Source organism: Gossypium hirsutum, chromosome A13 (assembly GCF_007990345.1).
Source record: "Gossypium hirsutum isolate 1008001.06 chromosome A13, Gossypium_hirsutum_v2.1, whole genome shotgun sequence".
NCBI classification, from domain to species: domain Eukaryota; kingdom Viridiplantae; phylum Streptophyta; class Magnoliopsida; order Malvales; family Malvaceae; genus Gossypium; species Gossypium hirsutum.
The window spans coordinates 86,964,032-87,036,120 of record NC_053436.1 but is presented as its reverse complement, the minus strand read 5'-3'; the positions used below and the strand labels follow the sequence as shown (position 1 = coordinate 87,036,120).

Here is a 72,089-nt window from a genome sequence, read left to right as displayed (position 1 = left end):
CCTATGGCCAGCCATCAACTTCTAAAGGGTCTAATTGCACTTTAAAGACCTCCAATTTTGGTTCTCTAGCTATGTGGTACATCTATCAAGTAAAATAGAACTTTTACCCCTTATGCGATTTAGTCTTTTTTCGAAATTAAGCTCACAAATGCTAAAATTACCTCACCAAATTTTCATGCACTAATATAATCATGCTATAACACCAAAATAATAATAAAAATAATTTCTTAACTTCGGATTTGTGGTCCCGAAACTACTGTTCTAACTAAGCTCAAAATTGGGTTGTTACATAATGTTCTTGAATTCCATACCTGTCCTACGCCTCAGAATGTTACAAGCGAGAAAGCCCTATGTGATCTAGGTAGACTTATTTATGAATTGACATCATACTAAATAATTTTATTTACGACTATTTATATTTTTCTAGGATAATTAAATTACTTGTATAGCTTATTGATGGATCTCTACATTTGAAACCCTTAATGTTTGTATGCTTTGTAATATACTAAACTTATGTGTTTGATATCGAAAGTGGTAAGTCAGCTATATACCATTCCAAGATTATGTTGTAAATATGAAATGCCTAGTCATGTGCTCTAAAACTAACATTTGTACCATATTTGCTCAAAGGTCATCTTTTAATTACTGACTTTATTTGCTTTACTTGAGGACAAGCAATGACTTAAGTGTGGGGGAGTTTAAGCTATTGTAATTAAGTGTAGCATATTAAATTAGTTTTTGCACTTGAAGAGCTTGAATACAAACATTTTTATTATGTTTTAATTAAGTTTTCTTAGTTTTGTTTACATCTAATAAAAAGTGTAATTTGAGTTTATTATTGACCTTAAGGGCCGAATGAGGCCTGAGGGTGAGCTAATATACTTTATGAGTGTATAAGAGACCATTAGAGGGCGTACCAACTCAATACTAGACGATATGTTGTAACATGGGGAGCTTGATGTCGCAACATAGGAAGGATAGAGTAAGAATTCCAAGATTGCCTTCAATGTCGCAACAAGAATTCCAAGACTGCCTTCAATGTCGCAACACAACCAATGGATGTCGCGACACACCCTTGAAGCTACCCTGAGTACGAGCATACTGCCTTCGATGTCACGACACAGGCACTAGGGTGTCGCAACAACGGTCATGTACGAGGAATATTTACGAGCTAAGGGTGTTTTGGTTTGCACAATCAAATATTAAACACGAGAGCGTTAGCTAACCTAGGGTTGAGGACGACGACAACCCTAACTCTATAAATAAGCTCATTTAACACTTGTTATGGACATCTTTTCATATTGTATACTTTTCTTCATAGCTTCGTTTTTTGTTTTTCCCTTTTTCTTAGGCTTTAAGTTATTTTCAATTTTGCATTTGTTAGGAGATCTAACTTGTGGAATTCAATCAACTCTATGTGGATTTTGTGCTTCAATTAAATACAATCCAGGCTTCTCTTAAACCTTCATCTCTTGATTTTCTATTAATGTTCATATTTTATATCAAGTTTATTATGTTTTTGATATCCATAAGGAACTAAATCTTTTGTAGTTGATTAGCGAGTGGAGGTATGATTAATTTATTATTGTGTAGGATTTTCTTAAGTGGATCAGTTGTTTGGGAAAGGAAGAACTTAAACCCTAGGCTTGACAACCCTATGAAGTCATCTAGGTGGGAATTAACCCAAAATTGGTATGGCCTATCCGTGAACACTTTAACCCCAAATCGGTCTAGACCGTGAGGTCGAATGATAAGTAGTTCTTTCTGACTCGCTATTCTAGTGGAAGATCGAGAGATCTTGCTAGGGTAAGGACTTGTTAATTGAATAGGGAACCAGAAGCAATAATTAGTTATGATTACTGAAGCAAGCTAGTCACCCATGTTTAGATCTGATTCAGTTTCTATAGTAAATTTCCTAAAGTTTTTCTATTTATATTATTGAATTTTTTAGTTATAGAAATACCAAAAAATCTTTCTCTATGCTTAGTCATAATATAATTTATTTAAAGTACTAATTAGCTCTATCTATGCTTAGGTCAGTATTAATTTAGTTCTCACCTCCCTTGGGTACGATCCTTGGAGTACTCACCTACTTTATTGTAACTATATTACAACCTAACCCTTTTACTTGTAAACACCGCCTATTTAACATATTTTGTGCAGGATTTCCACTTCAGACTTTATTAACAAATTTTGACCTTTAAAGGTTAGAATGCAGTTTGAATCCAAAGATGCTTTTTGTAGCTGCAATCCAATAGTATCACATACAGTTTGGCATAAACTTCACCCTTATATGCTCTCGATTCGAGAAATATGAGGCGAAGTTCACAATTTGTGGAACAGGATGTCCATGGAAAATCATGTATCTGTTAGGAAGAAGTCGGCGTTCTAGACGATTAGGAAGTTTACCGCTCTAAATACATGTGTTATAGTTGGTATGTATCATGGTTAATAACATTGACTCGAATTTTGACTTTTTTTACATTCTATTACTTATGGTGACCCAATTTATTATTTTTAGGCATGTCGAATGATCATCTAAAATTGGATTCCGACAGGGGCATTAGAATATAGGTTGTATTCGATCAACATTCAAGCTTATGGGATCGTGCACACCATAGGCATTGTTTGTGTCACATTGGGCCTAACTATATTGGCCGATACCATAAGGATGTAGAGCGATGACATGTCATTAACATGGGTATGTTGTTCATAAAATTGGTTTCATGTAAAATAATTTAACATATACATTTAGGTCGATTTTCTTGAATGCATTATTGATTGTCATCAATAGGTTACGAGCTCGTCCAACATCGATTCCATAAGATGTTAGAGAGACTACAGGCTATAAACCGACTGGGTACGGAGTACTTTGATGGGATACCAAATGAGTGGTGGACACAATCCTATGACGGAGGACTATGATATGGGCACATGACATCGAACTTAGTGGAATGCATTAATTCCGTATTGAAAGGGACACATCATTTGTCGATAACATCGGTGGTCAAGGAAACGTATTTTAGATTAGTAGTATTGTTTCCAAAGTAGGCTAAGACATACGCAGGATAGATAAAAGGCAGTTACATTTGGTATGAGTCGGTGCTGAAAGATATTTGGGAAAATGTAGAAATCACAAAGTCAATGACTTCAGTGTGTCACTAGTGACAAAATCTAATATTCCGGGTTAAGCAGCCCCATGGACCCGACCGTGGAGTTATCGGTGGAGCGTACCGCATATACCTGAGACAAATGACCTGCAACTGTGGGAGATTTCAAGCACTTAGTTATCCGTACACATATGCAATTGTGACATGTGCCTCGAAACGTATAGATTGCGTGACCTATATTGACAAAGTTTACAAACTTGAATATGCTTATAATGTTTGGAAATTTGAATTCCCACCTATCTTGGATAAACGCATGTGGCCGCCTACTTTGCACACTCATTTCAAGTTGGTACTGAATAAGAATTCACGGCGCAAGCCGAAACGTCGATCGAACTCAACTCGGATATGAGGAAATATATATAATCGGGAGCAGGGAGACACACCGATATTATGCACATACTATAAGAACCTAGGGCATATGAAGCCAACATGTCCACACAACCGGGGAGCATCAAGGAGAAGAGCTAATTAAAACACTAACTTGTGCAGTGACAATACTAACTTATTCATTTATTCATGTCATTTTTTCTGTAAAGTGTAAGTTAATATTAATTATTGAAGTAAGATATTATATAATACGCAAGCCAAAGTTTTAATCTTTTTCCGTACTGACATTCTATTATTTGCTTTCTCAAAATATTGGGGTGAACAAATGGAAGGAGAAAAACTTAAATGAAAAAGTAACAGAAATAATTGTAAATGTTAAACTCACAATATGATATGGTATAAAGCAAACCAATTCAATAAATAAGTTTCGTATATTGTAAATAAGTGTACATTTTGGATGTAAAACAAAGTATACAATTTGGAAAATTAGAAAACAAATTGAAAATTGAGGATTGGAAATTGATGATTGAGAATATAGGATGGAAGAATGAGTATTGAGTACTTGGTTGAAAGAATGAAGTTTGAAGGGGTTTATATAAGAAATTTTATGGTTGTTAGAGCCATTCTAGCCGTTGGAAAAGTTACGGTTATTGTTGAAAGGAAAATGTGTTTTACAAGATACATTTTCATTAATGTGGTAGTGAAAACGCTTCCTATAACACGTGTTTTTTGAAAATACGTCCTAGGACGCGTAGGATACGTTTTCTTTTCTCTCTCTAAAATCAACATAGACCGATAAATTTTTAGAAAATCAATATTTTTTCAGCATATTTATATAAATTAACACTCAATACCTGTGAATTTCTAGGCATTTAAAAAATTAATTCTAAACCTCCTTTTTATCTCCTATTTTTTTACAATATTCAAATAAATAAATAAACTTTGATCTTGAATTGGGACATATATAAAAGCGATGGTATTTTTTGCAATTTTAAAAACTTCGTATTTTTTACGCGAGCTACTGGGGTTCCTTTGCAGAAAACAAAAATGGGAAGAAAAACCAGGAAGAAACATGTAGACGACACACCCACTTCATCTTCATCTCCGTCAACCTCAGACGATTCTGAATCGTCGTTGGAAAGGCCCCACCGGCATCGGAAAGTCCAGCGTAGGGAGGATGAAAGTTCCAGGAGGGAGAAAGAGCGAAAAAGAGAGAAAAGAAAGAGGAAGGAGAAAGAAAGGGAGAGAAAAAGAAGGAAATCCCGGAGGGAGGATAGAAGGGAGAAGAGAAGGGATTATGAGTCTGACTCTAAATCCGGCTCCGGTTCCTCATCCGGGTCTGATTCTGAAGAGGATAAAAGGCGGGTTGAGCCTGAAGTAGTTGTCCAACAGATTTTGAAGGAGTTTCCTAATGTTGGTAATGATTTGAAACAGGTATTCTTTAATTCTTGTAATTAAATAGCAAGCAAATTTACTTTGTCTTATCAAGTATTGTCTTATCAAGTATCGATAAACATTGCGTTTTCTCTTTTTCTCTGATTCTTTTACTTTGTAGTTTGTTGGTGGTATGGACGTAAGTTGACTTTTGGGCTAGAAGTAAGATCGATAAAATGATATAGTTTCTTTTCCGTTTTGTATTTAATTTTATAGTTCATACTGATTAGAATGCAAAGCGACTATTTTGGTTGAAGTGAACATTGCTGCTTCTATTTTGATTTCAATTTGAGTGTTCTTGATATTTTTATCCTAGTTTTCCTTCTCTCTGCAATATCATAATTTTGTCGTCCGTATGTTTTGATATTTGTTTCCATTGTAGCTTCTTCAAATGATTGATGATGGGCAAGCTGTTGACATAAAGGGCATTTCTGAAAGATCACTGAATAAGCATTTGAAGAAGCTATTCCTGTCTTTAAAACTAAAAGAAAATGGTGATAGAGTGTTTTTACTCTCTTCAAAATCTCGTCCTACCTTGGATGTTGTTGGCCACTTGATTCAGGCTCATACAGAACCCAAAGAGCAACAACGCACAAATTCTGGTTTGGTGAAGGATGCACACTCTATCCCAGAGCATGCTGAATCTAGCCAAGTAATGGATGAAAATAATTCATACAGAGATGATTCGGCCACCCCTAAAAGAAGGTGTTTATTCTAGCCTTTTCTTATGCTTTTCTTTTTCTTTTCTTGGTAGGAGCTATAAATTTGATCAATTTTCTGAAAACATGAGCATTTTTCTTTTGTTCCACTCGGTGACCTACTTCTCTTTGACTAAAACTTGTATGTAGCCATCTTCCATCCACAAACCCCACCCATCATTCCCAAAATCCTAGCATCAGACTTCTAAATTTGTGTCTCAAGTTCTAACTGAGGGGGTGATTTAGGAATAAAACAAAATGGACCAACTGAAAAAGGATGTCAAACAGGCAGTGAAAATCACCACAATTTAATCAATGCTCATGGTTGCCCCTTCTACTCGTTATATTCCAAAACTGCAATTAAGTGGGTTAAGTCCTTCCGTAGAAATGTAATTATGATTTTCAAGAAAGAGGAGAAAATACCTGACAGTTGATGTGTCGTCCTCGGAAGAGGAATTCGGGTGTTGCTTCTGTGTGGAGGTGGTGTGAACTTCTATGCATGGTTGCATTCTGGTTGGCTTATATGTGTTACTTAAGCTGACAAGAAAACAAGCAATTGTAAGTGGCATCAATACTGCAGGACTTAAACTTTGCTGTTTTCAGCATAATTTATCAGTTATTCCTGTTGCTTGAACTTTTTAGAAAACACACAAACAAAAACCATTGATCATAAGGAAATATAAAAGACTAATGATATTTACTTTAACATATTTATGGTCCTTAATTAGTCTAAAATCTAATGATGATTAGGATTTCAATTTCTTGGACATATTTGTTGTCGTTATGCCTTGGATTTGTGATTGTTTTTGTTGAACTTGGTAGCAGTAATTCTGATTTCCATCCTTAGGCTGGATAGTTGATACTTCTTGCAGATGCATGGGATTACTAGTTTCGATATCTAACCTCTTCATTGCTTTCATCTTTTTACAGGGTGATTGGCCCTGCAATGCCCTCAGCTGAGTTACTTGCTGCAGCAGCCAAATTAACAGAAGCCCAGGCTGAGCTCAGGTATTCTATGTAATGAAGTTTTTTTACTCAGTTTTTATTGGTTCCACTTTCTGACATTTTGAGTTTCACATGTTTTCATTTTATACAAGTCTGGTCTGCATAATTGTCAAAGTCATTTCGGATATCCTTATTTTGTATCAGAAAATTAATGTTGGCTTTTTTAACTTTTTCTCTGGCATCCTTTTCACAAATTAATCTAGAGAAGCTGAGATAGAGGAAGATGATGAACTCTTTATTGGACCTCCACCACCTGCTCTGGTTGCTGAGGCTGAATCAGCAAATGAAGCAGAACGTTTTGAAGAGGTTCCAAAATTTACCCCTTATGTAGCTTATTCAGATTTAGCTATATATCTTTTATTGGCAAGGCCATAAAAATTGCAACCTTGAGCTTCTTCTGAAATGTGGAAATTTTCCCCCGTGACCTTTTATTGCCCTTTGGTTCTTCTTCCATCCTTCTGGTTTTGTATTACCTGGTAATATGCTTAGAGCTTGAGAATTTTGAGAACAGCAATGAAATTGTGTAGGTTCCCTAAAGTCCTAGGTATATCTACTCAGTTACTTATGCACTTGTATGATAAGCGATTCTTTGGCTTGATACATTATGGTTGTCTTTATGAATCGTTACTTGTATGTAATCACTCAATAGCTCTTCATTTTTCCCTGAGCAGGTCACAAGAATTGTGGGAGTTGAATCTGATTGTCCATATGATGTTATAGGAGCAAACAGAAATACGACTGCTGATAATATAAAGAAAAAGTAAGGTTTTTTATTACAACTTTATTTCATTTTTATTGAGGATAGTTAGCAGATCTTTTTCTTTTACATGGATGAGGAAGAATTTTAGAATAGTTCCATGATTTTCTTTTTCATTGCCTTTCATTGTTTAAGCACATATTGGATACCAAATCTTTCTTTTTCCTCAGTAATAGATGTTTTACATTGTATCAACGCCGCCACCACCCTAGTTTAATAATAATGAGCATGTACGTGGTAGTTTGTTATAATTAGAGAGGGGAAAATGAACCTTAACTTGAAAACCCATTTGAAAAAAACCCAAACCTGAATTGACCAAAATGTGCAAGACCCAGAACAAACCCAAATTATTTACTTTTTGTGTCCTTTTCTCATTTTAGAGGCAGTTTACCTGTTGATGGACTTTGCCATTTATCTTGATGTGATCGTGAACCTGTGTTGAACTGTGTTTCTCATAAGCTGCTTTGTTTATCCTTTAGGTACTGGAAACTGTCTCTTATGGTGCATCCAGACAAATGTCCTCATCCACAGGCGCACCAAGCATTTATCATACTCAACAAAGCTTTTAAGGAGTTACAAGATCCAGATAAGGTGAGGGTTTTTATTTGTCTATTTTGCATGCAGCCGTGGTTGATACCTTAGATGTCTCATTCATTTTGGGTCTTATGGTTCTTCATTGCCTGTGTCAATTCATTGTGTGAGCCAATGCTGTAAGCTCATTGAAGTGTTCTTTAGTATTGAGATGCTCACAAGAGATAGGACCCCAGATTTTACCTTGTCCTATCACCAAGTTAATATTATTACAGATCTTATTAAGCTTAATGAACCTGTGTCATCTAAACAATTGCATGGGCAGAAAAGCTTGTTAGCTGTAAATCTTTTTCCCGAGTTTTCACCAACATAGAATGTTATCATGTTCAAAGTTGTACATATAAAAGTTGAATAAATAGCTTTCTAAATATGTCGTCATTTAGTAGGTCAATTGCTGTCTCTATTAGTTTGATTTGGCAGTTTAAGGGAGATGGATTGAAGTAGTGTGAATTGCACCTGTGCTGAGATGACATAAGCTATGGTAGGTTATAGGGTAGATAAGTGTTGGACATGGAGATTTTGAATGCAAATTCTACCACCTTGCTACAGATCATCCACCATTGATAATGAAGAGATGAAAACGTGGATAAGAAGAGAGGAAGTGGGGGTGGAGTGAGATGAAAATTTGAGATAAAACGAAAACAAAATGGAAGAAAAAAAGATTACTTCTAAGAAGAGGAGAACCATAGGAGAAAGAAGAATGATAGGAGAAAGAAGAATGATACCCTGAAGAACACGAGACAAAACTGCAGAGTCCGTGGAAATTGTTCCCTGTTCATGTTGATAAATAACTGCCCTTTTTCTTGTGTTTTTGTTTGGTTTTGTTTCAAACTTGAGCTCATGTAAGCTAGGTCCAGAATTGGTGGTCATTTTATGTTAGTTGGATAAAGATTTTGTATTGGGCGGGTAGATGTAATAGATAGCTTAGTGACATTCTGTTTGCATTCTTTCTATACTTTAGAAGTTCAATGTCTGTTTTGAGATATGGATCTTATCACTCTCTTTATGAGTTTAATAAATGAGGTTTTAAGATCCATTATCTTTTACCTGACTCTTGTATCTGATTCCAAGGAACATATAAATCCGAATTTTTGGGTAAAATGCGGAAAAGGATGAAAGTGGGAAGAGTGGCATATTCATCAAAATTACTATCAAAATAGGTTGAACAACGTCATTGTAGAGAGGCATCTCTTCTTTTACCATATTTACGAATTGCTATGCTAGTATTATTGCTAGAAATTAGTAGTCCTGTTAGTGTGGTAATTAAGCACATTTACTTTTTGTTATCAGTGATTTCATGAGGTAATTATTGCTGCATTTTGAACTTGTGTTGACTTATAATTCTCTCTCTCCCTCTCTCTCTGTAGTATTTAGTCTCAGTCTTGTAATTCTAACATCAAACTTCTCACATTTTGTAGCGAAAAGCACTGGATGAGAAAATAAAACTGAAGGAGGAGCACGAGGAATTCAAGGTATTTGGTATTTACAAGCTCTTAGTACAGATCTTAATTTGATAAACTTATTAGTATCAACTTATTAAGCCGTTTTCTTCCATAGGCTGAGTTGCGAGCAATGCATGAAGCTGCACAATGGAGAAGATTGCAAGGTTAGATATTTTCTGTAGTTACGTGCAACATCTATGTGTGTGCCTGCACGCTCTTGCATGTGCATTCATGTGTATGTCTCCTGTTATTTTCTTTAGCTGCGATGAGTAGGATACATTTTGAGTTTTTACACCTCTTAAATGAAACTGGCTTTAACATTTCATAGCTGACTGTACATTTTCCAGTAGTTCAGTATTCTTTTGCATCTTTTGTCAACAGTTCATCGAGTGTTAAAGAATGTTGATCTAGAATCAAGAGAACTTTTAATTATTGCAGGTATATCAATGGAGGGTGATGATGAGCTGCTCGCAGAGGTGGAAGTTAAAGCGCCCCCAAAAAGGGATGAATGGATGACAACACTACCTCCTGAGAGGAAAGTAAGACATTTTGGTCTGCCATGCCCTATTTTTGCGTAGTTAGTTGCACAAATGTCATAATCGGTTTTTGTCCTTTGGAATAAATCCTTCAATCCTCCTGCATATTCAACTCTGTATTGGAACTTATGAATTTTTTGTCTTCTTATTGTGGATCGTCCACCTAGGAAAGCTGAAAATATCAATTGCATTCTTGGTTGTCACATGAGATTTCTGAGTTTAAATTGAAATTACTCTAATTATAATATCTGACCTGTTTATTCTTGTCAGCCTGGTGTGACAATGCAATCAACAAAATTTAGCAAGAGCGCGAAAGAAGGGCGGGGTGATACTAGTGTGTGGACCGATACACCTTTAGAGCGAGCCCAAAAAGCAAAGATGCAGTGAGAATCTCACGTTGAACATTTTGGAAATCATTTTGCATGGTCATATTTGATTTGTTTAGTTGTTTATGATGATTCTGCTTGCTTAATCGCAGTTACTTGGAAGCCTACAATGAGGCTGCTGCGCTTGCTTCGAATGAAGAAGAAAAGATGAAGAGAAGCTCTTCGGATGCAGATTTGGTGGATAAATATAATAAAGAAAAACGATCGAAATCATTGGTACAGAAGCATCAAGAAGAGGCTTCAAAGCGACCGAAGAAGAAATCAAAGCAACAGTCGGAGAAAGAGAAAGATGAGTGGGAGGGGAAGCATCCATGGAAGCCATGGGATCGGGAGAAGGACCTGACAGCCGGAAGGCAGAGTGTAAATCTCGATACAGAAAACATGGTTAAAGGTTTAACGTCCAGGTTTTCAACAGGATCTTTTCAGAGGAACTTCCTTTAAAGCCATGGAAGTGTGAGTCAATGTCGTTTCCCAGACATAGTTAAAACTCAACCAAATCCAGGAGGTAGTTTAATGATGTTTCATTTTGTAGTTTTAAAGATAAGCAAGTTGTTTTATTATCCAAAAAAAGGCTTTAAATTGCATAAAAGTTGTATTGTGATGGTTTTGTTATATGGTGGAAGTTTTCTTTTTATTATTTTTTTAACGTTGATAAAAATGATTATAAAAACGACTGAAGGTCATGATTCATTTTGCATTTTGCGGACGACATGGGTGCGTTAATTGGAAACGGGTTAATTTATTTACTTAAATTATTTTCTATAGTAAAATAATAATGTTAGTAGAGATTTTAGACTTCACAAGTAGGATAAAAGTTTGAATCAATAATTTTTTTCAAGGATGCTTGTGGAATAAAAGTTTAATTTGTATACAGTTAATTTTCTTTATAACAGTTTTTTTTTCATTTGTCTGTTAAAATTTTACTTGTTATAGAGGTTATTATACGTTAATTACATGTTATTAAGAGATAAATGTTGTAAACCTATCACAGAATATATGTCATGAATTTTTATCAAATGAAGAAAATGAGAACTATGTTAAAGAAAAAAAAGGAAAGTAGGAATCAAATCAACAAAATTAAAAGTCGTATAATAGATGCATGCATAATTTTTTTTTGGGGTGAAAAATGAAAACAAGAAATAAACTATGCCAACTAGCTTAACTCCCCAAACGGGGGTCTTCCAAACAGTCACAAACCTTGACTTCCCTAGTGAGCCATCTTTGCAAATCTATTCCTAGTTCTCTTCTTTGGGTATATAAAAAAAATTCCAATAAGAAAATTGAGACAGTAACCGAAGAATCTTCCTAATTAGAGCCGTATTGGACCCTCTTGTAGAACTCTCCCAAATGGCCATCACCGCTTCAAGATTATCAGTCTGGATCATCACCTTATCCAAACCATAATCAATTAGGGTATTCAAACCATCCAATATGCCTTACAATTCGGCCTCAAAAACTGAACAACTTCCTAGAAACCTATTATAACCAATGATCCACTCCCCATTTCAACCTCTCACAACCCTTCTTGTTGTTGCAGAATCATCCTCAAGCCTAACGGAACCATCTATATTGAAAAATACCCAACCTCTTGGAAAATTAGAGCACGAGGTCATCTTCCTCCCAATATTCAAATGACTCTGATAGGTCTTCAAAACATTTTTGGCCCAACTATATGAGGCTCTGATAGTATCAAAACTATTCCATGACACATTTTGAAATATAAAGAGGTTACGTTTCTTCCAGATACGCCAGATGATAATCCCGAAAAGACATCCCCAATCAACCTACCCAAAACAAATGTCATATTGATCATGCAAATTGGATATTATCCATTCCTATATGTTGCTAGGGTAGAACTTGTTAAGCCAATCAATGGGAATCAAGAAATTCCAAATATCTCTCGCTGCTGGACAATCTCTTAAGACATGTAGCACATCTTCAGAGATATGTCCACAAACTCTATAAGTCGAACTATGCCCCAAACCCCAATGAACTCTTTCAACATTAGTAAGTAATCTCTGTTCAAGTACTAGCCAGATGAAACATCTTACCATTTGGGGACCTTTGAACTTCCAAGGGATCTTTCATGCATCTTCCTTTGGTTTCCATGATCTTTCCTTAATTTTCCCATAGGCGTTTTTAACAGAAAAAGAACCCGCCTTCGAACCTCCCCAAATTATCCTGTCAACGCCTGCTTTTAGATGTAGTGGGGGTATTCCCATAATCTTTTGTATGACTGTCTTAGGTACCCAAATTCGAAATAAGTCAAGATTCCAAGTACCATTCACTGAAACCATATCACTAAGTGAATAATCCAAATCAAGACTAGAGTGTCTAGGAATTAGATTAACAAGGGGTCCTACATTGGGAATCCAGGGGTCACGCCAACACCTAGTATTTTTCCCATCCCCCATTAACCAAATCAAGTTTTCCTGTATGAGAGGCCAAACCTTAGTAAGTGCTATCCACATGAAAGAGATTTTACTACAAGATAGATTTTCTGGTATACCAATAGCCACACCATACTTAGCTCGTAAAACCTGTACCTAGAGAGCGCTAGAATAAGTTACAATTCTAAAGCCCAACTTCATCATGAAAGAAGTGGTGTCCTACAGCTTCTGAAAACCAAGACCACTATGCTCTCGAGGCTAACAAACATCCTTCCAATCAACCAAAGCCACTTTCCTACCATTGGTTGACGATCCCCAAAAAAACTGATGCACCATACATTCAATTTCCTCGCAAAGTCCCTTGGAAATTAGCATAGACTGCATGAAATATCTTGGAATTGCCATAAGAACCTATTGTGCTAAGGTAACCCTACCTGCAAGAGACAAAGATTTTACGTCTCAACCCTACAACTTACTTTGAACCTTGTCCACCACAAAGCATAAAGAACTGTTGGTAACTTTTTCATGGAAAAGAGGAATTCCCAAATAACTTCCAATATTATTCACTTTTCGAAAACCAATAATACAACACAAGTTACTACTTAACACATCACTCACTCCTTCTAGAAAGCAAACATTTGTTTTGTGCGCATTAATCTTGTGCCCTGAATAAGCACAAAAACTATCCAGCACTTTCTTCAAGAGTGTAGCTTGATCCTCTTCAGCTTGACCAAACAGAATCAGATCATCTGCAAAAAAGAGGTGAGATAGAGGAAAACAGATAGGTCTCCAACATCCAGAATTAATATTATCTTGGATATTATGGCCAAGCCATTCCATGCACAAAACAAATAAGTAGGGAAAAGTGGGCACCTTTGATAAACCTGAAAGTCAGAGTTGGGTTTCCATTCCATAGAATTTGCAAAGTGGAGTTAGTAATAGCAGACATAGTCATATCACAAAGATAATTCAGAATACCTGCAACTTGGAGAGATACATCAACAAACTCTCAACACACTCTATCGCAAGCTTTTTCTAGATCAATCTTGATGGCTAACCAGTTCCTAGTCTTCTTCTTAATTTTCATAGAATGAAATACTTCCTGAGCAATAATAATATTATCCGTAGTACTCCTTCCCGCAATAAACTTAGTTTGCTCTTGACCAATAATTCTTGGGAACACCATTTTGAAATAGTTGGTAATGATTTTCATTACCAGCTTGTAAAGAACGGAGCACAAACTAATCGGTCAAAATTGGGAAAAGCATTATGGATTTGGCACTTTAGGAATGATGTCTATAAAGGCATTATTCAGCTCTGGATCAAATTTTTACACGTTAAAAATATTTTTTACCCCAAGTATAAATCAAATCCCCAATCTACTCCTATTGATTTTAAAAAAATAGGGCATGAAAATAATCACTCCCCCGCACCTTTAGAGGACTCAAATCAAATAAGGAAGATTTTATTTCCTCATTTGAGCTTGGTTTGCTTAACATCTAGCTCTCACTGCCTTTAAGCTTCGGAAAAGAACTAGTCGGAAAACCTCTCATTGGCCTCAAGTCTTCTTCACCATATAATTTTTTGAAAAAATGAGTCGCCTCCCGTCGTAAATCCTCCTAATAAAAAATCCACTACCCCTCCGCATATCTTAATGCCATAATTCGATTTTGCTTTCTCCTTTTTAAAGTGCGCCTATGAAAGAATTTAGTATTACAGTCTTCCAATGACGACCGGTCACACCGTGCCTTTTGCTTCCAAAGGAGTTCTTTATGATACAGAACATTTTCCAATTCCTCTCTAGTTTCCAATTCCAACTGAAATAAATGATCAAACTGAGAAAAATTTAAATTCCTCTGAATCATATCAAGTTTTTGAAGCAGTTTTTTTTTTGCATGTCACAATATGATCGAATACTTTTGTATTCCAATCCTTAAGCTAGTTTGTGAAATTAGAAAGTGAACTAGACATGGAACTAACAACATTCCAATTATTCTTCAAAAAATCAGAGAACTTTGCATGTTCAACCCAACCTACTAGGAAACAGAAATGATGGCCCTTAGATGAATGAAGTTTAATCGAAGCGACAAAAAAAATGCCTATGATCAAACTTGATTCTAGGTAAATAGGTCACGGAATAATTTGAAAAAGATGTCAGCCACTCCTAATTTCCAATAGCCCGGTCAAGACGTTCCAAAACTCCACCTCTCTACCATGTGAAAGGATCGCCTCTGAAACCCAAATCATGAATCCTTAAAGAAACCATAAATTCACCAAAAAAAAACCATCTTTTCCCAATGACTCGCTCTCCCCTTTTCTCATTAGAAGCTAAGATCGCATTAAAATCTCCTATCGCCACCCAAGGGAAATCAAAATAAGGGATAGTCAATTTCAAAACCTCCCGAAGCCATCTTCGCTTACAACGGTCAAGACTACCATAAACAAAGACAAAAAAAAAATCAATCATTGGAAAGTGCTATAAAAAACCCGAATAAAAACAAATTGAGGTTTACTTCGAAAAATATCAACTCGTACCAAGTTCTTCCACCCAATCCAAATACCTCTAGAGTAACCAATAGCTTCCACTTAATGAAAGAACTGAAAACCAAGACTAGCAATGATTGAATCATCTTTGAAACCACTTACTCTAGTTTCTAAAGGCCAACAATGCCTGGTTTAAATAACTAACTATACTCACAAAAAATCCTCAAAAACTTGCTACTTGCACACCCTTGACAATTCCATGCAAAAATAAACAAATTCATTAAATAATAAAAAATAGAGAAAGGTGACTAACATACCATAACGCAAGTCTAGTAAATGACATCATCGCATTTCTCATTAACGTTTGAATTTCTCATCTCAGCCTCATTAATTTGCGAGTTGATGAGTGTAATAGGCCAAATTTGGCCTGACCCAGTTTATAAAATAAAACCCAAACAAATAAACAAAAGGTCCAAAGATTTGTTAATAGTTCATCTACATTAAATGACCCAATCCAAACCCAAATTAAACCTAGCCCAATTATGGCCCATTACCCAGTTACAAGCCCAAACTAGAATTAACTCTAACCTAACAACATTTTTAGAAAAATGGAACCCTAGCCTTGCTGCCGCCGCATGCTAGACATGCCTCTGCCCTTGGCCGTCGCCGCAAGCACGCCCTCCTCCACATGCGTCTGACATTGCTACTTGCAAAACAAGGCCAACACGCAAGAAAAAGAAGACAAGAAGAAGAAACAAATAGAAAAAGACAAAAAAAAAAGCAAACAAACAGTAGTATTTGACTATAAAAGCTACAACCGATCTTTTGCATTTTTTTTAGCACACAAGAAACTGATAAAATACAAAAACAGATTCAAAGTAGGCTAAGGTGCTTATTTTTATTTTTTAGTTTGAAATAAGTAAATAATAATAAATAAATAGGCAAAGAAATCGGTTACCTTCATTGCCATAGTCAAAGCTGTCTCCGAACAGAAATACAGTCGAACCTTGATTTGCCAGAAATATCATCGGTATTGGTAAGGAGCCGAAGGGTCCCTTTATTTTCTTCTTGTTTTTTCTTTCATTTTCGTGTTTTGGTGGGGGATTTGGGTATTTGACCCTTGGATTGAGATTAGAGAAGTTAAATTAGCCGAAAAAGGTTCCTTTTAGGAACTCCGACTGCCGTATACGGTGGCGGACCGGCGACAGCGCGATGATGGGTTTAAAAACCCTAGCAGAGAAAAGAAAATGGGGAGGGGACTCTTAGAAATTTAAAAAAAAAAAACAAGGAATGACTGTAACACCCCTCGCCCGTACCCCTCGCCGGAACAGGGTTCAAGGTGTTGCCCGACTTAATCTCAGTCAATCACACAAAAACAATGCCGAAAAATTTCAATCAATTTAAAACTTTTCTTTTCACATGCAATCTGTCCCATATATGGGCTTACGAGGCCCAAAACATCACTAGCCAACACCTTTGGCTAAATTATAATATCACATACTCAACATTAAAACGCTATACATGCCATAGACTCGAAATATTAGGATTTACTTACACCAATAACGTAAGCTCGACAGTGTGATAATATCTCCGGCGAACTCCAACCCGAGTAGGTAACCGAAGTCAACAATCTATAAAACAGAGGAATGTAACAACGGAGTAAGCTTTCATAAGCTTAGTAAGTCTTAAGCAATGCAAACAAATAAATGCAATTATACTTCGATTATTCAATTTCTTAAGTGGCCATATTCTAGGTATATTGCCATCTGGCCGAATACACACAAACACATAATGCACGTTCAGCATTCTTGTCACACTTAATCTGAATTCGTATAACATAATTAAATCGAATACTTTCACATACTTTCACACCCTGACCCGGTGTATCATGATCATAGATATAGTTATAACATTTATTCACGTATGTATCACAATGCATGCTTATGATTCATTGCAGATCAAACTCACATATGAGTACATAATGCGTACCTGGCCCACTTAACGTACTGAATGTATTCATTTGTCAACCTAACACGAGGTACCTTAGTCATGGACTTTCTCAAATCACTGGCATTTCGCCTGTTAGGCTCGAGGCCCGATATCAGTTCACCGGCATTATAGCCTGCTAGGCTCGAAGGCCCGAATAGTATCTCACCAGCATTATAGTTTGCTAAGCTCAAAGGCCTGAATAATCAAGTCAACAAGTTCCATATAACATATTCATATCAATTAAGTACTAACATCATTCGAACGTATATAATTATACATCTCAAAAACTTTTCTTTCATCTCATTTTCACACTTAGCATTTGATAGCTTATGCATAACATTTCACTCACGTTCATTTCAAACTTATCATTCGATTATAAAAGCATATTGCATTTTTACCAACATGTTATACTTTCCATTAGGCCATATAAGCATGATACAATACACTATCATTTCATTTTTAACATTCGGCTAAACCCTTATCTTACAAGGAACACCAAATTCACATAACATATCATTTCACCGGCATTACGCCTGCTAGGCACGAAGGCCCGAATACACATCACCGGCACGAAGCCTGCTAGGCACGAAGGCCCGAATATAATACCAGCACTAGGCCTGCGAGATTTATCCCGGATATAATACCAGCACGAAGCCTGCGGGATTTAACCCGGATATTTTACCGGCACGAAGCCTGCGGGTCATTAAGCCCGGATATAATACTAGCACGAAGCCTGCGGGATTTAACCCGGATATAATACCAGCACGAAGCCTGCGGGATTTAACCCGGATATACATCGAATATCATGCATATTTAATCATATTTTAACACCTCTCATTCAACATATCACATTAGTAGTCATTTGCTACATTCGGATATAAGCTCCTTATGAACACCATCATTTACATTTCGATTCAAAAGTCATATGTAAATATCACATATCCATTTCACCATTCAAACTTAACCCATAGTGACCATTCGACTCTAAGTCATATACAAGCACAACTTAATTCAGGTAGAACCAAAAGGTCACAATTCATCTAATATGTACATATTGCTCACTGATTCGTACACAACCTTTCAAATTAGCAATTATAAGATGGTTCCGCACATAGCCCATCCTTATCGATAATTTACGATGGTTTTACCCTTACTCACATATAGGCATTTTTACCTATGCTTCTCAATTCACATTTGTGATTCAATTCCAATCGATTTAACATGCATAAGTACATATCGCATACCTGACCAACTTAATGTATTTGAACGAATTCGATTGTCGATTTAACACAAGGTCTCATAGTTGAACATAAACATGAAACCATTTCTTATACGTTCGATTCACATCAATCATCAAATTCATTTAATTTACATGTACTTAATTAGGTTGTTCGTACCTGAATAATTTACTATACGGAACGAATCCACATATCGTATTAGCCCATAGTCTTATAGCACCACACTTTTAATAGTTTATCGGCAATTTGCCTGCTAGGTAATAACCTGATTTCATCACCGGCCATAAGCCTGCTAAACCTTTAAGTCTGATGTCATTTCACTGGCATTACGTCTGTTAGGTTTGAAACTCGAATACATATTATAATGCATAACTTATATCATCGACCACTAACAGTTACCTCATCGAAGTTCACATTTAATCACTTTAGTACCAAGCCACCTTCGGCTACCACAACGGACTAAATATAATAATTGTATACACATCATGGTTTCCTTTAGATATTCAATAATCACAATCGTGATATCTCCACCAGCACATATACGGCATAGTTTATTCATTGTAACACTCATTTAGTGCATCAAATTTCCAAATCCAATTCAACTTAGGCATAATAGCCATAATCGGCTTATAGCCTTAAATCATTACATATTCAGCACATTAACTAAATAAAATTTACATTCCCTTTACCATATTAATTTAACTCTTAGGCATATAAAAAGGAATCAAGCTTAAACACTTAAGAACTTACCTTGAATGTTTCCGAACGATTACAACGGCTATTCGATTACTTTCTCTTTTCCCTTATCCAAATTTTGCCCCTCTATGCTCTTGAGCTTAAATTCAAAGATTTTAAACTAGTCATTATTTGACTATTCGAGCATCACTTTCAAAATATAATATATACATATATACATTCGACTTTCACACCTACTGATCATAGTAAGCTTATAAGAAATCAATAAGCAACTCATTAACAAATTTTTGTCAATGTTTACCACATAATCATAATTTCACTGCAAGCTGTCTTCCTGAGCAACAGTCACTAAATCATTTATAACTGGAGCTAAAAAACTCCAAATCAAGTGCCGTTAATTTTCCCTGAAGGTAGACTCATATATCTTTCATCTATAAAATTTTCAGAATTTTTGGTTTGGCCAATCAATACCAGATTTTTCTTAAAATTTCCCCTGTTTCACTGTTTTACTAATCTAACCACTCCTCACTACGAATCAAATTTCTCATTTTACAGAATTAAAAATATGTTGTCGTTTATTTCATTTGAAACTAGACTCGTTAAGGAGTCTAAGAATATAAATTTCATCTTATGAACATTTTTTTTACAATTTATAATGATTTTATAAAGACAGAACAGAGGATCTAGAAGTCATTTTGACCCTATTCCACATCACTTCAAATATCTCATTATCGGAAATTCTTTTCCTTACACGGTTTGTTTTATAAGAAACTAGACTCATTAAGATTTAATTATATAATTTATTCAGCTTCTAACTCATATCCCACAATTTATGGTGATTTTCCAAAATCACATTACTGCTGCTGTCTCAAACAGATTTATTACCAAATCACTCTTTCACACATACCTTGCATGCATGTTATTTAAACATGCATATCACCAATCAATCATCACATATCTATAATATTACTTAAGCATAATCTTCATTTCATCATTTTAAAGCACAACATGTTAGCCGATTTTTTCCTTAGCATCTAAGGCACATGCATGCTCATTTGCTTGGCTCAACTTCACCTATCTTCCATTTTTCATCAAAAGGACATGAAACAACAACCATTTCCTTCATTTTAATTCATGACCGAATGCTAACAACACAACCAAAAATCAAAATATGCTTCATGAGTTAGGGTAGAATCAAGAAGAACTCATGAACATCAAGATAGAAGCAAACTACCATGAACTTACCTTGGATTTTTCTTCCCCAAGTGACCGAACATTCAAGAGCTCTTTTCCTCTCCTTTCTCTTCTATTTTCATCTTTCATGAACAAGAATGAACAAAAACCTTCCTTTTCTTCCTTTTTGTTATTCTATTACTAAACATTTTATGACACAAAATAACATATATTATTTGTGCCATACTTATGCCATAACTTCAATAAAAAAATTTGCACATGTTGTCTACCATTAACACCATGGCCGGCCACTACACATAAAATGGGAGTTTAACATGCAAATCCTCCTATTTTGCACTACTATTTATTAGGCCACTACATATTAGCCTATAGCATTTTCAAAAATTTTCACATAGGTCCTATTTCATAATTTCACTCACAAATGGCAGAATCAAAGCATGGGATTTTCACACATGCACTTTCACATGAAATAAACACATAATATAACATTTGATTATTTTTGGGACTCGATTTTGTGATCCCGAAACTACTTTCTGACTTGGGCCAAATTAGGGATGTCACAATGACAAAGAATGAAAGTTTTTTATTATTTGAGGGAAGGCAAAACGGTGACGTTTTGCACCAAGGGCACCAGCACTGAAACGGCGCCGTATTGGGCCACCCGCGCGCGACCCGACCCTCTCTAGGGGGATCTGCGTGTCTTCGCTCAATGGGTTATTTACAACCCAGGTCCTTCCGCATTTCTGTTATTTTTAATGTAGTCATTTTATTTATTTTATTTTTTTAAAATTTGGCCACGTAAATTTGCTTGGTTTTCATTCGGGTCCCTGACCCATGGATGTGCTGGATAATGGACATGTGTCCAAGGACCGAGTTTTTTGCCCGTTTGGTCCTCAAACCTTGCGCGCATTTTTATTTTTGCCCATATGTTCTTATTTTGTTATAGTTTTTACTTCTAATTTCATTTTTGTTTCAATTTAATCCCTAATCTGTTAATTCTAACCTTTTTTAATTTGTTATTTATTTATCCATTTACACGTTACTTATTTTAAACGGTTTTATATTTTATCTTAAATTTCTTATATGTTATTTATACTAAATTGTCTCATATTATTCACTTTAAATTGTGTCATATATTATTTATTTTTGAATTGCTTTATATTTTATTTTATTTCAAATTGTTTTATATTTTATTTATGTTAAATCTTTTTCACATATTGTTTATTTTGAACCATTCTTTTGTATTATGTATTTTTAAATTTTAATTATTTCGTTTATTATCTATGTTAAACTTTTTATCTTATTTACTTTAAATTATCTTTTGTATATTATTTTATCTCATTTTTCTTTGATTATTAATTGGTATTTAAAATAATATACATTGTGTGAATATTGTCATTACATGTTCTAGAAATTATTTATTAACATCTTCATATCGTTGGCATTCATTAACATTGCATCTAATTCGTGTATTATTATTCCATGCTCTATGTTACATTTTGTTTATTTAGTTTAAATCACATCGTGTATTAAGTTCCAACATATTTGTCCAAATATAAACCAATTTGTTTTGCTCCAAACAAAATAAACACGCATCGTTAAATGCTATACTTATTATTATTCAAAAATAAAAAAAAATTCAAAATAAGGCAATATTTCGTGTTTTGGGAATTCAAGAAATCGCATCCTAACTTACGGGATGTGGCATTTTGTTATTTTGGGACGAGTGGGTGTTTGATGTTCGTTTCAATTTAATTCAAGCTTTTTTAAAAAACGAATTTTAATAAAAAGGGCTCGTATTTTAAAATCTTTTCAAAATTTCAACTCTTGACATTAAGACATTAATTAATTAAATTTGGTATCAATTTTGGGCGTGACGAGGGTGCTAATCCTTCCTCGCACGTAAACGACTCCCGGACCCGTTTTTTCAAATTTTGTAGACCAAAACCGCCGTTTTAGTAAATTGAAATATTTTATTAAAACGACCAAATTACTAGGTGATCCAATCACACCTCAAAAAAAATCGGTGGCAACTCCCATGTTCGTTTTCATTTTCAAAATAAAAGTTGACCTCCTTTTCAAAAAAAATGGTTTCGACAGCTTGGTGACTCCGCTGGGAAAATTTGAGAGTCAAGCCATAAATTGATTAATTTTTGTCTTTTTGTTGAAATTGGAAATCTATTTTAAATTCACGGTTGCTCCATTGCATTTTGTCCGTCACTTTCGTGGTTTTTATCATAATATGCTTGCTTTAGTGTTTTAAATTTTTTGATGTATCTTTGCATATTACATCTCATAAGTTGGTCGATTTTCCTTTTAAGTGGGAGTGAGAAACTATTCCTTCGTGAGGTCTTCACCTCCGTATAGGATGGTGGATCGCTTTTGGGATACATCCGTACCTACGTCTTCGTGATATTTTCATCTTCGTATAGTCGTAGGGAAATGTATTCCCCTGAATTGAACTCGGTCTGTATGAGCCTATAATGGGTGAGGATCGAGGAATCTGCCGGTTTAGGCACCTTTATTTTAGAACCAAACCACATGTAATGAGCCCTAGGAGCCTATCCTAAGTAGAACCACGCCAAACCCTAGTGGTCACCCGAATAGGTGTTTGATTATTTATTGTTTGCTTTGAGTTTTATTTCTTGTACATAATACTGACTTGTTGTGTTTTGCTATTATTGCATGCTATTTCATCATATAAAGGTGTTGATTCACATTCGGTTACTAGATAGAGAGCTTAGCATGGAAAATGGGTTTCTTGATAGAGCGAAAGATAATGCGGCCGTCCGAACATGGTCCGAGATGACGCAACAAGAGAAATGTGATAGCCTGACCGAGGGGTATGATCAGAGTTGTGGGATTTCACTCACATCAGTGTGACTCAGAATAACCTGCAGGAAGTAAAGAAGATATGGGACCAATGGGGTGACAAGATCAAGTAGCTATTTTACTGTAACTATGGTGATTTGCCCTATTTACTCGATATAAAGGTGGACAAGCATTTGTTCCGAGCCCTTGCCCAATTTTAGAATCCCGCCTACAATTGCTTCACTTTTAGGAGAGTTGATTTGGTACCTACCGTGGAGGAGTACATGGCTTTACTTCGTTGCCCAAAGATGTAAGTCGATAAAGCCTATTCAAGAGCCACTAATGTCCCGACCTTTTTGAAGAAATTGATGAGCATCACAGGGATGAGCGAATAGTGGGTTGCAGACCAGATCAAGAAAAAGGGAGATAGTAAGTGCATCCCTTGGAAAAACTTGAAGGATCTAATTTTAGCCTATCCAAATATGAAGAAGAGGGTTGATGTTTTCGCTTTGAGCATTTACGGTTTGGTCGTCTTCCCCAAAGCTTTAGGGAACGTTGATGGTAGTCTCAGACCTGTTTGATCGACTTGACAAAAGGGTCACACTCGTTCCTGTAATCTTGGCAAAAACTTTTAGATCCATAAATGCTTGTTGGAGAGTGGGTGAGGGAAGATTCATAGAGTGTGCGCAGCTGTTGTTGGCATGGTTCCATAGCCACTTCTGGAAGGCAGAAAAGGTTTCATATTGAGTTTTTTTTAGAACTACTCCCCATTAAAGGAATTAGTGGCTACACCGAGGCGGGATGACATATTCGAAGAGAAATGGATGGCGTTTCTCCTGAATTTACAAGTTGAAGATGTCAAATGGAGGGCTTCATGGATGATCCCTGACGAGATCTTGTGTCGTTGTGGAGAGTTTGATTGGGTTCCCCTACTTGGGATATGGGGAGCCATTGGATATGTTCCACTTCTCGTGTTAAGGCAGTATCGATCAAGGCTGTTCATACCAGTGACACAAGGGTTGGCTCAATACGAGTTCACTTAAAAGGGCGATAATTATAAGAAGAAGATTCATAAAATATCGAACGCTTGAAACGAAACCCATAGAATGAAAGGATTCATCGCAGGTCCGATAACAACCCACGAGTATGACTGGTGGTGGGGTAAAAGAATCAACGATAACATCCCAATGCCAAGTCAAGAAAATGCTCGCCTGATAGAGGAGCACTTACAAGTAATCTCGTCTGAATTAGAGATCATCAAGCAAGATTTTGAGAAAAGGAGTCGGGAATTGGGAAAGAAAATAGAGCAGTTAGAAGAGGAAAAAATACGGTTAGGACTAGACTTCAACACCCACAAACTAGAGGCCAAGAAATTAAGAAAAAGGTAAGAACAAAGCCGAAGAAGATTTAGATAGTTTGAAGACGGATTACAAGAAGCAATGGGAGCAATGGCAGTAAGAAATTAACGAAGAAAATACTAGAGCCGATCAATGGGAGAAAAAGTTTCAAGATGCTCGAGTACGGGAGCATACTCTAAAAAAAAGTTTGTTGGAAAGCCAAAATGAAAAAGAGAGGCTAAGAGCTGGGGTGGTAGAGTTAAAAAAGTCACAACATTAGCATCGTAGTCGCAACTCTATAATCGAATTAAGGGCTAGCCTAAACAATATTGAGGAGTTAAAAGGAAGGATAGAAGAGCTTGAGACCGCACTGCGAAATTGTGAACTTCGAGTTGAACTTCTTGAGACAAACAATGAACATTGGAAAGAATCGCTCCATCGCTCTCAAGATCAAATCAAAGATAGAGATTATATCATGGGCGAAGCTGTGGCTCAAGTGCGAGAGGTGACTAACCATCTGCAAAACCTGGTAGTTCAAGCTGATGTACTAAGTGTAAAATATGAGTCAGAATCAGATCGGGGCCAAGAGTTAGCTTGGCTTCTTAGGAAAGTTAAGGTTTTGGGTATTAGGGCAAAGTTGTATATGTAATTCATTTTATGTAAAGAAATTTATTTTCTAGCAAAGTTGTTCTAATGAAATTGAATCAGAATCAACGCCTCTCTTTGCATTCATTCATCTGCATGACATTTCATCATATGCATTAAATTTCATGAAAAGACCCTAATTAATTAAAATTATAATAGTTACCTTGGAAACCAACGAAAATCCACCAACTAAATATCACTATGGTACCCGCCGCAAGACGAAAGCAATGGATCAAAGAATAGAAAGATTAGAACAGTTGCAAAGAGATATGCAAGAACAGATGCAAGAACAATTAGCCAAAATTCAACAAGATATGAGGGATCAGATGTTAGAATCCTAAACAAGTTTGATGAGCCAATTAACGCAGTTATTGGCTGGAGGGCATGATAAAGGAAAGAGCCCTATGGTTAGTTCTGGATATGATCATGAAAACCCACCTATCCTCTAGGATTCACCTCGACAAATGCCAAAACGCAACCAGATCTGTACCCACACAGGGTACCTGCTACCATCAGATCCCAATATCAGGTTAGTGCCTCAGCACCGATAAACTTTCCAATGGGCTTGAGTTCTAATCTGAGGGATAATCCAACTAACCCCGTCGTCTCTGATCTCGACGATGTGACAGAAATGGAAAAGACAAAAGTAGATCTGCTAAAACAACTTGAGGACTGGTACAAATGGATAGAAAAGAAGTTTCAAGGTAATGGAAAATGCTGACTACCATTACAGGGTTGACGCTAAGGACTTGAGCTTAGTCCCAGACCTAGTACTCCCACCAAAGTTCAAAACTTTAGAGTTTCAGAAATACAATGAGACTAGTTGCCCTGCAGTTCACATTACAATGCTCTGTCAGAGGATGACAGGATACGTCAATAACGATCAGTTGTTAGTTTACTACTTTCAAGATAGTTTGATCGGGTCTGCAGCAAAATGGTACAACCAGTTAAACCGTGCCCAATTTAATTCGTGGAAAGATTTGGCACAGGCTTTCATGAAGCAATATAGCCATGTGGCAGACATAGCGCCCGATAGAATCACACTGCAAAATATAAAAAAAAAGGTCAAGTGAGAGCTTCAGACAATATGCCTAGTGGTGGAAAGAGGTAACAACATAAGTCCAGCCACCTCTTCTAAAGAAAGAAATGACTATACTTTTTATCAATACTTTGAAGGCTCCATTCATCAACTGCATGTTGGGAAGCGCTACTAAAAACTTTTTAGACATAGTGATGTCTGGAGAAATGATAGAAAATGTAATAAGATGCAGAAAGATAGAAGTAGGGGAAAGCACCAAAAGGCCAGCCCCAAGAAAGAAGGAGCACGAAGTAAATAATACAAGTATATATAACAAAGGCTATTCTAAACCAATCATGGTAGGTTAGCCAAGGACAGTAACCACTTGCCATCAGGGCCCTTCAAAATAAGAATCTAATGTAAGGCCAAATACGAAAAGGCTCCAGTTTATGCCCATCCCAATGACGTATAGGAAACTGTACCAGAATCTATTCAATGCACATGTGGTATCCCTATTCTATCTAAAACCCATGCAACCCCTATTCCCAAAATGGTATGATGCAAATGCCCAATGTGAGTATTATGTGGGGATAGCGGGGCACTCGATCAAGAATTGCACTGCATTTAAAAAGTTGATCGAAAGATTATTTAAGATGAGGATCGTAAAGTTCGATGACCCATCAGGACCTAATGTAGCAGGAAATCTATTACCCAATCATTCTGATAAAGAGGTAAACGTGATAATCGAGAGTGGGGACAAAAGAATCAAAGCTGACACATCTGAAGTAAAAACCCCACTGAGATGGGTTTGGGAACAAATGGTAAATGGAGGTTTAATCACACAAGATTTAGATGAAAGACCCAAAAGAGTAGGAAAATGTTGTGATTTCCATGCCAAAAAGGGTCATAACAACCAAGAATGCACCGAGTTCAGATCCATAGTGTAAAATCTAATGGACAATAAAGAGATGGAATTTTATAAAGAGATCAAAGGATTAGAAGGAGAGGTTTATGCCTCGGAGGAAGGATCAACAGAAAGGGTCCAAAAAGTTAATTACTCAGTAGTGATCATTTCGCGACCAAGGAACAATAAAGCAAGAATACGAATAGCGTCGAGAGTCATAATCCAGAAACCTGTATCCTTTCCCTACAATGATAGCAAAAGGGTTCCTTGGAACTATAACTGCAATGTGACAATCCCGGAGGAGGAAAACCTGGTCAACGCTTTAGAGGAGGGCAAAGATGTAGGCTTTTACACGTGTAGTAGGAAACCCTACGATCCAGCAAGTTCAAGAGCAGAATCTGTAAAAGGAAAGGCCTTAGCAATGGAACAAGAAAAAGAAAAGACGGCTAAAATTGAATTACCTATTAATGAGCTGGAAAATGAGGAAGAAGCTAAGGAATTCTTGAAATTCCTTAAGCACAGCGAGTATAGCGTCGTAGAACAACTGCACAAATAGCCGGCTCACATATCAATACTAGCTTTACTCTTGAGTTCAGAAACATATCGTAGCGCGCTGATGAATGTGTTAAATGAAACTTATGTCGCTGATGATATCTCCGTGAACAAGCTAGATCGTCTTGTCAACAATATAAGTGCCAAAAATTTTATTTTCTTTAATGATGATGAGATACCGCCAAGGGCTATGGGATCAATTAAGGCTCTACACATCACCACCCGCTACAAGGGTATACGCTACCAGGGGTATTGATTGATAATGGATTGGCCCAAATATTTTACCTTTATCCACACTGAATAAGTTACCCGTAGATAGCTCTCACATGAAGACATGTCAAAACATAGTAAGGGCATTTGATGGCACCGAAAAGAGAGTAATGGGAAGAATCGAAATACTCCTTCTGATCGGCCCAAACACGTACGGTGTGGACTTCTTAGTGATGGACATTAAGCCCTCTTACAATTGCTTGTTGGGGAGGCCTTGGATTCATTCAGCGGGAGTAGTACTGTCGTCATTACACCAAAATTTAAAATTGGTAACTGAGGGTAGACTGGTAACGATAAACGCGGAGGAAGACATTATTGCATCCGTTACCAGTGACGTACCATACATAGGGGCAGACGACGAGGCGATAGAATGTTCCTTTCGATCGCTGAAATTTGTCAATGCAACATTTATTATCGAAAGGAATAGGACCCCAATGCCCAAAATATCCAATACTACAAGGATGGGCCTACGATTGAAGATCGAAAAGGGAGCCTTACCGGGAAGAGGACTCGGAAGATATCTCCAAGGAAGGGTCAAGGCAACGATGTTGAAAGATAAATGAAACCGTTTTGGCTTAAGATTCAAGCTAGATGCAAGGCAAAAGAAAAATGAGTAAGATAAGAAATAGGAAAGGAGAAGAACGCGTTTAAGCAGGGGAGAGGTCAAATGGGAGTCAATGACCTTTCCTCATATCTAGAATATTTGTATCGGGAGGAACAATCTACCATGAATAGAAGATGACAAGAAAGGAGTCTGCTGAAGAAATGTTGGAAAATTTGAGCATTAACGCCATATTCGAGGAAGAAATAGGAAAAGAAAATCTATCAGGAATTTGCCCATACATACCTTGGAGCATTTTGAACAATTGAACTGCGGAGGAGATCTCTGTAACTTTTAGAATTAATTCAGAGTAATGTTCAAAACAAGCTTATTGCACTAAGTCTAGGGGCAATAAGAATCCTTTTGTGAAATAGGCTCTTCTCCACTATCGTTATTTCAATAAAAATGCATCTTTTCATATCATCTTAAGCAAATATTCTTTTATTCTTTCCATTTCATTCATAATCATACCACACAAATAAATATTCTTAGATTCTTTTGTTCTTTGGATTTTTTTCTTCATCCCTATAATAGGTCTCCAGATATCAATGATATGAGTAACGCTGCTACCGACTCAGACTTTCCTTTTGAGCAAGATATGTGTATGGAGGATTCTCAGGATTTTGAAGATAATCGAAACTGTAACCTATCTCCTGATTTGTTAAGGATAGAAGAATAAGATGAGAAATAAATTCTACCTCACAAATAGTCAGTGGAAATTGTAAGCTTAGGAGAGGGAAAAGAGGTAAAGATTGGAGATTGTATATCTGCAGAGACAAAGCGAGACCTCATTGAGTTATTCTGAAAATTTAATGATGTCTTCACTTGGTCATATCAAGACATGCCCGGGTTAAATACTGATATCGTGGTACATTGACTTCCCATAAAGGAAGAGTGTAAGCTAGTTCAACAGAAACTCCGAAGAATGAGGCCCGACATTTTGTTGAAAATAAAAGAGGAGGTCAAGAAGTAATTCGATACTGGTTTCTTACAAGTGGTTAAGTACTCAGAATGGGTAACCAATATAGTCCCTGCTCTTAAAAAAGATGGGAAAATACAAATGTGCGTTGATACCTTAGTGGATAACACGGTAGGTTACTCACTTTTCTCCTTCATGGACAGTTTCTCAAGATACAACCAAATAAAGATGCATCCTGAAGACATGGAAAAGACCATATTCGTAACCATGTGGGGAACATTTAGCTATAAGGTGATGCCATTTTGGCTAAAAAATGCAGGAGCAACATATCAGACAGCCATGAAAACCCTGTTCCGTGATATGATGAACAAAGAAATCAAAGTTTATGTCGATGATATGATCGTAAAATCCCGAACAGAAAAGGAACATGTGTAAGTTCTGAGGAAACTGTTATTAAGGTTAAAAAAGTACCAGTTAAAGCTCAACCCAGCAAAATGCACCTTCGGGGCTAGGTCAAAGAAGCTGCTAGAATTCATAGTCAGTGAATAGGGGATAGAGATTGACCCAGACAAAGTCAAGGCTATACAAGAATTGCCTCCACCGCATACTCAAAAAGAAGTTTGAGGTTTCCTAAGAAGACTAAATTACATCACCCGGTTCATTTCACAACTAACTGAGAAATGTGACCCCATATTTCATCTCCTTAAGAAACACAATCCAGGTGTATGGGATGAGGAGTACCGAAAAAATTTTGATAAGGTCAAGCATTACTTGTCCAATGCCCCAGTACTAATGCCATCTTGCCCAGATAAGTCACTAATGCTGTACTTGGCAGTATTCGAAAATTTCATGGAATGCGTGCTAGGCCAACATGATGAGTCGGGAAGAAAAGAAAGAGCAATATACTATATCAGTAAGAAGTTCACTGAATGTGAGACAAGATATTCACCAATTGAGAAGTTGTGTTGCACCTTGATTTGGACAACCCGGAGATTGAAACAGTACATGTTGTACCACACAACTTGGCTCATTTCAAAACTAGACCCTCTAAAGCACATGATGGAGTTAACTGCTTTGAATGAAAGGAAAATTTTACTTTCTAAATTTGACATAGTCTATGTGAACCAAAAAGTTATAAAAGGGAGTGCAATAGTGGATTTTCTGGCTAGTAGAGCTCTAGAAGATTACGAGCCTTTGAGCTTTGATTTCTCGAATGAAGATCTAATGTATGTTGCAATCACTGAAGAAGACTCTCAAGAAGGCCATCCTTTGAAACTAAACTTTGACGGAGCCTCAAATGCTGTGGGCAATGGAATCGGGGTAGTTTTGGTATCCCCAAACGGAGATCATTATCCCTTTACTAGTAAATTGGATTTTGATTGCACAAATAACATGGCAGAGTATGAAGCATGCATTATGGGTATCCGTTCGGCCATTGAACACAAAATCAAAGTGCTAGAAGTATACGGGGACTCTGCGCTAGTGATCTATTAGCTCAAAGGCGAATGGGAAACAAGATACCCTAAATTGATCAATTACTGAAAGCTAGTTCTTGAGTTAATTAAAGAGTTTGACAATATCACTTTCTGTTACCTCCTACGAGATGAAAACTAAATGGCTAATACCTTGGCTACCTTAGCTTCTATGATCAAAGTAAGCATGCAAAAGGATGTGAAGCCTATCCAAATGAATATTTATAAAGCTTCGGCTCATTACTACAACATTGATGATGATGAAGAAAAGGATGATCACCCTTGGTATCACGATATATTGCGATATGTGAGGAATCATGAATACCGAGACCAAGTAACTAAGAATGATAAAAGGACATTGAGAAGGCTAACCAATGATTATGTCTTAGATGGAAAGATTCTATATAAAAGAAGGAAGGATCAGGTGATGCTAAGATGTATAGACGTTGTTGAGGCTAAGCAAATATTAAAAAAGGTCCATGAGGGTGTCTGCGGAACACACGCTAATGGCTTTATAATGGCTAGACAAATCATGAGATTCGGATATTATTGGTCCACTGTGGAAGGAGATTGCATCAGCTATGCCAAAAAGTGCCATAAATGCCAAATTTATGAAGATAAAATTCATGTACCTCATTCACCTTTTCATGTCATGACTTCTCCATGGCCTTTCTCTATATGGAGCATGGACGTCATTGGGCCGATCTCACCAAAAGCATCTAATGAGAATCGATTCATCTTCGAAGTCATTGATTACTTTACCCAGTGGGTAGAGGTCACATCTTATGCCAATGTCACAAAGTCAGCAGTCAGTAAATTCTTGAAGAAAGAGATCATATGTCAATATGGGATACTAGAGAGGATCATATCAAACAATGCACTAAATTTGAACAATAGTACGATAGTGGAGGTCTGCGGTCAATTCAAAATTAAACACCACAACTCATCGCCATATTGCCCAAAGATGAATGGTGCGGTGAAAGCAACCAATAAGAACATTAAGAAGATCGTGGAGAAAATGACTGAGACTTATAAAAATTGGCATGAGAAATTACCATTTGCCCTCTATGCCTACTGAATGTTAGTCAGAACTTCTACCGGGGCAACGCTTTTTTCTTTGGTTTATGGGATAGAGGCAGTTTTGCCAATTGAAGTTAAAATCCCTTCTCTTCAAGTTTTATCAGAGTTAAAATTGGATGAAGCAGAGTGGATCAATCTCAATATGATCAACTGAACTTGATTGAAGAAAAAAGGCTAAAGGCTATATATCATCATCAAATGTACCAAAAGCGAATTATGTGGGCTTATAATAAGAAGGTTCACCCTAGAGAATTCCATGAAGGAGACTTTGTTTTGAAAAATATCCTCCCCATACAAAAAGACTTTAAAGGGAAATGGATGCCAAAATGATAGGGACCTTATGTGGTGAAGAAAGTCTTTTCTAGAGGAGCTCTGATTTTGACCGAAATGGATGGAAAAAATTTGCCCAACCCTGTGAATTCAGACTCAGCCAAAAAATATTTCACCTAAAAAAAATGGGAGAGGCCAAGGCGAAAACCCGCAAAAGGCGTCTTGAGACCAAAAGGGTTTTGAGTTGAAAAGCCAAGAATGGGCAATTCAAATTTTGATCAAAAGTGGGGCATGTGGTAGTCTTGTCCTCTCTGAATTAACACTCTCTGAATTAACAAGAATAAGGGATGTTACATTTTGGGGCATCAACGAAGTACTCTGGATCTTCTAAACAAGCATTAAGTTCAAAGAGTCCTCAAGAAGTTTGCACGGAAAAGCTCATGCTACGATAGCTGGGGCACCTGTTTTCATCTTATTCATTTTATATTTTAGCAAATTTTCTATTTTTATTAATCTATTCATTTCAAACTTTGCTCCCAATAAATTTCAACCTTGTCCACTAGGATCTTTTCAAGCATTTTTCATTGAAACAACAATTATTGGACTGATTATATTCAAACAAAAGGAGTTCTGCATATTGTTCTGAAGAGTTTCTAAATAGTACGAGAACCTGAAACAAGACCACTAATCAGAACTAACCAAATCTGATAGTTGGAAACATCTGAGAAAGAATGGGATAAATTACGATTATTTCTTCAGGTTTTCTGGCAAAATACCAGCCGAACAAGAATACAGGGTAATGCATCAGTGATAGAACTTCGATTAACAACGAGCAATGTCAACATAAGAATTAAAAGAATATCATACTAAAATGACATTTTCATTCATATAAATCTAGTTAGGAGCATTTGATTCATTCTGATCATGACATCCTAATCATTTGGCATAAATAGGCCCATGAAATAAATTCTACAAGTCATATTCCCTAGAAAATGGTGGAACAGATCATTGAAGTCACAAATCCTAAACCTCTAAAGTTGCAGCAAGTTGGATCAAATCTATCATGGCAAATCTTACTCCCTGAAGATGAAGTGGAGCAGATTGAAGCCACTAATCCTATACCCCTGAAATTACAGTGGGACGGATTAAAGTTATCTTGGCAAAACTTATCTCCCTGAAGTTGTAATGGGGTAGATTGAAGCTACAAACCTTATCTCCCTGAAGTTGCAGTGGAACAGGTTGAAATTACAAGTCTTATCTCCCTGAAGTTGCATTGGAGTAGATTGAAGACAGGCTACAAATTTTATCTCCCTAAAGTTGCAGTGGAGCAAATTAAAGCCACAAACATTATCTTCCTGAAGTTGCAGTGGAGCAGGTTAAAGTTACAAGTCTTATCTCCCTGAAGTTGCAGTGGAGTAGAATAAAGTTAGCGAATCTTATTTCCCTAAAGTTGCAGTGGAATAGATTAAAGTTACGAGTCACAAATCCTATAACTCTGAAGTAGGTCGGATCAAATCTATCATGGTGAATCTTATCTCCTTGAAGTTGCAGTGGAGCAGATTGAAGCCATTAATCTTATCCATTTGAAGATGCAACGGGATGGAATTAGGCTACTTGAATAAAAAGAATCACCAAAAGTCAAGATTCGGCAAGACCAGGCAAAATTGGCCTTTTTTTTAAGTCTTTGCTCCATTCACGTTACACGTCAACGAGCAAAGAGGGGCAGCTGTAATAGGCCAATTTCGGCTTGGCCCAGTTTATAAAATAAAACCCAAAAAAAACAAAAGGTCCAAAAATTTGTTAATAGTCAATTTACATTAAATGACCCAATCCAAACCAAAATTAAACCTAGCCCAATTATGGCCCATTACCCAGTTACAAGCCCAAACCAGAATTAACCCTAACCCAACAACATTTTCAAAAAAGTGGAACCCTAGCCTTGCTACCACCACATGCTAGGCATGCATCTGCCCTTGGCCGCCGCTGTAAGGACGCATTCATCCATGCGCGTTTGACACTGCTACCTGCAAAATAAGGCCTGCACGCAAGAAAAAGAAGAGAAGAAGAAGAAACAAATAGAAAAAGACAAAAAAAAATAGCAAACAAACAGTTGTATTCGGTTATAAAAGCCATAGCCGATCTTTTGTATTTTTTTTACGTACACAAAAAACTAATAAAATACAAAAACAGATTCAAAGAAGGCTAAGGTGCTTATTTTTATTTTTATTTTTTAGTTCAAAATAAGTAAATAATAATAAATAAATAGGTAAAGAAATCGATTACCTTCATTGCTATGGTTAGAGCTATCTCCGAACGGAAGTACAGTTGAACCTTGGTTCGCCGGAAATATCATCGGTGTTGGTAAGCAGCCGAAAGGTCCCTTTATTTTCTTCCTATTTTGCTTTCATTTTCGTTTTTAGTGGGGGATTTGGGTATTTGACCTTTGGATTGAGATTAGGGAGGTTAAATTGGCCGAAAAAGGTTCCTTTTAAGAACTCCGGCCGCCGTATACGATGGCGGACCGGCGACAGCGCGATGATGGGTTTAAAAACCCTAGCAGAGAAAAGAAAATATGGAGGGGACTCTTTGAAATTTAAAAAAAAAACAAGAAATAGCAGAGAATTAAAGTTTTTTATTATTTGAGAGAAGGCAAAATGGTGTCGTTTTGCACCAAGGGCACCAGCACTGAAACGACGCCGTATTGGGCCACCCGCGCGCAACCCGACCCGCTCCAGGGGGGATCAGCGTGTCTTCGCTCAATGGGTTATTTATAACCCAGGTCCTTCCACATTTCTGTTATTTTTAATGTAGTCATTTTATTTATTTTATTTATTTTTTTAAATTTGGCCATATAAATTTGCTTGGTTTTCATTCGAGTCCCTGACCATGGATGCGCTGGATAATGGACACATGTCCAAGGACTGGGTTTTTTGCCCGTTTGGTCCTCAAACCTTGCGCGCATTTTTATTTTTGCCCCTGTGTTCTTATTTTTTTTATAGTTTTTACTTCTAATTTTAATTTTGTTCCAATTGAATCCCTAATCTGTTAATTCTAACCTTTTTTAATTTGTTATTTATTTATCCATTTACACGTTACTTATTTTAAACGGTTTTATATTTTATCTTAAATTTCTTATATGTTATTTATACTAAATTGTCTCATATTATTCACTTTAAATTATGTTAGATATTATTTATTTTAAATTGTATCATATATTATCTATTTTTGAATTGCTTTATATTTTATTTTATTTCAAATTGTTTTATATTTTATTTATGTTAAATATTTTTTACATATTGTTTATTTCGAACCATTCTTTTGTATTATGTATTTTTAAAGTTTAATTAATTTGTTTATTATCTATGTTAAACTTTTTTATCTTATTTACTTTAAATTATCTTTTGTATATTATTTTATCTCATTTGTCTTTGATTATTAATTGGTATTTAAAATAATATACATTGTGTGAATATTGCCATTACATGTTCTAGAAATTATTTATTAACATCTTCATATTGTTGACATTCATTAACATTGCATCTAATTCATGTATTATTATTCCATGCTCTATGTTACCTTTTGTTTATTTAGTTTAAATCACATCGTGTATTAAGCTCCAACATATTTTCCCTAATATAGACCAATTTGTTTTGCTCCAAACAAAATAACCGCACATCGTTAAATGCTATACTTGTTATTATTCAAAAATAAACAAAATTTTCAAAATAAGGCAATATTTTGCGTTTTGGGAATTCAAGAAATCGTACCCTAACTTACAGGGTTTTGATTTTCTTGTTAAACCTAAATAGCCAAATATCCTTTTAGATTCCAAAATACATGAAGTTTTGAAAAATTTAAAAACAAACTTGTTCTCGAATGTTCGAATGTCGCATCCTAACTTACGAGATGTGGCATTTCGTTATCTCGGGACGAGTGGGCGTTTGATGTTCGTTTCAATTTAATTCAAGCTTTTTTTTAAAAAAACGAGCTTTAATAAAAAGGGATCGTATTTTAAAATCTTTTCAAAATTTCAACTCTCGACATTAAGACATTAATTAATTAAATTTGGTACCAATTTTGGGCGTGACGAAGGTGCTAATCCTTCCTCGCACGTAAACGACTCCCGAACCCGTTTTCTCAAATTTCGTAGACCAAAACCGCCGTTTTAGTAAATCGAAATATTTTTATTAAAACAATCAAATTACTAGGTGATCTGATCACACCTCAAAAAAATCGGTGGTGACTCTCGACCCCCCTTTCAAAAAAAATGGTTTTGACAATGAGTTTGGCTATTGGATTCATTTAATCGGACAGAGAAACTCTTACACTTCTAGAATTTTTAAAATTCCCCTTGCGTTCTCGAATTATTTTACTAATAACACCACTATTTCGAGCAATACCTCCCTTAGTTCTTGATTCCCTTCCTTTTGAAACCAGGACCTCTTTACCTCTCCCAACTAAAATACCAGCTTCAGTAGGTTTAGCAATATTTGGTCTCTCTTGATTCTTGAAAGTAATAGTCGAATGCTTGCTAAAGTCAAGTAATTTAGTATTAAGTTCTACTGCTAATTCTATTGGACCCTCAAAAATTGGATTAAGTTGAGTGGTAATGTCCAAATGGGACTGGTCGTCCTTCATAATAAAATCACTCGAAGGAGAAATGATTTTTGGACTTCTCTCCTACACTATAGCATACTTGCTCAAATGATGAGGAATTGAACAGAAGAAGTGGAAGAATGATAGAATTCAAGTTGTTTGACTCAAGGAGGGAAGATTTGGATATAATCTGAAAAGAAGAAATAAATTAATTTAGTAATAAAGAAGCCGAAAATAGTAAAAGAAGAAATTTGAGAAAAAATAACAAATAAAAATAAAAATATTAAATAAATAAATAGACGAAATTTAAAAGTGAAAGATGGATGGAATAAACTAATGGCTATGATAGATAGAAGGATAAATTTACAATTGAACCCTTTAAGATATAAATCTCAACAAACTCAATTAATGACTCTAATAAGCCCTCCAAGAAATAATCCTTGGCAAATTGAAGGGTTAAGAATGAATTCCCACGACTCTTTCAAGAAAATTAAGAAGACAATTACTTCTAAAAATCACAAGAAAGAAATCTTGCTAAAAGAAACAAACTCCTAGAGTTGAAAACTTTCTTAATAAAAAACAATTGTCTGCTTAATGAACAACGAGGAAACCTTTATATAGGCTAGCTAAGTATATCTAAATAAAACTCCAAAGTATCCTGAAGCTCTAATTAATCTAAACAAGAAGTAGTTTGAAACAAAACTTTCTTGTTAATATAAAATTCCTAAATAACTTAAAATACTTAATGATTATAAAAAATTCGTAATAAAAAAATATAATAATAAGAGCTGATAAATATAATATTGGGCTCATATATAATAAAAATTAAGCTTAAAACCCAAACCCAATATGATTTAAACTCGTAATTTCCATCATAGTCCTGTCTAAAAATTCTGCTCGGACAGTCTTCATTAAAATAGTCATAACTTGAGCTCCCAAACCCAAAATCGAGTGATTCAAAATGTGTTTCGAAGCTAAGAGATAGATCTTCGAACACCATGAAGGCATCTCAACCGAGAAATACCTAGATCCCATCCAAAAAGTCATCGCAAGTCTGTTGATTTCCTAAACTTGAAAATTGGCAGCTTCGGTCAATAGAATTTAATAAATTTCACATTGTCTGTGCATGTATCATTCCCCTTTTCCTCAAAAAAATTCGTCCTCGAATATTTTATTTGATTGAATTTTGGTTTCATTTGTTTGGTCTTTAACATTGTTGTTAGGCCATGAGGCAGTGTAAACCCATCACATCTATGAGTCTAAAATTGGGCCTTTAGACTTGTATCAACGAATTAAAAGAAATCCCCAAACCTCCACTTTCTTGGCACGGCACAACAAGCCCAGCAAGCTTGGTCTTATTTTTATTTTCATCCACTATGTTTTTAAGACCTGATGGATCAACTAATAAACCTTTATGAAAACCCGTTTCAGCCAACACGGGCCCACTGTCCACCTGGCCCCCGGGATCCTTCAATAAATACAAACTCGGTAAGCCAAGCCCAGTGTCTTTGATTTGCACATTAATATCAGCTGCTAAAACCTTGTGGGTCCACCAGTGACTCAATAGACATACCCGGACCCTCCACCATAAGCCCGCTATCCACCTGCCTCTATTTCCATCAAAAAGTCCAGCCCGTCCACATCTGCTTTTCCCAACACGCTAAAGTTATTTGCCGTTTTGGTTATTAGCTCAGTATTTCCCTTATCCCTAGAAGCAGTCCTTTGATTGATCCCTTTGAGAAATTTCCCTTTTTGAAATGTTATCCCCGAAACATCTGCTTCTTTTTCCCTTATCTCAGCCTTTCCAAATCCCAAACAGATTCAGAGCGTTATTCATGGCAATTTTCGTTTCAGTATTAATGCGAGCGCTAGAATTATGCCGTGACTTCCTCTCAACGATCATCCAGGGACCAAAAGGCTCCAATGGCTCCACCGCTTTGACTACCTCCAGTAAGCTTTCCATTGCTGTGTTCATTCCATCGCCAGCATTTTGTGAATATCCCATTTCTACGCACGTGGCATTTGAATGCCCGAATCTTCCACAAGAGAAACACACGAATAGCAACGCGTCAAACTCAACCTTCTGCACCGCCCTGTTAACCAAGATCTGAGATACAAAAGGTTTTATCAAATCAATGCACACGACCATTCTTGCAAAATTTCCCCTCGAACCTTTGTCCGTTTGAAAATCGAGCTTTGTTACCGTCCCAATCAGACCTCCGATTTCTTCTAATATTTGGCGCTTATAGAGGAACCCCAAGAGACCCCGGTAATCTGACCCAAACGATGGTGCTGCTAGGAAATGCTTGGAGAGGATTAAACTCTGCAGTCCACGGTTGAACCGTGAGATATTGGCCAAGGACAATCCATGGACCCTAGGTAAGCACCCTCTCATAATCGTCATGACTTTGAAATTTTATCAGGAAATAACAATTTTCCACATCCATTATGTGAATCTGTTGTGAAGGCTTCTAGAGACTGTGGTTCCTATTATGCAAAATAGAGTAAGAAATATTCCGGCCAAGTAATTTAACAACCACCGTGGTCGCCATATCTGGGAAGGGAATTCGTTGGCTCCTGTCGGAGGGAAGGGAATTCGTTGGCTCCTTTCGGAAAAGTTGATAGGGGGAACACCATTAACCGTAGTTCTCACCACATTTCCATCTAGAAATTCAAAATCCTCGTCTCTACTGGAGTCAGGAGCCCCTCGACCCAGAACTTTGTCCCTCCAAGAGATTTCCTGCGCCGGAATAGAGTCCACAACCATATCATTTTCCACACCAGAGTCCAAGTCCTTAAAATGAACTTTTTTTAGTATTCCGATCTCCGATCAAGTCTGCCCTTTCTCCGTTCTCAAACATTTTTATGCATAATTGTTCTCCTGCATATTTCATTTTACATTCTTCCGAAAGGACTATTGAGTCATAATTTTAATTAATCAATATAAGTTATCATATTAAATTAATTAATTTATCACGAATTATTAAATTTAAATAATCAAATTATAAATTTACGAAATTTTAAATTCATAGTAAATATTTAATTATGGAACTTGATAGTTTATTAAATTGATATATTTAATTTAAGATTATTTCATTTAATAAAATAGAATTAATATATTTTTTCATGTAAAATTTAAATGTTTTATTGAAATAATATTTTAATTAATACTATTTTTATTTAATAAGTATAATAAATAGGTTTGCTTATATGAAATAATTATACTTTTATTTAAAATTTTAGACAATATATTATTATAGAGAACTAATTTAATAAAGAATGTACTTCACAATCATGATTATTACTTTAATAAGTGAAAATTTATTCTAGAAGATTAAAATAAAATATAAAAGTTCAAGGATCATTTTTTCTAAAAATTTGACTATTATAGCGAGTGGTTGTTATAAAGAGGATTATCTTTCTCTCTAAGTTTTCATTTTTTTACTTTTCAAATAAAATTAAAAGATAAAAAAATTTATCCCAGACTTAAGAATGAAAGCGATGAAATGATATCCTCAAATTATAACTTTCATTTTACATTAATTTTTAAACTTTAATATATTTTAATTAGATCTTAAACTATCGAGATTATATCAATAAGATCTTTTCATTATTAAAACTTTTAATTTTATTGCTAAAGGAGATTTCAAATTTTATGTGAAATTGATTAAAATTGTTTAAAAATATTTAAAATGGAAAATTCAATAATATAATAAACAACAAGCCCATGTTTTTTGATATACTAATTAGTATATGATTTTAATTATTGACAATGATAAGTTCTCTCATTTTTTTCAAAAATATACAAATTTAGAACTTGAAAATAAACTATAATATTAATTTAAAAAATTAAAAAAATAGATAAAGCAAAATACAACAACTATAATAATAGTTCATGATAAATAGGAAATATATTTATACTAATTGATAAATACATTTAATAATAGTGATTAAAAATAATTATTAAAATTTGACTTTCTTTAAAATAAACCCTCCAAAAAAAGAAGAACGGTTTTATGAGTGCCTACTTCACGTAATGTAAATAACTTATATAAAATTTTAAAAAATAATATCATAATATTATAGTACCTCGTCATCAATTTGATAGTATTTAATTATTCCTTAAAGCCATTGTGTTTGAATATGGTTAAATATCACCAATTCGAATAATCATTAAAGTAATGTTTCATTCTTTGATATATATATATGCATTTATTAATGCTAATAATCTCTTTTTTTTGTTGGTAAGTTTTTTTTATATGCTATTTGATTGAATACATCTAATTACCGAATACTATTTAAGTAATAATTTTATTTTACATAAATAAAAATTGACACATTTTTTTCAAAATAAAATAAAAATTAACACAATATTTTGACGTCAATTTTTTTACTAAAAATGGCAAACTATAATTATCACAATATTTTTCTTATATTTTATATTTAAAATTCTATTCAAATAATAACTCTATTTTAAAATTAAAAATAAAAGGTATTTTTATCAACTGAAAAGGTCTCTTTTTTATATATTATATATATGGATTATAGATTATATTTGTATGCATTTTTTTATTTTGGTGTTACATTAAAAAGACAGAATATTATTGAATAGATATCATCCAAAATAATTTCTATTTTTTTTTCTATTATAATAGGGAATTTTCTTCATGGTGAACATTATCTGAATTGCTTTGTGGATAGGAAGCCGAGAATTGGAGTTTACCTAATTTATTCTAAGGGCCACCTTAACATTGTTTTGTTATTGAGATGCGTTTTTAAAAAGTCTCGTCGAAAAATAATTTTAGAAGGCATTTTTGAAAAAAATTAGTGTAAAATTTAAGCATTTAATATTGTTATAAAAAATGCTTTTAAGAAATAAAATATTTTAAATATAGTGTTATAAAATAATAAATATACATTTAAATAATATTCAAATTATTTAATATTATAATATTTTAATAATGTTATAAAAAATAATTTATAATATTTATTGTTAATATTTTAATATATAAAAAATAAATTTTAACTATTTTTAAACAATTAATATTAATTAATTATAAAATTTAATTTAAAATATAAACTATATTTTAAATATTAAAATATAACTAATAAAAATTTAAATATATAATATTATATATTTAAAATAAATTTTAATAGAAAAATATTTACATATCCAATATCCAATATAAAATACTTTATAAGGGTTAAAATTATCTTTTACTCTTAAAAACGCTTTTGTCAAAAACAAAAATTAGAAAAAACTGATTTTGATTTTGGGTTTAAATGCGCCTTCTAACTTCAAAATTTATTTGAAAAGTTATTTGTTTAATATTGTTTATGACTTAAAAAAAACACTGGACCCTAAAATCTCTAAAACTAATTTAGAGCTGCTGTTATGGCAGAGCATAGTTTTATGTAGTAAATTCTAAAAGCCTTTGTAAAGGGCCAAGTATAGTAAAATCATCTTCCGATTTGGGAGTAGCAACATTTTCTAAATATGTCTTAATGTATTTTTATAGATAGCTCCAACACGATATGGCTGTAGAATGTGTGAAAAAATTGTACTGATATATTCAGTACCCTGTTATTATCTTAAACCCATCATATTTATATCTATAAGCAAATAAGTCTATGTAACGTAGATTCAAATAGTATAATGTAGCACACCCCATAGCACAGAGTGTGTCAAACATATTTATACAATGAGACTATTGTTCCATAGGATTTTGTTTTTAGTAGGGTAAAAGAGTTTCTTGAGCCTTAGTGCAGCTTGCCTGGTCCAGAATGTAGCTGGAGTGTCCTGCTCGGGACAACTTGAAGAACACCAAGTTGTTCTGCCACGTACAATTACAAACCAAATTACTTACCAAATGTTCAAACACGGTAACATGTAAGAACAACTTTTGTGTTCATGGAAAGAAAAAAGTATATGCAACATTTAACTAAAATGGCCTAGTCTGATGCTATACCAGTTTTCCATGGTTCCTTCTCACAACAAAACCTACCTAGAAATCATCCAAATCACAATAATAAATTGATGTATCATCATTTATACCTAACTCTTCTTTCCAAATTTGTTTTTCCTCTTCTATTTCGATGTCAAGCATTCTCTTTCAACCTTATACCTGATTGTTGTTACTATTAACACAAATATCTAGCAAAGTGGTTTCTAATTTCTTCAAACATATTTCCCACTACACAGAATCTAAATCTTTTAAGGATTGAAGCATCATTGCCTAAAAGAGTTAAAGGTCCATAGCCTATATAATAAAACAAGCATGTTATCCCATCACAATATGCTTAAACCAAGAGTTGAACCAAAAAAGGAAGGGGGAGGAAAGATAGAAACATTTAGAAATGGAAACATTTTTTAGTGAAGATGCATTAGCAATTCACAAGAGATGGGTGGTGTAAAAAGTCAATTTGTTAATTTCAGAAAATCCTGCATCAACCGACTAATTCTTTCCTCCTCTCATCTTTAAAAGAAAACTAAAAAGCATTTTTTGTTATGCATTGAGATCTGCATTGTTGCAACTTGCGAGGATGCTCCGTGAAAGAAAAAAGTTTTAAATTGGTCCTTGAACTTTGAAAAGTTCTAATTGAATTTTCGAAGTACCAATATCATATCAATCAAGTTTTCTATTCGCCTTGTCGTCATTTTGGAGATTAGATTCTAGCTTAGATTTCACATGGAGATCAATTTTAAACATATTTGAACCTACTGCATGAGCAACTTGTATGTAATACACTAGAAAAATATAAACAGCATTGTTAAAATTTAAAAGGGCTATTTTTAACACATCAAAATTTAAGTTGTCCATGCAATAAATAGACCCTTGTTTAAAATTTGATTTGCGTGTACTAATTTCTAGTCTGAAAGAAAAATCTAATTGATAGTATATTGATATTTTGATGACTCAATTAGAATGGATTGAAGTTTGAGTACCAATTTAAAATCTTGGCCATGGGTTTTTAGTCTAGTTAACCCAAAAAGAGATAGCAACATCACCGAAGATAAAATTTTCAAGTTCCAAGTCTCAAATTCTAACAACTCGGATGTTCTTCTGGAGATCATTCTTCCTCGATGGATTGCATGATAAATTGAATAAAATTGAGTAATTTCCACATTGGTATCTTCATTTTACTTATAGAACATTATTCATTCAGACAATAAGTAAATGCATGATTTATCGAGAAACCCTAAAAAACCATGTTATTTTGGATAAACCAAAGGTTATTGATGCATTTTCTTTTCGCTATTTGTTTTACTTTCCTTTTTCTTGTCTTTACCCTTAGAATATTACACGCCAATCCTGATTCTTAGTATAATAACTTCAATTTTTCAAGTTTGCATGCTAATCCCAATTCTTAACAAAAGACAAATAGTGATTCATAACAACAATAATCTAAGAATTTTTTTTTTTAAAAAAGGCACGTACTTGATATTTCGGCAACCTGTTGGGGAGTAAGCTTGGCGGAGAAGCCACTGGCAGCCGTCTTGTAACTGTAGATCAGGGCTTCCTTAGCAGCTTCTTCGCTGCCGAGGACGTTGGAGAGGGTCCGGATATGGTAGGCTTCAGGCTGCTCATCCTGAGGCCTCTCGGTGTAAACGATGTGGACCGCCGCATCCGTCCCACCCGCCGCCGCCGCCGCCGCCGAAGATGATTTCGTTGCGTCTGTAGATTCAGCCATTTGGATTAAACAACACAAAGCAATTATCGAACAGAATAAAATCGGGAATATATTGATGCTCATATCGGAGATTGTTTGGCTCTGCCTTTCCCCTTTTAAATTAGAGGTACCACGATTTTGATTTGATTTGATTTTTTTTTTTTGCCTATACTTAACCTCTAAGTTAAAATTTATTTTATTTATGGAAAATTATTAAATTCCAATTTTTTGTTTAGTTACTTGTCATCTTTCCTGTTTAGATAACTCCGCTTCCGGATTGCTCAACGCATTTTTGTTTTCTTTTCCTTTACAAACTTAGTATCAACCTCCACTGATTTTTGCAAATATAAATTTTAATTAATGTAATATATTTTACTTTATTAATTATAAAATTAAATTTATGATAAAAGTTTTGAATCAAGAAATATAAATCTATACATGAGTTAACCTAAAATTTTAAATCTACATTCGAGTGCAATTTTGAATCGTGTAAGAAAGTTAAATCTATTCATAAATTAATTTAGAATTCTAAATCGATATTCGAGTGAACATATAGATCAACATTTTATATTTAAACTTTTTAGAATTTGTTAATATTTGTTGGCATGATATTTGCTAATGTTGACATTAATTCTAAATTGCATGCGGCATGCCATCATTGTTTTGTTAGAAAATATAGACATCACATATATAATAAGGGTAATTACATATTATTATTTACTATCATGATAGGTTAGCTCAAATTAAAAATGATCTAATTTGATTAAAATTTTATTGGGCTTTAATTATTAAATAAAGTATGGGTCAAATATGTGTAGATACTTTAGTAATTGAGTTTTAATCAAATTCTAATTAATGATGGGCTAATTAGGAATTAGAACTAATATGTCAATATTAAAAATATTAGAATTATGTTCTCCAAATTACACAATAATATATCTTTTCTAATATTCCATCATTAGGAAAGAGAGAACAGATATTCTCTGAATTTTCTTGTGTGCTAATTTGAAAGATCAAATTCCCAAGATCTGGTAAAACTTCAAGGAATTTATAGATTCAGGTACGTTTCCGCATCTAGTTTTGTTCTTGATTTATTCTTGATTATTTGACATGATAGATCCTAGTTTATTAAGTTTTATTTTAGATTTATTTTACAAATCTAACAAGTGGCATCCGAGCTTTCTCATGTTGAATTATTGAGAATGAATTGATTTTTTATTAATTTTGGATTGATTCGTTTTTCTTTTTAATTTTATGGATTTGATATTTTAATTATATATTATATTGAATCTTTGAGATTCTTGATAAATTTTTGAGTTTTGATTCTTTAAATAAAGTTTTAAGGTTTTAGAAATATAATCTAGTTTAATATTTGCATATGCTCTTCGAAAGATGAAGGTTTATTTATTTATTCATAATCGATTGATAAAAATTAATTTGTGAGATTTCTTTCTCTTCTTTTCACACAATTATTTTATAAATTTTGGTTAAAGTCATTATTAAATTAAAGTTACAGACTTACAACTTTTTACAATTGAAGAATTCCAATTGGGTTGTATAATTAGTTTTGAAAGTTAATCCACTTGATAATCGAATAAATGAATGTTGTTAAGATTTTATTTTTTTTGCACTATTTGTTTTAAATGTTTTGTTTGTGATTGAATGTATATGGAATTATCATCTTTTATCTTTATTCATGATGAATTATATTCACCATTGAATTCAATTCATATATACGAATGATTGCTTTTGGTTTCTGCTATAATTATTTTATATAAGTTTTAGTCATTATGGAACCTGACTAAAATTAAAATATTTGAGATTTTTTTTTAAATATGGTTGCTATGAATTTTCATAATTAGTTGTGCATATAAAGACTTTTATATAATTTGATATTCTTTTTATATTTAATGGTTATGGATTTTTTTAAGTATTGGTGCGTATAAAGAAGTTTTATGATAATGTCTTTAGTCATGAATATAAATTTGAGTCTACATGAAATATGTAAGGCAAGTCAGTATTATTTTTGTATTATTATAATTGTGTGTATATATATTATATGCATATCAATTATTTTGAGGATTAATGCATGATTATAATTTGTGTAAATAGGTGTTTATAACTATTATTCAATAAGATATCTTTTATAGTTTAATTGATGAAATTAAGTTTTGATGGATATCGTTGAAGTTGTTATTATTATTATTATTTTGTTATGGTTATATATTCAATTTTATGGGTGTTTTGGTGTAAATTCATGTCAACTATATACATATTTAAATATTTTAGTTTTAAGTTTGGTTCTATAATCTTAGCTTTTAGCATCATTTGGTTCCAAATATTTGGTTAAATTATGATGATATGGTTTATTGTATGAATTGTGGGCTATACCAAAAACGACAAGGTTGAGATGACATAAGTTCTGACTTCTTTAATGTATATGAAGTATAAAGGTCAAGGAAACATGAGGGAGTATATTATGGAGATGTTCCATATTGCTTCAAGAATTAAGGCACTTAGATTGAACTTTCTAAGGAATTGTTTGTTCTTATAGTTTTGGTATTGCTTATTGCTCACTCTAACCAATTTAAAATTAGTTACAACTGTGAAAAGGAGAAATGGACTCTAAATGAGCTCATTTCTCATTGTGTGTAAGAGGAAGAAAGGTTGAAACATGATAAGTCTGAAAGTGTTCATTTGACTAGTGTCTCTAAAGACAACAACTTACATTCTGAATAGAGTATCCACTGAAGTAGCTACAAAAATACCTTATAAGCTTTGGACAAGTCAAAAGTCTAGTCTAAAGCATTTTCATATTTGGAGATGTCGAGTTGAGGCAAGGCCTTATAGGCCACATGAAAAGAAATTAGACTCTAAAATAGCCAGCAATTATTTTATTTGATTATTCTGAGCGATCTAAGGGCTATGAGTTATATGATCCCATAATTAGGAATATTTTGAGACAGGAACTACAACATTTTTTGAGGATGTTGAGTTTAGAGGGAGAAATAAGGTTAGAGACATTGTTTTTAGGAGGAATTGGATTCTAACTCAGTTCCTACTATCACTTTTGACAATGTTCAGATTCTTATACCTATCATTGATCAAGAAGTGAATCCAGAACCTCACTGTAACACCCCGAATTTTAGGGTTAGAAGTTTTGGGATTTTGTGGTTAGGGTCATAGAGAAGGGCGTGCTATTGTGTTTAGTCGCGTGTTTAAGTGTCAGAATGGGCCTACTGGTTTGGTGGTAGATTGTGTGTTAGTGTATCTTAAGGTTCTGGGTTCGAATCTTTGGGTGCGCGTTTTGGAGAGCCTTTTTATTTTGTTTTGGTTGTAGTTGATAATAATAATTTATTATTGTTATGGAATTACTTTTTATAATATTTTTATTTATTTTATTTTTTTCTAGACATTCTTCCCCACTGTTTCCTCTCTATTTCTTTCTTTTTTGGTTCTTTTTATTTTTTTTTCTTTTGAAAGGGTTGTTGGGGAATTTTGGAGAGTCGCTTCCTCGTCGTCAAAGTTGGTGTCGGAGCGTCGTAGATTGCAAAACAGGTGTGGGTTTCGTATCCCCTTTTGTTCTATTTGTGAATATTATTTCGACTTTACGAAAAGTCCACATCATATGCATGGGTGTTCGCAAACCTGTTAATTTTGATATTGTATCACTGTTTTGTGTTTAGAAATTGTGTGTTTTAGTATATTTTCTAATTATCGAAGGCTGGAGATGCTACGTGGCTAAAAGCATGTTTTTTGGGTTGTTTTTAGGGTGGTTTCATGACCACACAGATGGCCACAAGGGCGTGTGCCGATGCACACGGCCGTGTGCTTTTAGGAATTAGGGTTTTCGGCTGATTTGGGTGTCACACGGCCTGGCCACACGGTCGTCTGGCTGATTTGGGGATTTTGTTGATTTTCACACATTCGTGTTCCTTGGGCATACGGGTTTGTATGTTTGGGAATTAGAGTTTGAGTGATTTGGTGCCACACGGCCTGGCCTTATGGCCGTGTGGCTGATTTGGGATTTAGGGATCCCACACGGGCATGTGTTTTGGACACACAGCCGTGTCTTGTGGGCACACGGTTGTGTGAGACCCTCACACAGCCATGTCAGCCTTGTACTTAAATTTAGTGCAAATGGACAGAGAGTTACACGGCCTGTTCCCACGGTCATGTCCCTGGTCCACATGGGTGTGCTTCAGTCACACGGCTGTGTGCCACTCCACACGGGTGTGTGCCTTAGTCACACGACTGTGTGCCCTCCTCATACGGGCGTTTAACCTCCCACACAGCCTAAGCATTACCACACGGCCAGAGCATACAGACGTGTGGTCCTAAGACACCAAATTTTAGCTTGTGTGTGTTTTTGTTCTGAAAATGTAACTGTGTGCCTCGACCCTTAGCTAAGCTTTAGTGAGGGTGTTTAAGTTTCGACATCTGTGACCGTTGTATGAGATGTCTGATTCTGAATCTGAACTGTGGAGTGTAGTTGCATAACTGTTTTGTCTGATTGTCTGTTAAAGTGTCACTATTCTACGAGTTTGTGTGCACGCATACACTTGCATAAAGTATTTTGGGTTGGACTGCAAAGAGAAGGGAGACTGATTCTAATCTGATCCAGTAGTTCAACGGTAGGCTTGTTTGTACAGCGGTTTACCACACTATACAGCACGTATGTCAGCTTTGCTACGTACCGTTATATGTTTTGGTAGTGTAACTATATTTTGATAAGCCATCATTGTCGGGTAACCCGGGGTGGTAGGTCATTGTTGCCAGGCAACTCGGAATGACTTTACATGGTGTGTAGGGTTAAATGGGCCTTTCGAGGTCTTATGTGATGTGTTTTGGTTGGATGAGCTTAATCAGCTCTTGTAGGGTGTGATCAAAGGACGAAGAGGTGTGCTGGCTGGATGGGTGGGTTTTATTGCTTGACTGCTTTTCATACGCATCTGTTTAAGCATTCTGGGTGCTTGATTATCTGACTGTATTCTGTCTGACTAAAAATACATATAACTAAGTGTTCACGGTATGATGTGGTGTGTGTTTGAAATGCTACGTCCCATTGGGACGTTGATCTCGAAATTACCTTTTGTTCCAGTATATATATCTGTTCTTGTTTGAAATTGAATTGGGTATTATATTTCTATTCTTAGTCTTGATTCGAACTTACACTGAGCTCGTATAGCTCACCCCCTCTTAGTGTTTCCCTTTCACGTACCTCTTTTAAATTCTGACGCTAGGCTCAGTATGCGGGGTTCTCGGACAGTCTCGGGGGAAAACAAATTATCAATTTGTTTCTACTTGTTATCTAGTTTTTGTACCGAAAATTTTTATTAAAACTATGGTACAAACTCCGTTACAAATTTTCATTCAATCATTTAATTTAGGTTTTAGTACAAAGTTAATTGTATTTTTACTGAATAAATTTAAGCGGTTATATGATTCGGTTTGTTGGGATAACTTATTTTATAAAAAAAAATTACCTACGATCACTTTTGGTGATCAATGTAACATTTGAGATCCGGTCTAAACTTCTAGGCCGGGTTTAAAGTGTTACACTCACCAAGACAATGTTGAACAACTCCTTATTCAAGATGAGGTAATTGTTCCAGAAGAACAAACTCAATAGCCTCAAGAATAAGTGTCATTAATGAGGTCCACGAGAAAGAGGAGAAATGATATTTTAATTGATTATGTTGTATTTATCCAAGAAGATTATGATGATAATAGAATGACGCAAGATGATACAATCAACTTTTTCAGACCATAAAAAGTTCTAATTCTAAAAAGTGGATTGGTGATATGCAAAAAGAGTATAAGTCTATGCAAGACAAAAGTTTGGGAATTTGTCCTATTACCTGGATGTGCAAATCCAATTGGTTGTAAATGGATATTTAAAACCAAGAGGGATGCAAATGGTAATGTGGAGATATATAAGGCACGTCTTGTAACTAAAGGATATACTAAAAAAGAATGCATTGATTTTACAAAGACTTTCTCTTCAGTTTCATCGAAAGACTCTTTTAGGAAAATAATGGCGTTTGTTGCTTATTTTGATCTTAATTTACATCAGATGGATGTTAAGACTATATTTCTCAATGGAGATATTGAAGAAATAATTTATTGGTGCAACCAAAAACCTTTGAGTTGGGAAACCTAAAGAATATGGTTTGCAGATTAACAAAATCCATCTATGGATTCAAATAAGTTTCCTATAAATGGTATTACAATGTATTACAAGTTTCATCAAGTAACTATCTTGTTCAGTTTTGAGATAAATATAGTTGATGATTGTGTGTATTACAAATTCAATAGGAGTAAGTATATATTATTGGTTCTATATGTCGATGACGTGTTGCTTGCCACTAATGATATAGATTTATTGCACGAAACTAAGAGCTTTTTATCTAAACATTTTGAGATGAAATATCTTTCGGATGTATACTTTGTTTTAGGAATTCAGATACATCGAGACCGATCTTAGGATATTATTGGATTGTCACAAAAGAGCTATATTGATAAAGTACTCAAAAGATTTGACATGCAAGGTTATAGACCAAGTAACACCCCGTTACTAAAGAAGACAAATTTAATCTTACTCAATGCCTTAAAAGAAACCTTGAAATTTAGGAAATGCAAAATATTCCCTATGCATCAACTGTTAGATAGATATTCATTAACAGACAAAACATATTAAAACTAATACATTAACACAAGCGAATCTAGGTTCATAAATGCTATTCTTTTGGTAAACTTAGTTTCATATGTTGTGAACCTTTTTTTTAATTACTTTTAAATATCAACACAATCGAGAAACAGAGTTGTAATGCCCCAAACTTGATCCTTAAATTTGTAAAGGCGTGGTCTTCTTGGAAAATACAATTCAAACAAATGTGATTTTGTACATCATTTACGAAGTTAAAGATAAATAAGGTTATACATTTCCAAGGAAAATAAAAAAAATAAGGAGGTTCTGTCGGAAGCCCTAAAAACCATGTTTGGTGTAACCCATGTCTGACTACAGTGTCGTATACATACACATACAATTAGACTGACATTAATCATTCAACATAAATAGTTTGTTACTTTGTAAGAAAACATAATCACTTCGTTTAGGTGTCATTGAACTAACGGTTTCAAAAGAGTAGCTTTCAAATACAAAAATTCAGTCTTTGAATGACACCATCTTGACACCACCTCATGCTATGCATAATACAAAATAATTAGAAATCTCACGGAATAGATGTCCTCTAGCGTAGTCTTCGAAAAGGCCTTTACTTCATTAGCGATCTTGAGAAGGAAAGGTAACTAAATAAGTTCAAAGAACTTAGTGAGTTCCAGAGCAAAACATATCAATAGCTAAATAGATAATACCAATAAACCTTTCCAACTCAGCAAATCATACAATTTGCCCGTTGACGAGTACCATTCACAAGTAGACTTTACTAAAGATACTATTCCCTTGGCGCATACCCATGCCCATGCAACCATGCAGACATCCTTCTTTGTGCTAGCCACACCCAAGTCCATGATCAAGCCTTAGTATTTATTTCATTTTTTTCATCACGATTTACCAATCTGGTTAGCATTAACATGTGCTCTACCCGAGGATACATGATTCCTTTTCATGTATCGCGATCTGCCAGTTCAATGCTCATTTTATTGAAGGCACCACCATGATTTCATTTTCATAGCTCAGTTCACATTGTTCATTCTAGAAACAATGGGTGATTGTTTAAGCACGAAGAAAGGCCCTTACTCCATTTACACAAACAACTAGCTCAGACTTATAACCACATACTTTTTATTACTCATATACAAACATATCATCTCATGGGATAATAGTGCTCCTCAATCGAAAAAAATGGAAACATAATACATACACACGGAAGCAAGAAGGAATTCATCAAAAATTGCAGCAAGATCAGAAAACAGGACTCTTGCACTTATCATGAGGGTTTTTAAGAGTTTCTTAAGCTATAATATGAAGAGTTAACTTGTCAGATTATTTTACCAGAAAAACTAAACAAGTTAAATATGAATATTAACAGGAAACCCAGAATCTAGAAGTTTCCTCTCTTACACCTTAAATTGACCCTAAAACATAAAACCCTAAATTCTTGTAAATGACCATGAAAATAACTTGAGTTTCATCGACATTTACTAGGTACCAAACGATAGTAGAGTTGGCGGAGTATAGCGAACCCAAGTCTTCAAGCAAATTCTAAGTCTAGAGTTTTTCGAGAGAAAATTTGCAAAACAAGCTTGAAAAGAAAATGTGGTTTCCAAATAAAGCATAAAACATGCTCAATTAGCCAATGCTTGTTTTATACAAATATACACGAAAGGAAAAACTTAGTGGATAAGTTTGATTTCCCTCCAAACCCCTCATTCCTAGTAACCAAGCACTTCTCTCTCTTCATAAATGCGGGTCTGACAGGTTACAGAAACTTAGTTCTATATTAACCAAAATCTCATTTGTCTAACTAGATTGTTCAACTAGGATAATAAAATAATAATTAAGCATACAATTCTTTCAAAATAAGGTCTTAACATTAAGGGCTTAATGTTTTGTCTAACAACTAAGGTGGCATATACTCTTAAAAAAAGTCCACCAAACCACCAAGCTCGCCTAATGCAGACTTCGCCTAAAGGCATACCCAAGGAATTCTTATACCTAGTCGAATTTATTACCTTCCTACTTTGGACTTACTTTATACGTCTTACTTCTACATACATTATTCGAACACTTAAGGCTTTTTCGGGCGGGATGTTACAAGAATCTTAACTTAAATTCTAAGAGCTAAGTTTTGGGTTCTTGTTTTTGTAGAAACTTGACAACAAGATAATCGATGAAGAAATTTGAGAGAGTTTTGTCTTTTCAAAAGAATATGGAATTTTTGATGAAAAGAGCTTAATTTATAGACACTAAGTATCGGGTTGGGTCGAATTATAAAGCATTGGGTTAAAACATATATTTTATTTTGGGAAATAAAAAAAACAAATATCGGGTTGGATCAAATTATAAGTAATGGGTTAAAAGTCCAAGAAGTGCTTGTAATTGGACCTGATATAGGAGAGGCCCAAAAGTCCCTCATGTTTAAAGAAAGGGACGACAAATCCTAATTTAATTAACCAGGGTTTCTGCCCCCTATACTTCTAGTTAGACTAGGAGTTTTTTTTTTCTATTTGAAATAGACTTCTACAATTCAATAAGTTCACTTTTTCTCCCTATAAATAGATGGCATTGGTAGGGCTAAAAACGATTTTTGAGATATTGTTTTTCGGCCCGAAAATAGTGAAAGTGTATTCTCTAAGTGTTAATTCTATTCTTCAAAATAAGAATTCTATTGGTCCCTATGGAGAGAGATTTTTTTCTTTCACACTAAAAGTAAAGAAAACTATATTTCTAGTTTTGTGTTTGAATCGGATCGTTAAAGCCCACACTTGAAGTGAATAGTGGGGAAAGCCGTTCGGTTGAAAGCCATGAACGATAAGGATTTGTTTAGCCAAAAATACATGTGTGATTTCAGTAAAGGGTTTATTTCTATAAATATCCAAACCAGCTCGATTTTCAATTTTTTTATTTTCCATTATGTCAAAAAACTGTTTTTGAACCAGATTTTTTCCAACAGTCTCATCCTCTTATGGTGGACAGTTGCAACTACTCTTAAGGGAAAGCTAGATAAAAAGCCTTCATCAAATTCATGGATGAGAAAACATGGCGTGCTATTATGACTAGGGAACCACTTGTTATTCAAATTGCAACACGAAGAACTCCAAACTTTAAATTGGAATGGCCACTGATGAATAGCATCTTGTAAATGCGAATTCTAAAACTCTATATGTTATATTCTGTGACGTGAATAGTCAAGAATTTAAGAGAATATCTAAGCGTAAAACTACTAAGGAAACTTGGGATATTCTTATAACTGCTGATGAAGGTACTACGGTGAAGCAATCCAGTTGCATATGTTAATCAAAAACGCTGAGAATATAGGACAAGAAAACTCTTAGCAACTTCTTCGCAAAGCTGTATAATTTATCAAATCTAGACCATAATTTTTCACATGCACTTTTTCCTAGACACCTTTGGGACCAAATTCTGGACTTACGTACAATTGGACAAAGGAATTCTTATGGGCTACCACTCATCTAAAAGGTTAGTCATTCTATTTGTTTGGAGGGAAAGGAATTGCACACATTACATTCATGTGGAAATTAGAATATATTGAATTCCATAACCTTAGGAAGGTGAAGTTGAATCAAGAAATTATAATATTGAGAATAAAGATGGACGATTTTCTAAATAAAAAAAAAGATTTAATTATCGTGTTTTACAATTTTAATCACTCTTCCAAATAAATGTCGAAAATATATTATTAATTATAAAAAAATATATTAAAAGCTCCTTATAATATAAAATCAAATACCAATCATTGCAAAAAAAAAAAGATTAAAGTTATGATTTGAAATGTAAAAAAACTAGAAAATTTGAGACATTAAATGTAATTTAAGAAAAAGGAAAAGAGAAAAGTCACCATTTAAGTCTGAACACGCCATGTTGCTAAATTGATAGCAATTTTCATTCGTGCATTAAAAGTGCTTCAGCTGACTCACATGCATCACTGTTGTTTTTCACACACACCTCATTTCGATATGATCTTATTTGAAAAGAATCAATAAGTTGTATATAAGAAATTGAAAACCCGATGTTTTGAATGAAATAAATGGCACACAGAAGAAAAATAACGAACAATTTGATTGCAGAATCTATCAGCAAAAGATTAAGGTATTAATTATGTGATGTTAGACATAAAATATTGCACTTTAATTCAACCACTTACAATTAATGCTAATGTATTGCCAAGTTATGTAAAGCTGGATTTATACAACTTTTATCTGGGATACACCCGAACTACATATATATATATATAACTTAAAGGTTAATTTTTTGTTTAATGTTGAATTTACTTTTATGTTATTAGAATTTGGGGTATAATATATGTATTTATCATATATAATATATTAAAATTTCTAAATAATCATATAATTTGGAATATTTATATATTATCTAAAGATGTATTCACTGTAGATTTGAAAATTGAATATTTAAATTTGTTTTTTTTTACATCTAAATATGTTTTTCATTTGCTAACTGTGTTTTAGCTTAATTGGTATTGACATTGTTACTGTGTAGGAGGATGTGAGTTTGAATGGACTAAAACACTTTTATCTTCTTATTTAAGGGAAAAAACATTTAGATAATATAGAATAAAAATATCTAAATATATACCAAATAAAAATATTTTATCAAAACCAAAGAGAAAGAAATAATCTCCAATTAAGTTTAAACAAAGAGAAAGAAATGTAAAAGCATAATGGAGGCTTCTATATTGGAAGTTAAATTGCTTTTAGTTCCTTAACTAAAAAAATGAGCAAGTTAGTCCCTTTACATTATATTAAAGAGCAAACTAGTATTTTATGTTAAAAAATTTCATCAATATTTATTGTTAAAACTTAACGTCGCTGACAAAATAATCAAACAGTTACACAATGCGTGCTATGTGTACCTCAGAAGGAGTAATTTTTAATAGTAGAATTTGATGGAATTTTTAATAGAAGAACTCGTTTTCTCATTGATCTAATGTATAAGAATTAATTTATTTATTTATTTTTTAAGTAAATAGAGTAAAATGAAATTTAGCTTTTAATATAAGTAAGTGCCTCCATAGTGTTTTTACAGAAAAAGAAATAATATAAATTTCATTATTTGATTTAATCTAGCAGAATGTTGGGACCCCGAAAGAAAAATGAATATATAGAACTATTTCTTGAATGGGTTAGTCGTTCAATAAATAACAATAAAAACACTGCTAAGATTGATTCAACATTACCGGGTTAGGGTCCATTATTCGGGTCAGCCCGTGAACAACCACTTTCCAATACCCAAAAAGTAGGGTTTATGACTACCACCCCCAATTTAATTCCCATTCTATACCTATGTTCAGTCATTTTCCTTTCCTTACCCTTTCCCATCAATGCCTTGCCTATTGCCATGGGTCGTTCTTTTAGTTAATTAATAATATCTTTTTCTTTATAAATATTACCCCCCAAAAATGAATTATCTCTCTCTCTATATATATGCAATTGCAAATGTCAGATTAAAAAAAAAAAAGGAAAAAGAAAATCAAAGTAGACCATATAAGAACACAAATAGGTCTCCCCTGGCCCCTCCTTTTATTATTTGTGTATAGCAATGGGTTCTTCATGCTGTGACCAAATGTCACCCAAACAACTTGACACCAAATACTCTTCCTCCCTGCGAACACCTTCCTTTTCTTCATCGTCGTCATCGTTGCCATCTTCATTTGGATCTTCGTATTATAAAAACGATTCCCCTCTCAGTCCGGTGACTCCGGTCCGATATTCAGGAGTACCATTTTCATGGGAACGTTTACCAGGGATCCCTAAGATGCTACAAAGCCACAAGAAGAAAGATTCCATCAAGTTGCTGCCATTGCCACCACCAACCTCCAAGGAAGCTTCATTCAACCGAAAGAAATCTTCCTCTTCCACTTCCACTTCCACCGCCGTCGCGGAGAGTTTCCGAAAGGACCCATTTTTCACAGCGTTGGTGGAATGTTCCAAGGATGATGAAGATGATGATGAACGATCATCAAGCAAATTCAGGAGTGGAGCTAAGATTACAAGGAGTATCAGTGACAGGTTCGGGTTCATTAATCTTTACACTTGTTGTAAAAGAACATGTGCAGTTTCAGAATCAATAGTCTATCTTCCAAGGCGTAGCAGCAGAACAGGAACAGCTAAGTATGGCCTAATCAATCGTCGCTCTCGTTAACTGCTCCGCAACACCCCATTAATTCTTTATCACTTGAGGGGGTTAATTCCGATGATGCTGTTAAAACATTTGTTTTTTAATTTATTATTGTTCTTTGTATTTTTGTATGCAATATGAGGAGAAAAATGATGATGCATGTCTTCGAGACTGAAAATCATTAGTAAAGTTGCATGTGATGTTTAATGAGAATATGAGTGAAGATTACATTACTCCATGTGGGTGATATGCAGAGCTCCACTGGACCACCGTAGACAAAGGCTGATCCATCTTAATTCACCATTTTTCATTCTTTCTTTTATTCTTTTTTTTTTTACATTTGCTAAACTTGACCTGTGTGTTTCTGTATCTATCACCTTCTTTTTCATATCATCTGCCACTCCCACTGCTGCAAATCTTACACTACGTTGCGAAGCCAGTCAATTTTGATTTTAGATCAAATTTTAAGAAATTTAACTATTTAAAAATTTGCATAATATGATTAAATGTAAGACTTATTAAAATAATAATTAATATATGTCATATATCAAACACAAGATTTACAATCACACTAGTAATAATAAATTTTAGACAAAAATATTAATTTTCTAATAAATATTCAAGAAATTTAAAATTATAAAAATAATTTATCTTAATTTTTTTAAGAATTTACATTAATCAACCTCTAAAAATTATTATTTAGTCAAGATATTAAGAATGCCATACAAAATCATTCAATTAAAAAGAATTTAATATTACATAAAAATCCTAACTTATCACGAGCAAAATCACGATTCTAATTTCAAAAGTGAAACAACTTTAAATTTACCAATAAAATAGTAAAAAATAACTTTTTTTTTAAGAATGAAAGATTAATTGAATTTTGAGTGGAAAGAAAAAGAAGGGATATTTATAGGATGAAAGTCGACAACCATGAAAATTAACTTAACTAATTAAATAAGTTGATTGGGACAATAAAAAAAATAAAATTTTTCATACACGTTTTAGTAAATAACAAAAAAGAATTGTAATAGATAAGTAAAACAACTTGTAGTCTTAAATAAATTTAACTAGTAATTTTTTATTTCCAGAAAAATATTAACTCAAAACAAAAATTAAACTTAAATATATTTTTATAAGATTAAATTAAAATTTCATCATCAGTGTATTTAATTAATTATTAAAATGACATTTGATCCTACGTGGTTGCAACATTGTTTTATCTCTACTATTATCTAAATTCTAATTAAGTTAGTGTTATTAGTCAACCGAACACTAATTTAATTAAAAATTATTAAAATATCTTTGCATATTTAAAATAAATTATATTCTTACGAGAGTATTTTTTATATTATTTTTAAATAAAATCAATAAAAATCTTACAAATAATGAGATTTAAACATATGCTACTAACATTTATAAAATCTTAACTTTATCATTCCTACTAAGCTTTGTTTTGATCATTTTTGTACATTTTAAATTTAGGGTAAATTACACCAACAGTCACTCAACTTTGGGGTAGCTGACGAAACAGTCACCTAGGTTTCATTTCAGTCACTCAACTTTTGAAAAGTTACAAAACAGTCATTTTTTCCGTTTTCCGTCACAGATGTCACGGCAAAGTGACATGGCAGGTGACGGCGTCATTGGTGTCAAAAAAGCGTCCAGCTGGCTGGTTACTCTCACTTTAACAACCTTACCAGCTCTATTTTAGGGTTAGAGAAAAAGAAAAAGAAGAAGAAGAAAAGGAGGAGAAGAAGAAAAAGAAAAAAGAGAAGAGGAAAAATGGAGATGCCCTGTACGTAGACCCAGTGGCCCTTTATTCATTGTATCTTATATTCAACCTCAAGCTCCTCACTCATTTCCTTTCACCCTCTCATTCACTCAGCCACCAACAAGATTCTCTTTTCAAAGAACTATACTAGGACTTTTTTTCTGCTATGGCAATTTAGAAGCGAAGTTAATCACCCAATTATCTGCTTTGGACGAAGAACACTAAGAACATTGGCCAAGAAATCAACAAATATGAAAAAAAATTAACAGTTCTGCAAAGCTTTTCCCTTCCCAAATTGTTCCCAAAAACTAATGTGGTTGATTGTTGATAACAAAGAAACAGAGGCGTTAAAAAAAACAGAATCTAAGAAAATACTTTCTCCAAAACAGTTAGGTTAGGTTGGGAAACTTTTGTATATGCTTAGTTGGGTTGGGAATCAAGATGCTATTGTTGCTTGTGTTGTTGGAATGCTAGGTGATCCCAAAGAGGCCAGAGCAGATTGAGAACTTGGCTCTCTTAATATGGTTAGATAAACTGTGCAAGAAAAACACAAGGTTGCTCAAGGAGAAGCATGGGAGTTTGTAGATATACTCCCTTTGCTCGATCCTTCAAGGCTTTTAGTGCGGAGACAATTCATATGGCTCTAAATCTTGGTGTCGATGTCAAGGTGATCACTAGTGATGAACTAGTCATTGGCAAAGAAATTGGTCACAGGCTCAGTGGTTCCCATGAGCACAAATATGAGATTGTAATAAGGTTACAACAAATGATTCATATTTGTGGCATGACTGGAGATGGTGTGAATGATGCACCTGCGCTTAAGAAGGACTCTAGAACTCTGATTCAAAATTATCTTGATTCATCCTGGAATTGCAGTGGATGATGCAACTGATGTAGCGTGGTACATCGGATATAGTGCTAATAGAACCAAGGCTTAGTGTCATTGTTAGTGTTGTTCTAACAAGCAGAGCCATTTTTCAAAGAATGAAAAACTATATGTTGTCTCCATTACTATCCAAATTGTGTTGGGATTTATGTTTCTTGCTCTTATTTGGAAATTCGATTTCTCGCCTTTCATGGATTTGAGCATTGCCATACTGAGCTATGAAACCCTAAACCCTAAACCCCAAACCCTTAATCCTAATCTATTTCTAATTTTTTACCACTAAACCCATAACCCTTCAATTTTCCCCCTAAACCCACCCTAAACCAAGACCCATCAGCCGCTTCACCAACGTGGCAAGTTAACTTGCCACATTAGCTGGTTAGCTTGCCATGTCAGCATCCCGTTAACACCCTAACAGAAACTGTTAATCAGTGACTATTTTGTCACTTTTTTATAACGTTAGTGACTATTTTATAACTTTAATTAAAAAAAATTAAAAAATATTTACATATTTAAAATAAATTATATTCTTACGAGAGTATTTTTTATATTATTTTTAAATAAAGTCAATAAAATTCTTACAAATAATGAGATTTAAACCTATGCTACTAACATTTATAAAATCTTAACTTTATCATTCCTACTAAGCTTTGTTTTGATCATTTTTGTACATTTTAAATTTATTACACAAAATTTTCACCTACATCGTTTAGGGGTGAGTATTCAATCTAGTCGAGTCAAATCGAGTAAAAAATTTTTGAGTTAGTCGAGTTGACAAATCCTATTTTAGCAACCAAACTCAATTTGAATATTTTCCGAATCGAATCGAATCGAATCGAGTCAAAAAATTTTGAGTCAAATCGAGTCGAGTTAACGAATCCTATTATTTATACTTAATGTTGTATTTAGATGGATCGATTATTTAACTAGTAGATAAAGTACAATATTATTTAACTACATAAACAATATAATGATTTTGCCTTTTAACTTAATAGATAAACATTTATCAAAACGATGTAGTTTTACCTTTTAACTTAATTATTTTGAATTTTAACTTTTAAAAAAGTAAACATTGATCAAAACGCCGTAGTTTTGTCTTTTCTTACTCGGATTTTTAGATAACTCGAATTGTGTAATTCATATTCTAGTTAAACCGAAAAGTTAATTTTTTATTCGAGTTGATCCGAATAACTTGATTAACTTAAATAATTCAAACTATTTAATTCAAAATTTGAATTTTTTATCGAGTTTTTCAAATCAAATTAGATTTTGCTCACCCCTAATATCGTTTGTATATTGATACCGCCATTTATTAAGTTGGTGTCATAAGTTAGTCGACATCTCAATATTGATGAGAGTTTTTTTAAGTTATTACTCTACCTGTGACTTAATTATTAAATAAATATGTTAACCTTTTATTTTACAAACATGATACTATTTTGATATTTTATTTTACAAACATGATACTTTTAATGGGGTTTTTTGGGGGACAATGAAGATGGTCGTGTGGCTGTAGGAAAAAAAATGTAATGAACCTAGGGTTAATACTAAAGGGGTTTTTGGCTATGTTGATGGAGTGGACCGTGGGGCTGAGGCAGGCTTTAGGTCTTCGGGCCTATTTTGGGCTCAAGTTCTAGCAGGTCAGGAATTATTGGGATGGGTTAGATTAAGAGGGATATTAGTTTTAAATCGTTAGGGAAAAGGCTTGTGGGGTCAGATGGGTTTCCCCAAAAGGATAAGGACTTGAAAAATAAATTTTCCATTTCTAAATCTATTCTCTCCTTCAGTCTATAGGTTTAGCACAAACAAAGGTGGGTGATGCACGGACAAGTGGGTCGTCGAATGAGAAGCTTGGTGGGCCAGGAGAGGAAATGCCTGGATAGGCTGATCCTTTAGCGTCTGATGGGTTAACTCTTAGTGGAATGGACAACACATTTTTGAATGGACAAAATATTATTTTGGATAAACAATGTTTTGGTGGGATGTCTTCTAATGATTTATCAAAACAGAAACTTGGGGAAGTGCAATCGGTTTCTTTAGAAAATGCGGGGAATAATTTGGTTTTCAATAATCCCATGTTCGAAGGCCCTAGTGAATCTATGGTCAAATTGGATGCGAATCTTTTAGACCCAAATCAATGGTCAAATTGGATGCGAATCTTTTAAACCCAAATCAACATTCGAATGTTATTATTAATGAAAATAATGTGTCAAAATCGCTCAAAGGTAATAAGAAAAATATTTTGGTTAATACTAATAAATCTTTTTCTATTTCCAGAGGGCGTGGTTTTGAGAATAAAGTTGGTAATAATTGTGGTGGAGCTTCTCTTAATCACACGTTCAAGGAAAATGGAGGTAGATGAAAAAACACTGGAATTTCTTGATTTCCTTTGACAAAAGCTATAAGCTCCATAGCTATCATCAATTAGCAAGTTGGGCTAGGAGCAGATGAAATTGGCGGTAATGCTGATGGATAGATTGGTGGACTTGGATCCATATCTACATAATATGGTGGTATTTTTAATTTTGTTATTTTTAATTTTTATTTTAAATATGAATTTTGCTATTTTTTACTGGAATTGTCAAGGTTGTGCTAGTTTGAAATTTCCTCGTGTTTTTTGGGAGTATAATAGGGAGCATAAGCCTGATTTGGTTGGCTTTTTAGAAACAAGGGTAAGTGGTGTCAAAGCTGATTCTATTATTGTTAAGCTCGATTTTGATTTTTCGTATTATGTGGAAGCTGTGGGTTTCTCTAGTGGAATTTGGATAGGATGGAAAGATAATATTTCTATTAATATTTTGGGTAATCATTCCCAATTTATTTTACTCAAAATTTTTTGAAATTCTTATTGGTAATCGGTTTTGGTCACTTTTGTGTATGGTAGTCCTAATGGTAAAAAACAGAAGCAATTATGAGAAGCTCTTAAATATACTGTGCCGGTGGATGGGACTCAATGGTTAGCAATTGGAGATTTTAATGCTATTCTTGCTTCTTATGAAAAAAGAGATGGTCGAGTTATTGGGAAAGGATGTGCTCTCTTTAATGAGTTCATGGATTCCATGGGGCGGCATGGCTTGGGGTTTAGTGGTCCAAATTTTACTTAGAATAGAGGGGGAGTTTTTGAGAGACTGGATAGAGTGATTTGTAATGATGTTTAGAGCCTTAAGTTTCCTTTGTCAAAAGTCCTACATTTACAAAACCTCAAATCAGAACACAAACCCCTTAAATTAACTCTTATGCTTGATGTTCAGCCTTTTTTAAGGAGGCCTTTTCGTTTTTTGGTCGGTTGGGTTGAGCATCTGGAATTTTCAAATTTTGTTAAAAATAATTGAGAGTTTCTGGGGGATATGTCGACTACACATGCTACTTTCATTGATCAAATGAAATTATGGAATAAGGACGTATATGGTCACATTACGCATCAGAAGAATCTTTTAAAGAAAAAGCTGGGTAATGTTCAAAGGCGATTGATCGAAGAACCTCGACTTTTTAAAATCAAGTTGAGTTGGAAATCCGAGAAGAGCTGGAGTCAATGTTACATTATGAGGAGCTTTTATGGCGACAGAAGGCCAGGTGTGACTGGTTAGTTTCTGAGGATCGTAACACAAGATTCTTCCATAGGGAAACTTTACAGAGAATGAAGCATATTTGTATTGTTTCCCTAAAAAATCAACCGGGGGAGTGGGTTATGGATGAGGATGACTTGAAGCAGGAAGCAATTAATTTTTATAAGAATCATTATGGTGAGTAATCAAGAAGAACGGGTATTCTTGGGTGTGGCGCCTTCCCTTCTCTCGAGCAAAAAGCGATCCAATTCCTTGGTATGGTAGTATCTGATGAGGAGATTAAAAAGGCCCTTTTTGATATGGAACCTTTAAAAGCACCAAGCAGTGATGGATTACACGCTATTTTCTATCAGATTTAGTGGGATCTTGTTGGTCCTTCGATTTGTGAGTGGGTTAAGTGGGTTTTCTCTGGTGATAACATTGATCCAGACCTTAATAATTCTCTTATTGTCCTTATACCTAAAATGCAGCATCTAGAATGTTTCTCACAATTTTGCGCTATCAGTCTTTGTTCGGTTTTATACAAGATGGTGATGAAGGTTATTGCTAATAGATTTAAAGTGGTTTTTCCAAAGATCATTGCACCTGAACAAGCAGGATTTCTCGTACAAAGTAACATAAAAGATAACATCATCATTACACAAGAAGTCATACACTCTATAAAGAGTAAGCAAAAGAATAAAAGATGGATGGCCATTAAAATTGATCTCGAGAAGGCCTATGATTATGTTCATTAGGATTTCATAGACGCTTCTCTACTGGCTACAGGTATTCCTAACTTTCTTCGTAATGTCATTATGTCAACTATTTCTGGTTCAACTATGCAGGTGCTTTGGAATGGAGCGCCATCCCAGAAATCAAACCGGCAAGAGGAGTTCGTCAAGGATGCCCACTTTCACCTTACCTTTTCATTTTGTGTATGGAGTGGCTAAGGTATGGTATCCATGCGACCATGGATAACTGTAGATGGTCACCTATCTGACTGACTAGATCAGGTCCGTCCCTTTCTCATTTTTTTTAGATGACTTGATTCTTTTTGGCTAGGCGGAGGAGAAGCAGGCACGGGTTATCAAGAAAGTTTTAGATACTTTTTGTGGTGTTTCGGGTCATAATGTTAATATGCAAAAGTCGAATATGTTTTTCTCTAAAGGGGTGGATGAAGATATTCAAAGGCGTATTAGTAGATTTTTTGGGTTTTAGGTAGTGCAGAATCTTGGTGTGTATTTAGGGATTCCTCTCTTTCATGAGAAGGTTACGAATAATAATTTGCGCTTTGCCATTGATATGGTGCGGAGTAAACTTTGTAGTTAGGATGCTAGACAACTCTCTCTTGCAGGTGGAATTACTTTAGCTCAAGCGGTCTTGCTATCAATTCCCAGCTATTTTATGCAATCGGTAATGATCCCAAAAGGTTTGTGTGATGAGATCGATGTTATGATTAGACAATTCATTTGGGGATCTACTAGTGATAATAAAAAAATTACTTTGGTTATTTGGGACTCGATATGCCAACCTAAATCGCATGGTGGTCTTGGTATAAGGTCTCTACGTGATCATAATACTTCTTTCGTGATGAAGTTGAGATTTAAATTAGTGACTGATTATTCTTCTTTATGGGTTAATGTGCTTCGGTCTAAGTATGTTGTTCAAGGTGGATTATCGGAATCTTTATCGAGGGGACAGTATTCTTTCTTGTGGAGATCTTTATCGAACATTTGGCCTCTCATACATCAGAATCTACTCTGGTCAGTTGGAGATAGGCGCAATATTAACTGTTGGAAGGATTCTTGGGTTCCTAATGTTGGGCCGTTGTACAAAAAGATAGCTTGCAATTCTAGCTTGGATATGGATTGTTCCCTTAGCGATATGGTCACGGAAAATGCGTATTGGAATTTAGATTTCTTCCTCCTTTGGTTAGCTAAAGATATCATTCATTAGATTTTAGGGATTTCGCCACCTCAACCAAATTCTGGTATGGATAGAATTATTTAGGGGGGACTACGTCTAGCACTTTCTCAATTAAAAGTGCGTATAGGAAACTTTAGGAAGATTCATGGAATACGAAATAGGATGTTTGGAAATTACCATGGAAATATCAGGGACCAAAAAGGGTTAGAATGTTCATTTGGCTTGCTATTAAGCACTGTTTGCTTACAAATGTTGAAAGAATATGAAGAGGATTGGGTTCAGATACTGCTTGTGGTACATGTGGCCATAATTATGAGAATGTCCTCCATGTTCTATGGGATTGCACAACAGCAAGAGATATTTGGATGCAGTTAATCCCTCCAGGTAAATAATCTTTTTTTTGTAGGGTCTCTATACGAATGGATGGAGCTTAATTTATGAAATTAGTAAGTCGTAAATCTAGTGGGTGGTGTCAATTGGTCATGTCTATTCGGGACCATCATTTGGCGTATGTGGAAGAATTGGAACCTATGCATATTTCAAGGTCTTTTGTGGAGTACTGATGAAGTTATCAAAGCCTCTCTACGTTGGGCAAAACAATATGTTTCGATGTCAGGTTTGCAAGGCACTAAATTTTCAAGATTGGATTTTGTTACTATTTCTTCGGATGGTTGGGTCTATTTGAACCCAGATGGTTCCGTTAAATATGTTGATATGTTTGCCGCAGCTGGAGGGCTTTTGTGGGATCATAATGGGACTTGGATTTTTGGCTTTACGAGGTATTTGGGTAATTGTGAAGTTATTGATTTAGAATTATGGGGCATTCTTGATGGGTTGCAAATTTCTCTTGATTGCGGCTTTTGGAAAGTCATCATTCGAACAGACAATCTTGAAGCTGTTAATCCCACTTATAAATGAGTCCGGATGGTTCTAATTATGCTTTAGTTACGAGAATACTTTTTCTTTTGAAGCTTCTGAGTACTGGAATCTTCAACATATTCTCAAAGAAGAGAATAGAATTGCAGCAGGATAGTCAAGCTTAGGATCGACAGGGAACCGGGGTTGCGCTTGGTTGATAAGAATTATATAATGAGTTTTCTTAATGTTTGATACTTGAGTTGTAATTTCTTTTTCACCAAAAAAAATATTATGTTAAATAATACTATCTAACATGATAACATTTTAACGAGCATTAAAAAAATAATTAAAAAATAATTGGACTACATTTAATACTCTTAATCAAATTTAAATTTATTTTTGCTTGCAATTAAAACTAATTTAATTTTATACTTGTTTTCCATATATGTTGTGATATCTACTAAAAGAGCTAAGCTCGAAAGTTTCATTGATAAAAATTAAACGAACAAACAAAATGGTTTTGTGATTAGTTAGGTTGTGAACTTCAAGAAATTTCTTTACTTCACAATATTTATTTCCTATTTAGAAGAGTTAATTAAGTTTGTTTAGATAGGTAACTAACTAGACTTTGTTGCCTTACCAGTGACGAATTACTTCACGTGGATGAGTTTTTTTTTTAACTTTAACATCAGACATTAAATTTCGTTTTAGTCAGAGTTGTAATTTGGTAATTAAATTATTTGAAAGTTTCAATTTAAATCACTAAATTATTAAAAAAAATTTATTTTAGTCATTGAAGTGTTTATTTTTTTTAAGTTCTGCCAGGGAGCTCTAAGTGACGATTCGATGATTGATATGGCAGATCATTACTCATCGGTGAATAGAAGAATATATCTTAAATGCAAGTCTATCTGACGGTCAGGGGTGAATCTAGGGGGTTGGCATGGGCCCCGACCCTTCTAATGTAAAATTGCTCTTTAGGCCCTTGAGATTTTTTAAAAATTTTAAATTAATAAAGGTAAAATTTCACTTTGGCCCCTTTAAAATTATAAAAATTCAATTTAATCCTTTAAAAATTATAAATATATAGACTATAAAGAATTAAAATTTTATCCACCCCCTGCAAAATTGTTCTGGCTTTGTCCCTACTGATGGTCAGTGTCAAATATTGAAAAAAAAAGTTGTTTGAATTTTTGTTCGTAAATTCATGACATTTAAAATTATTTTATGAAAAAAAACTGAACTGTAAAAGAGAATGAGGCAAAGAGCTTTCAATTGGTGCAAGCAAAGCAAATAGAGAAAGCCATATAGAATCGTTTTAATTACCTAGTGACTTAAATAAAAACTTTTCAATAATTTAGTAACCAAATTGTAACTAATTTTAATTATTTGACCAAAACAAAAATTTACTCCTAGTTTTTTACTTTTACTTCTTAAATTTTTTTTTTGGTTTTATTGTGGATATCAATTTAATTCAATCAGTTGTTTAAAAATGATACAATTTTAGATTGAATTTCCCTACTTCGAAAATGTTAGGACAAATTACTATGTATAAATTGTATCTAATTTAGTTATTTTTAATTCTTTTACTTTGCAGATTTTGAAATTTCAATTTTGACCAATAGAAGTCATTAAGTTATTAAGTTAAAGTATTATACTTTTAAAATTTTATACGACAAACATATTATTACACGCATGATGTCATATTGTTTTGCTATTTCAACATAATACTCACAAAAAATACTATAATTTTGATTAATCGATTTACTAGTTATTGTTTGATCTAAGGTTGGAATTTTATATTTTGAAAAAAGTATAAATTAAACGTGGTCGAATTGAGAAATAGAGAAACTAAATCCACAACTTATATATAATAAGGATTAGTAAAATTTAACTAAAAAAATTTAACAACTATTATTTAGATCAAAATTAAAATTTGAAAATTTGAAAATGAAAGTCCAAAATTAATGAAAAGAACCAAATCGTATAAAATTTTGATAAATTTTAATTGTCTTCTTAAATGTGACGTAGGCACGAAGTAATTTATGTGGTAGCTAGTGTCATGGGTTGCGCATGGGAGCCCGTAACCATCACATATCTGTGCGATCCATCAAGAGGGAAGGAGGTCATTTGGCCCAATCGGACTGGCCCGTTGCTTGGAGAGATTGAAGGTTCATCTACAAGCTTGACAAATATGGAAACATGATCTTCGAAGATATGTAATCTTAGATCTGATATGTAATCTTAGAAGATATGATTTTATAATATTAGAGATTTGATTTGTAGATACCCTTTAATCGTAGCCGTTGATGTACTTAATCTATACCGTTGGATTTGGGGAGGCTCAACTATAAATAGAGGCCTCTCCCCTTATTGTAAATCACTTTGAGTTTCGAGCAATAAGAATTCTTGAGAGCATTCACTCAAATTTCTCTCTCTCTTATGTTCTTATTTTTCTGTGGCTTTTTCTTGTTTCGTTCTTTGTTCATCTTGTTTGATTTCGAGTTGCTTTCATTTGAGTTGGGTTTTCGAGGAGGAATTCTATTGAATCCTCAGATTGTGGGAGTTAGGCTAACTTAGGCATTTTTGGAGCAAGAAACTGCCTAAGGCTGCACGGATTGTGAGGCAAAAATCCTAAGTCCGTAACAGTTGGTATCCAAGATAGGTTTTCGAAAGCACTATTGAGAGATGTCGAAAGAAGTTGATCAGAATGAGCCAATGGAGACCCGTAGGAGGGCCAAAAAAGCTAGTCGATCGAGGGATATGTTGTCGAGCTTGGAAAATCGAGTGGTCAATCTCAAGAAGTCCATTGGTACATGAAGAAGACACTCGAAGTGGTCCTGATCCGTATGGAGGAACTGAGGGAAGATAGCAAGGAATTTGTGTTGGACACTCTCAGATCCACTTCGGACAAATTGACGGTGAGGGACAAAACTCTTGAGGCCCTGGTGATTGCCATGAAAGAGAAGATTGCTGAGCTTAAGGGGGAGCTCACAATATGTAAGGCTACTTTGGGAATTGGGATATTGGCTTCGGGACCGAAGCAACGTCATGTGGATGTTCCAAAACCGGGGAAGGTCAAGGGTGATAGGTTTGCGAGAAAAGTGGATAACTTTTTGTGGGAATTGGAGTAATATTTTCAAGCAGTGGGCATTGAGGGTAATGCCACCAGGGTAAACACTACTTCAATTTACTTTTCTGATGATGCTCTCTACTGGTGGTGATGTAGGTCCACGGATGAGAAACATGGAGGAACGGCTATTGGGACTTGGGAGGAGTTTCAAAGAGAGTTGAAGAAGCAATGTTATTCACAACATGCTGAAAATGAGGCTCATGCTAAGTTGTGTCGGCTTACGCAACAAGGCACCGTTTGAGACTACGTTCGGGAATTCAGTGAGTTGATGCTTTAGATCTCAGACTTGAACGAGATGGAAGCATTCTATTGGTTCGAGGATGGGCTGAAAATGTGGGCTAAGTAAGAGTTGTGTCGCCTAGGTATCTCTTAATTAACCGTAGCTATGGCTGAGGCAGAAAATTTCTACGATGTTGGGGGACGAAAGTTTGATAATAGTGATTCTTCCAAGCCCAAGTCAATACCCAAAGGCAATAGTGGGGGAGACAAGGATCAAGGAGAAAAGAATAGCAAAGGCCCAAGGGCTAGTCAAGGTGAGCCTTGGGATAAGAAGGGACCATTGAAATGCTATCTTTGTCAAGGCTCACATAGGATGAGTGTGTGTCCGAAGAAAGCCACTTTCCATGCTATGGAGGCACACGAGGACGACACTAAAAGCCTTCGAACATTATCGTAGCTGGCAGAGGATTAAATGCACTTATCGATACTAGTGCATCTAACTTATTCATGTTCGAAGAAATAGCGAAGGAACTTGGCCTCAAAGTTGAGGAAGATTCGGGATGAATCAAAATGGTGAACTTGGAAAGCATTCCCATAACGGGTGTGGCAAAAGGGGTGGAACTCAAACTTGGAGAGTGGACTGGTAAAGCAACTATTAAGGTAATCCCACTTGATGATTATGATTTTGTTGTTGGATTAAGCTTGCTTGACTAAGTTAATGCGGATATTCATCCTTTTGACAATTACCTAATTATCTCCGGTTCAAATCATGGATATATGGTGCAAATAAAAAGAAAGGGAAGCATGAAGGGAAAAATATTGTCGGCGATCCAATTTTCCAAAGGAGTACGTAGAAATGAAGTCTCCTATCTAACTACCTTGAGGGATAATGCGGAGGAGAAATCTAAGGGAGAAATTCCAAAGGAAGTGAAACAGTTTTTGAAGTTATTTCAAGATGTAATGCCCATGGAGTTGCCAAAAATGTTGCCACCTAAGAAGGAGGTAGACCATAATATTAAGTTGTTGCCCAATACTGGACCGCCAGCAAGGGCACCATATCGGATGGCTCCACCCGAGTTGGAAGAATTGCGAAAGCAATTGATGGAGCTGTTAGATGCCAGATGCATTAGACAGTCTAAAGCCTCATTCGGTGCACCTGTGCTATTCGAAAAGAAGCATGATGAGTCCTTGAGATTATGCATCAACTATAGAGCCTTAAACAAGATCACTGTGAAAAACAGGTATCCCATTCCTCTTATTGTAGACTTGTTCGATCAACTTGGTAGTGAGAGATGGTTTACTAAGTTGGATTTGCGATTGGGGTACCATCAAGTGAGAGTAGTCGAAGGGGATGAGCCCAAGACAGTTGTGTGAGTCGGTACGGGTCTTTTGAGTTCCTTGTGATGCCGTTCGGGTTGACAAATGCTCTAGCCACGTTTTGCACCCTAATGAATAAGGTATTACAACCCTTCTTAAATTGTGGTGTATAGTAAGATGCTTGAGGAGTATGTGGGACATTTGAGGGAGGTGTTTCAAACCCTACGAGCTATATGCCAAAGAGGATAAATGCTCATTTGCTCAAAGGGAGGTGCCATTTCTAGGTCATATTGTGGGAGGTGGCATGATTCGAATGGATGTAAGTAAAGTTTGAGCAATTGCCAATTAGGAGCCACCAACCAAGGTGACGAAGTTGCGGTCTTTCTTTGGATTAGTAAATTATTACCGTCGCTTCATTGAAGGCTATTTCAAGATCGCTGCACCCTTGATGGATTTGTTGAAAAAGGGTAAGGTGTGGGATTGGGACCCTCGATCTGAGAAAGCCTTCAACCAAGTGAAGTAAGCAATGATGAATGAGCCTATACTTATGTTGCCAGACTTTTCAAATATGTATGAGGCACGCACGGATGCTTTGGATTATGCAATTGGGGGAGTGTTGATGCAAGATGGGCATCCAATTACTTTCGAGAGTCGAAAGTTTAATGAGACGGAATGAAGATACACGGTCCAAGAAAAAGAGATGACTGCGGTGGTGCATTGTTTGTGTACATGAAGACACTATTTGCTAGGTTCCAGGTTCGTGGTATTCACTGATAATGTTGCAAATAGTTATTTCTTAACCCAGAAAAAGTTGTCCCCCAAGCAGGCTTGTTGGCAGGTTTTCCTAGCGGAGTTTGATTTTAGCATGGAATACAAGTCGGGGAGTGCCAAAACTGTGGCTGATGCGCTTAGCCGAAAAATAGAGTTTGCAACGATAAGCCAACCTGATAGTCCCCTATTGGCGCGCATTCAAGAAGGATTGTCCCATAATCCTACAGCTAAGAATCTAATTGAGCTTGCCAAAGATGGAAAAATGAAGAGGTTTTGGCTCGAGGAAGAATTACTATATACTCAGGGGCAACATTTATATGTGTCTCAACATGG

The 72,089-nt window shown here is 34.7% G+C and overlaps 4 protein-coding genes and 1 pseudogene across 4 annotated transcripts; 3 read left to right on the top strand and 2 right to left on the bottom strand.

Annotated features, from left to right (window-relative positions):
• Positions 1–4,464: 4,464 nt before the first annotated feature.
• LOC107893734 (peptidyl-prolyl cis-trans isomerase G) lies at positions 4,465–10,983 on the top strand. The gene is made up of 11 exons (XM_016818800.2): positions 4,465–4,931; positions 5,314–5,636; positions 6,560–6,637; positions 6,838–6,940; positions 7,306–7,394; positions 7,871–7,982; positions 9,401–9,454; positions 9,540–9,588; positions 9,863–9,963; positions 10,231–10,343; positions 10,439–10,983. The coding sequence occupies exons 1-11, from the start codon at positions 4,545–4,547 to the stop codon at positions 10,785–10,787; spliced, it is 1,758 nt and encodes a 585-aa protein (XP_016674289.1). The 5' UTR covers positions 4,465–4,544; the 3' UTR covers positions 10,788–10,983.
• A 1,447-nt stretch (positions 10,984–12,430) lies between these two features.
• Positions 12,431–13,685, bottom strand: LOC107894529 (uncharacterized). The gene is made up of 4 exons (XM_016819794.1): positions 13,610–13,685; positions 13,220–13,485; positions 13,004–13,114; positions 12,431–12,892 (listed from the first exon to the last, which is right to left on the bottom strand). Exons 1-4 carry the CDS (start codon positions 13,683–13,685, stop codon positions 12,431–12,433), a joined length of 915 nt encoding a protein of 304 aa, XP_016675283.1.
• A 28,676-nt stretch (positions 13,686–42,361) lies between these two features.
• Positions 42,362–44,801, bottom strand: LOC107893733 (subtilisin-like protease SBT3.17). The gene is made up of 2 exons (XM_041086080.1): positions 44,252–44,801; positions 42,362–42,646 (listed from the first exon to the last, which is right to left on the bottom strand). The coding sequence occupies exons 1-2, from the start codon at positions 44,565–44,567 to the stop codon at positions 42,573–42,575; spliced, it is 390 nt and encodes a 129-aa protein (XP_040942014.1). The 5' UTR covers positions 44,568–44,801; the 3' UTR covers positions 42,362–42,572.
• An 11,944-nt stretch (positions 44,802–56,745) lies between these two features.
• LOC107894864 (uncharacterized) lies at positions 56,746–57,348 on the top strand. The gene has a single exon (XM_016820053.2). It carries the CDS (start codon positions 56,746–56,748, stop codon positions 57,346–57,348), a length of 603 nt encoding a protein of 200 aa, XP_016675542.1.
• Positions 57,349–58,933: 1,585 nt separating this feature from the next.
• LOC121212323 (plasma membrane ATPase 2-like) lies at positions 58,934–61,867 on the top strand (annotated as a pseudogene).
• Positions 61,868–72,089: the final 10,222 nt, after the last annotated feature.

Coding starts and splice junctions, on each gene's coding strand:
- LOC107893734 (XM_016818800.2), top strand. CDS start 4,545: ATGGGAAGAAAAACCAGGAAGAAACATGTAGACGACACACCCACTTCA. Junction 6,638..6,837: donor GAAGCCCAGGCTGAGCTCAG/GTATTCTATGTA, acceptor AAATTAATCTAG/AGAAGCTGAGATAGAGGAAG. Junction 9,964..10,230: donor CACTACCTCCTGAGAGGAAA/GTAAGACATTTT, acceptor TATTCTTGTCAG/CCTGGTGTGACAATGCAATC.
- LOC107894529 (XM_016819794.1), bottom strand. CDS start 13,685: ATGTCTGCTATTACTAACTCCACTTTGCAAATTCTATGGAATGGAAAC. Junction 13,486..13,609: donor GACTTTCAGGTTTATCAAAG/GTGCCCACTTTT, acceptor TCTTTTTTGCAG/ATGATCTGATTCTGTTTGGT. Junction 12,893..13,003: donor CTTTGGTTGATTGGAAGGAT/GTTTGTTAGCCT, acceptor AGCGCTCTCTAG/GTACAGGTTTTACGAGCTAA.
- LOC107893733 (XM_041086080.1), bottom strand. CDS start 44,567: ATGAGCATCAATATATTCCCGATTTTATTCTGTTCGATAATTGCTTTG. Junction 42,647..44,251: donor ACAGGTTGCCGAAATATCAA/GTACGTGCCTTT, acceptor TGTACGTGGCAG/AACAACTTGGTGTTCTTCAA.
- LOC107894864 (XM_016820053.2), top strand. CDS start 56,746: ATGGGTTCTTCATGCTGTGACCAAATGTCACCCAAACAACTTGACACC.